The 71,332-nt window shown below is 48.6% G+C and overlaps 1 protein-coding gene and 1 long non-coding RNA gene across 7 annotated transcripts; one reads left to right on the top strand and one right to left on the bottom strand.

Moving 5' to 3' along the window:
• Window positions 1-13,826: 13,826 nt before the first annotated feature.
• TENT4A (terminal nucleotidyltransferase 4A) lies at window positions 13,827-57,117 on the bottom strand. Of its 2 annotated transcripts, none has more exons than XM_021675366.2 (13): window positions 55,854-57,117; window positions 33,467-33,590; window positions 32,399-32,445; window positions 31,321-31,441; window positions 28,574-28,681; window positions 27,301-27,429; window positions 24,738-24,951; window positions 22,627-22,753; window positions 21,196-21,296; window positions 20,350-20,522; window positions 19,663-19,821; window positions 17,794-17,958; window positions 13,827-16,112 (listed from the first exon to the last, which is right to left on the bottom strand). In XM_021675366.2, exons 1-13 carry the CDS (start codon window positions 56,570-56,572, stop codon window positions 15,918-15,920), a joined length of 2,382 nt encoding a protein of 793 aa, XP_021531041.2. In that variant the 5' UTR covers window positions 56,573-57,117; the 3' UTR covers window positions 13,827-15,917. The 2 variants fall into 2 exon arrangements, with proteins under 2 accessions (XP_021531041.2, XP_064231922.1); XM_064375852.1 differs by having other exon boundaries at window positions 13,827-16,109.
• Window positions 57,118-57,837: 720 nt separating this feature from the next.
• On the top strand, window positions 57,838-66,135 carry LOC105733067 (uncharacterized). 5 transcript variants are annotated; one of them, XR_010342566.1, is made up of 5 exons: window positions 57,838-58,348; window positions 60,506-60,608; window positions 61,800-61,939; window positions 63,569-63,664; window positions 65,603-66,135. It is a non-coding gene; the product is annotated as an uncharacterized LOC105733067 (long non-coding RNA). The 5 variants fall into 5 exon arrangements; XR_010342563.1 differs by having other exon boundaries at window positions 57,838-59,642; XR_010342565.1 differs by adding an exon at window positions 63,977-64,106 and having other exon boundaries at window positions 57,838-60,608.
• The last annotated feature ends 5,197 nt before the right edge of the window (window positions 66,136-71,332 follow it).

Raw genomic sequence — 71,332 nt, 5'->3', positions numbered from 1 at the left:
TGTGTGCTGGCACACACATGCATACGCACACATGTACACACACACACGTGCACACACACATACACACCACCAAGAGTGCCAACAATCACTCCATCAAATCACAGTTTTTGTCTCTTCCAGATTGAGCCACTAGAGCAAGAAGCCGCCTCAGGAAGGTGGAATGAGTGTGCGTTTCTTCTAAAAGTAATTCTCCCTGGAGAGTCGGCTACAGCAGGGTGGCTTCACAGAGGAGGTGACTCTGGGCTGAGTCCTGGAGCTTGGGTAGAGTTTCCAGAAGGACAAGCAGAAGAAGAGGCATGAGAGGCAGCTGCAGGGAGGCCGTGAAGCCAGCATGGGCGCCCCACAGTGCTCCCACCCAGCAGCTCTGCCCCGGCCAGTGCAGGCCACGGCTGTCACATAACCTACCCTCAGGGCATGGCCAACAGCCCGGCCACCATCCAGATGAAAGGCCGAGCTCGCCCGTGCCCTTTGTGGTGTCCTTCCAGTCTGCACCCTCAGCCACACTGGGAGCTGCAGGCAAGTTCCCCAAGCCGGCAAGCGCTAAGAACAAAGCTCCAAGAGCCGCGGCAGCTCCAGGGCCCTCACCCCCTGCTCCTGGCACCCTAACACTGTGACTGCACCAGAACCTGCAGAAGCAGTTCAGAGTCCCACACACACAGCAGCAGCCCAGGAACTGGGCCATCAGTCATAATCTGGGCGCTATAGGGAGAAGAGCCTGCCCGCCCTGCCTGGGCTGTGCCAGGCTCCCTTGTCCCTGCTCATCCACCGGGTCCCTTTGTGAGAAGTGGGAGGAGAAGCCTCTATTTCTGGACAGAACAGCTCCAGCCCAGGGTGTAGACTGTGGATTCCAGCCCAGGGTCCCTCAGCCAGTCCCCTCGTGGAGAACAGCCTGCACAGCTCAGAGCAGCCCCCAGGAGCCCACAAGACGCCTTCCACAGTAGCTCCCTTGGCAGGCAGCCCATACCAGGGGAGGGCCACGTGGGCCTCAACGGTGGAGTTCCACCCCATGGATAAATCCCTGTCACCCCAGCAGGAAGGGGTCAAGTAGCCCCTGGGGACAGGGAAGCAGGAGAGCAGATGACAACACAGAGTGTGGCCCGAGTCTCCAAGCCCATGAAGCAGAAGCTGCATGTGCTCCAGCAAGGACAGGCCAGCACCACCCTGTGTGGCCTCACCTCAGGCCACCGACCAAAGGCTGGGTTTCAGGCGTCCCTCCTGCGGCCGCCAGCCTCCCCTTGCCCCACTCCCAGATGCAGCTTCCTCCTCACAGAAGAGCAAAGAGGCAAAAGTACAGGGCAGAAACCAGCTGGCCCTGGCCACAGAGGACGTTCAGCCTGTGGGCGGAAGCCCAGGCTACCTGCAGTGCCCCCGCCGAGCTTGCTAGCCACGTCCTTCCCCCTTCCTGTGCCAGAACAGAACAGCGTCTCCCAGGGAACCCCCTTCCTCTTCTCGCAGAAGGGAAGGGTCTCTGGTGCATAACGGGAAGCTCCTTTTGCCTCAGGCTCCAAGGACAGAGGGACAAGCTAAGCCAAGAGGTGCCCTCTATGCCTGTCGCAGTGGTCTATTTAGGGATTGGCCTTTCTCAACAAGCAAGTATTTACCGAGCCTCTGTGTGTCCAGGCCTCCGGGGACACAGCACATGAGAAGCATCTAAAAATCCTGCCCTGGTGGCCCTCACATCAGGTCACAGGGACAGTGAGCCAGTGTGGCCTGAAACTCACCATCCAGCTGAGGGCCTTGTGGAGCTGTGGGATTCACTATACTCCATGGAGGAGCTGTCCCCAGAGAGGGTTCTGGAAGCCCCACCTCTCATTCCTTCCTTCCTCCCCTCCCTAGGCAAAGGCCTGCCGGGCACCTGCTTGTGTTAGTGCAGGACCGAACGTTAGATTCACATGAAGAGCTGCCTTGACTCCTGGGAACATCGGGAGGACCCTCCCCTCCGCACTCTACAGACAGCGCCCCCAAGCCAAACGACCCGCCTCACCCTGGGATGCAGCAGGGCGCCCCCATCCCTGCGCAGCGGGCTGCAGGGTCCCCAGCGCCCCCCGATGGTGAGAGTGGCTCCCTGCGCCTCAGCCACTTTTAACGAGTGTGCTTTCCTCTGAACACCTGCTTCCCCGCAAGCCTGGAATTCGGGTACATGCTGGGCAGAAGGTGCCTGGAGTCCCACCCCCAGTAAAAACCCTGGGCGCTGAGTCCCTAAGAGCTTCCCTGTAGCTAACACCTCACAAGTGTTATAACCCGACACTGGGGAAAATAATCCTGTCCTCTGCGGCTGCACTGGGACAGGCCCTTGGGAGCTTCCACCCATGTGCCTTCCCCCAGCTGGCTTGCTCCGTGTCCTTCCACAGTGATGAACCATGCTTTGAGGGTGGCACGGTGTGATGAGGGCTGTGAGTCCTCCTGAGAAAATCACCAACACTGGAGGTGGTCTTAGACCCCAGGGCCGATGACTTCAAAAGATCCCACCGAACTGAAAGCCACTATAAAGGGGAGCATGCCAGGCTCCAGCAGCCTTCCCTCCACAGACTCCAGAGAGCATGCCAGGCTCCAGCAGCCTTCCCTCCGCAGACTCCAGAGAGCACACCAGGCTCCAGCAGCCTTCCCTCTGCAGACTCCAGGGTGGTTCAAGCCCACTCCCAATAGGGCTCTGCGGCAGGCAGACCCCATTCTGCCCTCTGGTGTCCACAGAGTCCCCGATTAGCTGAACACCAAATGCTCAGATGCCCCGGCCACAGGGATCAGTGTCTCCGGCACCCTGGTCCGTTCAGGGAAGATGCTTTGACCTACAGGTGGGAGGGTGGGCCACACCTCCAGACCCTGGCAGACCTCAGGACTTAGGACCTCCCTCTCCTAACACCCAGCATGAAGGAAAAGTCCACTCGCTGCCTTCCCGTTCTGTGTTTTCTTAGATTCTGCATGTCCGTCTGACGTCCGCAAGGCCAACTATGGCCAAAGAGTTCCCCTCCCGCCGCGAGGCAGCTCGGTGGGCCCCACGTGTTAGTCCTTCGCATTACTGTGAAGAAATGCCCGCAACTGGGTAATTTATCAAAAAAGGAGGTTTCTTTGGCTCACAGTTCTGCAGGCTGTACAGGAAGCATGGTACCAACATCTGCATCTGGCGAGGCCTCAGGAAGCTTCCACTCACGGCAGGAAGCAAAGGGGGAGCAGACGCCTCCTGGGGCAAGGGAAGGAGCCGGGGAGAGGGAGGAGGTGCCAGGCTTTTAAACAACCAGAACTCGCACGAACTCACAGTGAGAACTCATGACCACGAAGACAGCACCAACCATTCAGGAGGCACCAGCCCTTGTGACCCAAACACCTCCCACCACGCCCACTTGCAACACTGGTGGTCACAGTTCAACATATTTATCGGGGACAAAACATCTCAGCCCCATGACCCACTCACCTCCGTATCTGACTCTTGCATGTCCAGCCAACACTCCCCCTGCCCAGGAAAGAGGCAGCTAGAGACCCTACAGCCCGAAGCCCTCCGAATGACAGGTGCTGGCGGATGCTAAGCTGCTCACCTCCCCGCAGAGGACACCCCGGGGGGCTGAGGCCTAACTCCTCCCCAGCCTCTGCCTCCTGACCACCCTGACACGCCCACTGGAGAAGAGGCCTACTGTGTAAGGACAAACCAGAGCAAACTGGGGACCAAGTTGCTGCCTCGTCACCCAGCACCAGTGCGGAGGGCTCGTGGGAGGAAGGGTAGCCATGGAGCCAGCACAGCCTGGAAGACACGAAGCAAGTCTCAACCTGTCCAGACCTGCCAGTGCCTCCAGCTGCAGGACATGAAATCACAGCAGAAAGGAAATAAGATTACTTTAAAGAGTAGAGAGAGAGAAAAGACAGTTTTGTGTTCTTTTGCGCTGATAAAATAAGAAATATTCATTCACCACCAACGGAGGCTTTGAGCGTCTACGGTAGGGCACTCACCAAAATTGCTGTTCTCTTAATATGGCCATAAACCTAACAGCCGAAATAAGCCAGCTCCCAGGACCCCCAGCTGGCTAGTTGGCCGCCCACTGCCAGCCTCGCCCACATGTGGGAGGGACCCTCCTTGTCACCGGGCATGGCCCTGGCTTCCGGGCCTCATTTGCTCCACCCACACAGCACCCTGGTTCCCTGAGGGAGAAGCAGCTCCAGGGCTGGGAGCCTTCTCCATCTGGAAGGGTCCCCCTCCTGCTGGCTCCTGTAGGATTCAGTGCTGTTTTGCCCCCGGGCTTCCAAGGCAGGTGTGTGGGACATGTCCCTGAGGCCTCACGGCACCCAGCTGCTCCTCTGCAGCTGCCCTGGACTCCAGCCTCCAGCCCAGTCAGAGCCTCAGTCACCTCCTCAGCTACCTTCTCAGCCCTGGGCACTGATGGGGAAATGTCTGCTGGCAGTGGGCCAGGGGCCCTCCAGTGAGTCAGTGCCCAGGCAGCCAGACAGAGAGTGCCAGAGAGGGGAGGAGGAGGGAGAGAGGAGCTGTAGAGAGGCTCTGGGCTCGGAGGGGAAGGTTTCGGCCAGAGGCCACCTGCAAAGCACCAGGCAGTTTGCAAAGTGCCCTGCGCCCAGGCCTGCATCCGGCCCCACTGCGCCAGGTAGCTTGTCTCACTCTCCCACCCAGACCAAGGGGCCAGACACAGCACGCCACTGCCTCTACTCACACAGCTTGGCGGGAGCTGGACGGAAACTGGACCCAGGCTCTCCCCGCACAGGCAGCTGTCCGTCCTGTTCCCTTTCCTGAGGTTCTGAGGCTGAGCCATGGCAGATTCCGGGAAAGAACAGACCGGCATCCTAAGGGGGCCCGGCCCCTCCACTCATCAGGTTCCTGTCCCAGCATATGGGGGACCCTAATGACAAAGCGGCCACCAATCCCCTGCCCACACCAGAACGTAGCCCCAGAGTTTGGTGCAGGTTCTGCTGGGCGGGTGCCAGGCTGGTTTCAGCAATTCTAGGAGCCCCCCGAGGGACCCCCAGACCCCCCGAGGGGCAGCATCTGTAGCTTCAACCTCATTGTCACGGTTAACATTCTGCAGATTTTTCTTTTTTTTCAATAGAGCAAAAAACTACAGCCTCATGTCCCTGGGCTTTTTAAAACCTGAATACCTGGGGCTTTAAAAAATATTAACTTCATTTGCAGTCTGCCTTAGAGGGCCTCCCCTCCTACCTGGAGTGGCGTGCTGCTGGCTGCGCGGGGAGGCTCGCAGGGTGGTTTGGCCGCAGAGAAACTCTGCAAGGCTGAGGCAAGAGCGCCCCCTTCTTCTCGAGGGTGAGACTGCGCAGCACAGCCAGAATTGCAAGGGCCAGGACTGGCAGGTGGGAGGGAGCCCTCAGCCAGGCTCCATGTGGCGGGGGTGAGAGGCACAGTGTGCCCACCCCAGACTCTAGCCCACCATGCAGCGCTCCCTGCTGTGCAGGAGTGGAGGGAGGCCAGGCTCACCTGCGAGGTGACACAGACTCATCAGTAAGCCCCCCTCCAGGAACTTAAGAACTGAAATGAAGCAGAACGCTGGCAATCATCTGTCTCATCGTGGCTCCAAGTTCCCTTCCTTCCGTGCTGATGAGATAGCAGTCACTTTAAAAAATCAAAGAGGGGCTGGGTGTGGTGGCTTAGGGCACTGGGGAGGCTGAGGAGGGAGAATCGCTTGAGCCTGAGAGTTTGATACTACTCTGGGCAACATGGCAAAACTCTGTCTCTACAAAAAATAATTATTAACTGGGCATGGTGGCAAATGCCAGTAGTCCCAGCTACTCTGGAGGCTGAGGTGGGAAGGTTGCTTGAGCCTAGGAGCATGAGGCTACTATGAGCTGTGATCACACCACTGCACCCCAGACAGAGCAAGAAGATCCTGTCTTTAAAAAAAAAAATCGAAAATCAAAAAATTATCCAGGATGGCAACACTTGAGTAATTCAATGTTACTTGAGTATTGTTACAATTAAATGAAGGACCTTAGCATTGTATTAAAGTCTATTACAGACAGAATGATTGACTTAGTGATTTTTTAACTTTGTGATGGTGTGGAAGCCACGCATGTTTAGTAGAAACCATACTTTGAGAACTCCGAGTACTCATACAACCACTCTGTTTTCATTTCAGTAAAGCATACAATACATTCTGGGAGACCGCGGACCCATTAATCGGCCTTTCCTCATCTCCCCTCCTCCCCGTCCTTCCCAGCCCCTCGTAACCACCGGTCTACTCTCTATCTTCAGAAGATCCGCTTTAGCTCTCGCACGTGAGAACACGCAGTATTTACCTTTCTGTGCTGGGCTGGTTTCGCTTATAACAGCCTCCAGTTCTGTCTATGCTGTCAAAGGCTGAATGGTGTCACGCCACATTTTCCTTATCCGTTCATCATTGATGGGCACGTAGGTTGACTCCGCATCTTGGCTATCATCAACAGTGCTGAATAAACATGCTGTGCAGATGTCTCTTCAATAGTTTTTCTTTTGGATATAGGCCCAGTAGTGAGATTTGTGGATGACGTGGTAGTTCTTGATCAGTAGGGAGACTAAAGTTTACAACAATCTATCGTATATTTCAAAATACCTGGAAGAGAATAATTCCAACGTTTTTAGCATAAAGAAAATAAATATTTAAGGTGATGGATCTCCCAATCACTCTAATTTGATCTGTACAAATTATATGAACATATTAAACTATCACGTGTACTAAAATATATACATATATTACATACCAATTTTAATAATAAAATAGGCTTGTGTTAGATGATTTTGCCCAACTGTATGCTAATATAAGTGCTCTGAGCACACGTAAGGTCGACATTTGTTAGGTTAGGTGTATTAAACGTAGTTTTGACTTACACGGGGTTTGTCAAGACCTAACCATATCATATAAGTCAAGGAGCAGCTGTAGGTACCTAGATTTCAATTTTCCTTAATAAAGGAAACTTGAGTCTGAACTCTTTTTTCCTGCTGCTTTTTTCAAGGTAAAATGTTGTTCTTACTCACTAAAGCTCTGCTATTTCCTGCTCCTGGCTTTCTTTGGCCTGGAATCACAGAAGCACAGAGAAGCATGGCCACCTGTCCATAAGCCAGTGAAATGGCACCAAGCAATTTCCACATGCCTGGCAGTGATGAGCCCATGAGGAACCGACACCCATGCTCACAATTTATTGAGTAAAGAAGATACATTTGAAAAGTTAAATAATGACACAAGAGAAATACGTTCTTATAATGAATAGGTAATTAACTGACAAATATGGGACCCAACACTAGAGAAAAGAGGAGTCATCGGGCCTGTTGGAGACGCAGAGCCGCACTGCACGTGGAAGGGGTGGCTACCAGAGCAGGTGGACAGAGATGGAGGAGGAGGGAGTTCCCCACAGGACAGCTGGTCCCCATTCACATGACACTGAGGAGGGGAGACAACAGGCAGGGGGCTGTCCTGTCCCTGGGAACATACAAGGGGACACAGAAATGCCAGCACCTCCCGACACATAGGCACAACCCCTTCTGTGCCAGACCAGCCTTAGGTCTTTGACCACTTTGAAACAAGCTAGAAATTCAGGACACGTAGAGAGGGGCAGACCAGACGAGAAATGTTCCAACTGCCCTTTGTTCTGCACCCAAAACAGTGTTAAGCAGCATTGAGACCCTGCCCATGTCGTGTCACCTCTGGCCGGAGGGATGCCTTCTTACCAAAGGGCCAAGCACTGTGGATCCCGCCCTGCCATCACCTTTGAAAAGGAGCTCCGAGCCCCCAGCAGAAGGAGCCATGCTCTGCCCAGTTCTGAAGTCCTATTCAGGGCAGGTTCAGGGCTGGCCCTCTCCATGCTTTGGTGCATGTCTCACATGGCAGGTCTTAGTGACTGAGGCCACCAGCATTTTAAAAAATTAAATAGAACAGGAAAAAGAAGGGAAGAGCAACTATAGCAAGAGAGGTCACGTGATAAACACAGACAGTTCCATTCACATGGTGGCAAAGCTCCTCTGGCCGGGCAGCCCTGGCCACGTGAACAGCAAAGGCCCCCATCCTGGCCACACGGGAGGCGTGCCTGGTGCTCAGAGCTCTCGGTGTGCAGGCTCCCTCCTAACCGTTTAACTCGGAGTCTCTGGAGGTGAGCCCCGCGGCATCCATGGCTCCTGGAAGAGGCAGCAGCCAGGTCTCAGCCCTTCCTTCTGAAAAGCAGGGCCCTGATGTGTGCCTCCGAGCATTTCCCACAAGAAAGAGCCATTGTGTACTAGGGGCTGTCCCGGGCCAAGGGGCCGGCCGGCTGAAGAAGACTAAAGGGTCGGTGGTCCCCTGGGTGGGCCATGGGAGAAACGGTGCAGCTGGTGAGGAGAGTGGGGAGCAGGCCTGGGTGCAGCTCAGGGAGGGAGGCTTTGGGTGCCGGAAGCACAGCCCCGGGTGCAGTTGGAGAGCGTGGCCTTCGGGTGGGCACCGAGGAGCTCCTGCAAGATAGTTTCAGGTCTGTTGAATCCAATAACAAAACAATGTGGGCTTCTATTTTGTATATTTTCAGATTTTTTCTTTTTCCATTTCATTTTTCTTCATTCATTTTTTCTACAGTTTACGTAACTACTGATATATGACTGATTGAATGTTAAAAAAATACCAAGCCACTCAGGACAGATCAGTGGAGAGGCAAGCATTCAGAGGGCAGAATGTCTCAGAAAGCCTCGAATGCCGGGTCCAGGGGCAGGGGACCCACAGCACACAGCAGGCATCTGTGCACAGCTCAGTCCAGCCATGCTGTCCCAGGGCTACGTCCTCAGGCTGAGCTGTAAACTCATCCGATGCCTGTCTGTGACAAAGAGTTTGGTAATGAAGTGGTGAAACCAGCACCCAGGTGGGGCCAGTGTTCCCAAGGGGCCAGGGAAGGGATTCCCCTAACTGAGGTCACCAGCCTGTGCCTTATCTGGATTGGGAGGCAGACAAATGACCGGAGCGGAGCGGGCGCCCTTGCTGTTTCCTGACGGGCAGGTTCCGCAGTGCGCAGCAACCAGGGCCGGGAGTTGCAAGGCCCGGGGAGGCTCCCGACTCCAGCTATGGGATCCAGGGCTCTGGTCAGTCCCCCGGTCATCTGTGCGACCCACAGGGCACCTTCCTCAACCCATGTCCAAAAGGGTTGAGGAAATGAGAATGAAAGGAAGAGTGGGAAAGGGGTGGTGGTTTGCTGGCTTAAAGCTGTGTTCCATGGGAAGTGAGGGCTTCCACAGGACATCCCCCTAAACCCGGGAGAAGGGCGAGGGAGTGGAGCAGAAATTCACGCAATGAAGCTATGTCCCCTTTTTCCTCCCTACCAGATTGCTTTAACCAGACCAACCCATATGGAGTTTCACATGAGATTTTGTTTAATATATGTGTTTCCTGAACGTATCAGTTAAAATTATATTCAGCTGAGAGCCCTGAATATCAGTGGCATAAACAGATATGGGTGTCTCCTTCAGGTAAATGTTATATATGAACATACAAAGAAGGACCAAAGCCTCAGGACTCCAGGACCTTTCCAGCTTCCTGCTCTGTCAGCCTTACTACACAGCTAGCCGCCTCATGGTTACAACATAGCTGCTGTGTCTCCAAGCATTGCATTTGAATTCCACCCAGAATCCAAGGAAGGAAGCAAAGTACTTTCTCCTAGAAAAGTTTCATTCCAAAGGAAAGCACTCTGTTGTGACCACCCATAGCTGCAAGGATTTTATTAGTTATCTTTTCAGCTGTGCACCTTGCCATCTAAACAAAATTGAACCAGATAAAATACAGGACGCCCAGTTAAATTGCCCATGCAATATTTGGAACATAGACCAAAAAAGTATTGTCTAATTAAATTCAAATTAATGTGGGGTTTTGCTTTTCTTTTCTAAATCTGGCAATCCTGGAAGTAATCAAGGAAAATAGATATTGGGTCAGTAACTAGCAATATCTACCTACCGTGCTGCCCTAAAATAGTTTGGAAACCACTGTAGCCAGAACATCAAGTGACGGCATTTATTAGACACTAAAGGTTTACTTCAAAATGGTCAAAGCTCCAGAGCAAGAATCTTAAATACCAAAAAAGCAACATTATAAATTCAAAGGCAAGAAAAAGGGGAAAGGAAAATAGGAAGTCATATATTCCAATATTTTCCCTTCCTCCTGTCATTGAAACGAGTTCCTCCCATCACTCCCCTTTAAACTGACAGGCTTGGTTCCCTGCACGGGGCCTACCAGGAGGTCTCATAACAGAGTCAGTGCTGCCCAGGTACTCACACAGGGCCCACTGTGGGGATGAGGAAACGGGCACAGGATCCCGTGATGTGCCCAAGGACACAGGCAGGAAGCAGCACAATGGACACTAGAAGTGGGTGTGATCAGCCTGCTCACTGGTTCCCTTCCGGCGAAGGCTCCCTCTCTTAGACCCAGGACTATCGATTATAACGACTTTTCTTTCACACCTGGGGACACTAAGAAGAAAATACCTATTTTTCTAACAGAAATAACTGCCAAGCAGCAAGGTTGGAAGGGGAGGCGAAGGCGATATCCTGGAAAGCTTTTTAAATCAAATTGAAGATTTGGGGTTGAATTTCCCAAAACAGAGGCGCTGTACTGATTATGTTAGCTGATTTTAGTGGACACTTGACTCCGCAAGCAGCAGCCTGAAGCTCAGTGAGACTGACTCCCTTCCCCGCTGCCTTGCCAACCCCTTGCAGGGCTCTGTGCACCCCAGCTCCTAACTCCAGCCTTTGGGCCCGAGGCCCCGGCTCTCTGCTGGCTCCATCCTATAGACACTGGCCACAAAAAGTCCACCAGGAAGCCTCCCACGTTTCTTGAGCCCATGTCGTTCTACCATCACCATTTCCACACACAGACCCAGCTGGTGATGCCATCGTGTCCCTGAAAGGCTCCCCCTGCCGTGAGCCACGGGCACAGGCCTCGTCTTCAGAACCTGGAGGGGCTCAACCGTAATGTAAGCACTAGTTTTCCACCTAAACTCACAGAAATTTCTCTAGATGTTGTAAGAGAACAAAAAGGGGCTGCAGTCCTTTGCAAAGAGCAGCAGTGTGGGAGCCAGGCCCGGCACTCTCAGGGACCCCGCGGACGTGCCACGTGAGCTTGAGAAGCCCTTCCCATCCCCGGACTCGTTTCTCATTTTCGGGGCTCAGTTGCTCTCGCTGGTCCTTCAGATTCCTCCCAACTTGGAAATTCCAACAGTGACATGGCAGGATGTATGGAGGTTTCCGATCTGTTGAGACCTGGATTCGCCACAGCCGCCTGCCTCCATGACCACAAACCTCACTTGGGACTTGATGAAATGTGGGCAGGAGTGACAGGAATCTGCCTCGAGTCACACCGAAGTGTGAGTGACCCCACAGCACCGTCTGAGGACCATGAGCATTGCCTGAGCTCCAAGCATTCCGTCTCAGAGGCCTAGGTACACACTGGTGAGAAGAGAGCCTGGGCAAGCTCACCCCACAGCTACATGGCTTCCCGGGGGATAGGACCCGACCTCCCAGCGCAACTGGTCCACACCACCGTCCTTTACCTAAGAACCCCATGAAAAGTCTTGGCTTCTTGCCCTTGCCTGAAACTCATTTCAAGACCTCTGAAGTCCTCAGCTGGTCCTTCTCTAGGACCAAGTCATGGGGTAAGACTCACCATGAATGACACCAGGCAGTTTACCCTTGCAATCCAGGGCTAGCAGGACCCCTCCCCAACAGGCCATGGAGGCACAATGCAGGCAATATATTTTTGGGCCATTCTTAAACCACAAGCTTAGCCCCCAGTGTAGGGTGTCTGGGATGTGTGTCTAATAGGAGGCACTGTCCACTCTAAGCAGCTAACTTAACCTAAGGTAGTCAAACTCACCTAAGGACTACTAAGAACCTCACAAGTTAGCAGGAGGATGACACACAGCTGACAAGCTCTCAGGGTTTAGGGTATCACAGGTGACCCAGTCACAATGAAACCACGTCTGGATTACAAACGTCACCACCTCCCCTGCATATAGCTCATACTCAGGCTGAGGCACGCTGGGCACAGCATGTACAGGGCCCTCTGGGTGTCTCACAGAGAGGTGGCACTCAAGACCCTGGGCAAATCAAAAGGAACGTACGGAAGCTGGTCACGAGGGGGTTACCTGTTAACATGAGATCTGGCGCGTGGGGTAGCAAGACATTGTAGTGGTCTTGCTGATGGTCAGTGATGGTCAAACCTGGACAGGTTCACTCTGCCATCAGAAGGCACTTACCTTCCAGTACTCCCAGCTTCCAAGGAGAGCGGGACCCATTTGACACCTCAAGTGCCTCTGGCTCCCTGGCAACATAGCTGCTCCAGTGACTGTTCCTGGAAGCCTCCTCCAGGCAGCCCTCCTGCAGGTGCCAGTGGCTCACAGGCAGCATTGCCACTCACAGGGAAACCCAGGGCAGGCTGAGAGTGCCTCCCCTCACCCAACAGTCCCACCTCCAACATAGAGGCTAACTTAGCCAAGTCTGCCCCTCCAGTGCCCCACACCTCAGCACTGTCCTGGGCTCCTCCTCTACACACCTCCTGGCTATAAGCCCTCCGGTTCCCTCAGAGGCCCAGCTCAGCTCCTGCCTGCCCCACTTCTTCGCCCCACCCTGGCCACCGCAGCTCCCACAGGAGATGCACAGGGCCCTGCCCCCTGGAAAGGCCTTTGAGTCCCACCCCACTTCCTGCCGTCTTCCCCACAGCACCTCTGCACACTCTTAGGAACCAGGTGCCACAAGGACAGGGCTGCTCTTCTCCAGATGGGAGGAATGCGTGTTTTACCCACAATGCCCACCTTGACAACTGGCAGGACTCTAGAGCTTCTGATGGCTCCAGAACTCGCACTCAAGGGGCTGCACATACTGGGACATGCAATTCTGTCACTTACTGGCCTAGAATTCTTGTACATTTCCTTACAAATCCCAAATGCCGGCTAAGCATGGTAGCGCACGGTAGCTCACGCCTGTAATCCCAGCACTTTGGGAGGCCAAGGTGGGCGGATTATCTGACATCAGGAATTTGAGACCAGCCTGCCCAACATGGTGAAACCCAGTCTCTACTAAAAATACAAAAATCAGCCAGGTGTGGTGGTAGGTGCCTCTAATCCCAGCTACTTGGGAGGCTGAGGCAGGAGAATCGCTTGAACCTGGAAGGTGGAGTCTGCAGTGAGCCAAGATCACGCCACTGCACTCCAGCCTGGGCAAGAGACTCTGTCTCAAAATAAATTCCAAATGTCAGTCACATTTTAACCTACATGATGATTGCTTGGTGGTTTGTAATGTCTTGTTTACAAGTGATACAATGTTGACCTAAAAGAAACTAAAACTTCCCCCCTCCCGCCCCGCCCCCACAGTCTAAGTACATAGTATCACATAGCAGCTTGCCAGAAACTGCCTATAAGAATCATTTAAACAGTTTTACTGAATTCCTGTTAGTATCAGAATGTGAGGACAGAGAGCAGGTTTCTGTTACTGTTATATAGGCCTTATGCAAAGCCTAGAACCTTCACCCACTTTTTTTTTTTTTTTGAGAAAGGGTCTTGCTCTGTTGCCCAGGCTGAAGTGCAGTGGTGCAGTCTCAGCTCACTGCAAACTCCACCCCCCAGATTCAAGCAAATTCTCATGCTTCAGCCTCCCGAGTAGCTAGGATTACAGGTGTCAGCCACCATGCCTGGCTAATTTTTGTATTTTTACCTCCTCCTACTTTATCAGTGATAACATAATCTCCCTGCCGCAACTTGCTTTATAGGACTGGGATCATCTGCCTTCTTCTGAATCTTATTTAGAATAATTGGCTAAAGCATGGCCCTCATTTAGAAATTAAAACCTGAAAATATAGAAGCCATTCTTACCCTTGAAAGCATATACTTGAACACAAACACAAAACTGGTTTCCAAAGTTTATTAAAAATCAAAGAATAGAAAAACTTTACATAAAAATATGTCAATTTTAGCTTCCATATTGTTGTCCACACACAAAAAAATCGAAACATGGTATCTTTTTGTCAAACCTGTAGCACGCGACCACAGTGGTAGCCAGGCCAATTCATTTGCTTCACCATGACGGAAATGGAACATGGTACCTGGGTCTATGAATCGAGCTTTAAAATGCACACCCCACGGGACACTCCCCGCCGGCCCCGTAGTGGTTTCCGTAATGTGGGTTTACAGTCAATATTGCTAATGTGTAGAGATTAGTACAGGCCTACAGATCAGTTTTATAAATATTCTTTATCAATAGGTTCACAATTTAAATATTTTAAATATTTCTGATAACTTTCAGTCATCGAGAACTGCAGACGCAGTGTGCTACTCTATTCTGGAATGCCGCCTAGCGAACCTGCAGTCACAGCTGACAGCTCCAACGACAGAGTGAGCCAGTCCTGCTTCAAAAGGGCAGACCGCAGACATCTGAAAGCTTGTCCTTGCTGGGCGTCCATCACATTCAGAGATCAATCTAGAACTCCCACTGCTGCACATCCATCAGGTGTCATGGTAAGAAGTATCTCGTCTCGACATTCTCCACTAGTGGACTTCAAAGACCAACCTACCTGTAGTGTTTAGCAAGACCAGACCCCCGTTTTACAAACAGGAAGTCAGATGGCCTACAAGATGCAACCAACTCCCAGGACAACTGTGATACTCCACAAACTCAGGGTTAGGCAGGATGGATATATTCTTGTTCAAAAAAAGGTAACAAAGACAGTGGTTGTTGTGGCAGAATACACTTGCATAGTATACCTGTATGCTTCCGACGTCGGGTGCCAGCAGTCCGGCCCCAACGCTGGGCTGTGCTCTCCTGCGACACGATCCATGAAAACACTCCCCACGGCGCACTGGGCAGCTGAAGCACTTCTCCTAGATTTGCTCTTAACAGAACAAATGCATATGCTACAGATTCCTCAACGGAATCAACAGAATTCCTTTCTCCACATTCCTAAAACTGGGTACCATGGTCCGCAATAATAGTCACCAGACCCATCATCACAGGCTGTGTCACTAAAACTGACCGACGCATTTTCCAGTTCACATTTTCCTAAAGATTTTATATTGTGACAACCCTTCTCTCCTTAGAAAGTTATACTTCTGGCACTTGAAATGCTGGATTTGTTGTCCAGTTTAAAAGAACTGAAAACCAAAACATTAAAACTCTGTGGTCAGAGCAAGACAACGGCCTGAGGCCTAACAGCAGGGCCACGAGCAGTCGTCAGGTGGCTCTGGAGCGAGCCCTTCGGAAAACCATCAGGGCGCCCCGGCTCCTTTACTCACTTCCGACCAAAAGGAAAGACATCAAAATAAAACCCCAAACCCCTCATCAAGGTGTTTGTAACGATGCTTGTCAGACAACCAGCCGACACAATGACCCAACTTAGAAAATGCAGCTCGGGAAAGGACCTAAGCTTGTTTAAAAAAAATTCCCTCCTCCCTTAAATATAACTTATGTGAAAATATGAAATTAAATAAAAAATATCTGAGTTATTGCACAAATCATAAGTTTTCAATATTTACATAGAAAAACAGTTCCAAAATTTCAAACAAAATGTGAGGGCAGTAAAACAATGACCTCCCAAGCCTCTCCACGGAGGGAAGACACACGAACGGGGTTTGATCTCCTCTGCTGCTTTGACAAACAGGAAATGAAAATACCAAACCGTGAAGGAACAGACACGGCTACTGCAAAACCGCAAGTGCACGTTCACGTCCCTGCAGTTCCTGAGCCCGACCTGCCTCGGCACCGAACGAAGAATCCTGGGAAGGCAGAAAACAACGTCCACGTTTAATAAGGCTTCACAGATGAGCACGACGAGCTGTTCTTGAAGATGGACGCGACCACCACACAAAGAAACATGCAGAGTGATCGGCGGGCGTGCCGCAAGCCCGGCTGACGTGCGGGGTGCTGGTCTCGGTTCCCCTGCTGGTGGCCGAGGCCGTGGGGCAGTCTGCGGAGGGGTGGGGGAGGCTGACGTAGCCAGGAGCCATTATCTGCTGAGGCTCACGGGCAGACTGTCCCGTGTGTGTGTGTGTTTTTTCCTCCTCCAGCCAGTGCGGTTATACTGGTGGTGTCCCCTGTTGCCCACAGGGGGCCGCACACCTCCACTACCCACAGAGTTGTAGCCGCCGCCTTGGGTGTGGCCATGAGAGCCCTTCATGGACAGTTTCATGCCGTTGTGCTGCTGGAGAAAGAGAGAGACAGCGGTGTTGGAGCCAGACACAGACACCAGGCACAATGGCCATGTCCTCGGGCAGTGAGCACATTAGGCACCAAGGTGATGTTACACAGGGAGGAGGGAGGGACACCTGCCCTCTGGGACTTCCCAACTCTTCCATCTGAGAAAAAAGCATTCTTCCCATTCTGTGACTGACTGAAGGCAAGAACCACGCGCCAGAATCGAACCACCTAAATTCAGTAGAACTCACTTCCAACTTGTTCTACTCATCCACAGAAGTAAGAAGGTCCCTGGTTGGATGCCAGTGGCTCACACCTGTAATTCCAGTACTTTGGGAGGCCGAGGCAGGCAGATCACTTGAGGTCAGGAGCACGAGACCAGCCCGGCCAACATGGTGAAACCCCGTCTCTACTAAAAATACAAAAATTAGCTAAGCATGGAGGCGAGTACCTGTAATTCCAGCTACTTGGGAGGCCAAGGCATGAGAATCGCTTGAACCTGGGAGGCGGAGGTTGCAGCGAGCCAAGAGCACACCACTGCACTCCAGCTGGGGGTTAGAGTGAGATTCTATCTCCAAAAAAAAAAGAAAGAAGGAGGTCCCTGTCATGTTCTTCCCCCACCTGTGACCTTCTAGAAACAACTGAGCGAGTCGCACATGCCAGGGCCTGGTGCTCTCACTCTCAGCAGCCTGTGTTTCGGCTGCACCCAAAGTACATCCCCTGCACTGCAAAGTCCCTGGCCAAGCAGACTGAAGCTTCACGGAAGCCTCAGAGCAAGACAAACAGCAGGAGGAGGCAGGGAAAGGAGAGCCAAAACGCCATGAAGGGGCCCGTGTGCTAAGTTGTTCTTTCACCCTGAGTGTGTCTATCGAGGATGGATAAATCCAAGAAGAAATGTTCTATTACTTAACTCCTAAAAACAATCATCATATGATACAGAGCCAAAGCGGCAAGGCTCAAGAATAGAACTTACTGGTAAAATAGGAGTAGACAAGCAAAGGAGGAGCTGAGCAGAGTAAGAAGTGTGGACATCGATGAAAGCACCAAGCACCCACAGAGCCCAAGGGAATATGAGGCAGGATGGGGGCCGACCTGGAAGACCCTCATCATGGCTCTCCCAGTCATTCAGGTACTTCAGAACTACACAGACTTAATACGACCTGTTTTCTCCATGCACACAGCTGGACTTGAGAAGAGCCACAGGGCAGGCAAGCCAGGACCCTGCTGAGGCCCAGCACACAGCTCTGCCCGTCCTGACACTTGCTCCCACCCCGGGTGGGGATCAGGCAACGTGGGAATGACAGCAGCATACATGGGACATCATGGCAAGATCTGCTCTTGGTTTTATCATTTGCTTCTTGAAAACCAAGGTATTTAGCATATAAATGAAGTATATAAATGGGAAAAGAAACATCTTCATTTTGAACCTTAAAGTTCAGTTTTATGCTAATCAGTTCAACAGAGGAATTAAGAGATGTTTGTGGCAACCAATTATACATTACAGCTTAAAATAATTTAACTTTTTAAAAGTTTTGTTTGGAAACAAAAGCAAACATGAGGTTGAATGACAAGAAAGCCAATTCCATTTTCAAATCATCTCTCTGGAATTCTCTTTGGAGGAGAAAACATTCAGCGCCCCCTCTCACGTGGCAGCTTGGGCAGGTGACCGCGCTGGGACAGAGCTGTACCTTATGATACAGATGAGGGCTTGAGAGCGGGTTGGGGGATGCTGAGGGAAGGGCCGGGGAAGACATGTGGTGGACGGCTTTCAAAGACGCAGTTCCTTCGACACCAGCTTGTCTGCAGGGAACAGGAGCAACCCCTAGGGTCGGTGGAGGTATAGTAAACCTGGTCTAGGAACAAAATGACAGAGACAGCCATGGGTACCAAAGCAGTCAGAGGAAAACCGTCCAAGTTCTAAAGCTCAGCACCGCCAAGAGCAGCTCGTAAATACCACAGCTGCATGCGGGCTCCATAAAGCAGGCTGTTTGACTATAACCTAACAATATTGTGCTTTGAATTGGAAATATCTTATGTTCTGAAACAGCAATTGCAATATAAAGTATGCCCAGTAATCCAAGTCATAAAGTTTAAAACTCATTGAAGATCAAATGATTCAAAACATTAGAGTCACCAGAATAACAACTGCCACTCAGATCTCTGTAAAGAGCCCCGTGGTGAATCCCCTACTCACAGGCAGAACCCAGGGATGAGAGCCTGATGGACCATGGGTGGCCAGCAGTTCCTTCCCGTATGCTGTCTAGGTCCTGGGGGATTTCTATGTCTGCATCCCCTGTTACTGTCAGCAGCAGACGTGCTAAGGAGAACCCTTTTTCTCAGACTTGCAGCACAGACCTGGCTGCATCTTGGCATCCTATGCATTTACTCCAACAACCTCTGGAGAGCGGCTATGGCCAAGTGTCTTCTGAGATACCTATAAACCCTGAGCGTCCCTAGACTCCACACTTGAACCACACACGCAGCCGCGGAGTGTGGCTCTGTAGCTCAGCTGCTGCGCTGGGCTCTCGAGGCCCCACGGCTTGTGGGTGGTTAAAACAAACACCTTTGTGACACACGGCCGAGGACGTCAGAGCCAATGGGATGACCTTAAAAAGGCAAGCGACTTTATCTGTGGTAGAATTGATTTTCAGAGTGTAAATAATTGCCTGATAATTGCACACTTATGCAGCAAAGAGAGGCTTGTAGGACACATTACGGTGTCTGGCTGGGCCGTGGCTGGCTCTGTTCATCAACTCTGTAGGCCATTATAGAGCCAGCATTCCAGAAGCTCAGCCAGTCTCAGGGTGGATCCTGTGAGAATGTCTTCCCCAGAGCAACTGCAAAGCTCCAAGAAATGAGTCAAAGTACTTTTGTGTGTACCTACATTGTTTTATGCTCAAATTACACCCCACATTTCAGAAAATGATTTTACTTTAAGTCAATTAACAAGTTGGGTTTTATTATACCCACACATGTTCAACTGATATATAATTTGAGGTAGAGACAAAATTTAGTATTTACAAAATTCTCCTTTAGATTTCTAACTTCATCTAAATTCTAAAAACAGACAACATATTCTAACAGAAAAAGCCTTAGAAATTATGCCTAATTAAAAACATTAAAACAGTCTAATAATTTTACATTAAAACTTTTTAAGTCTCAACATTGAGATTCTGAGAGGGGAGTGGTGCAAGTGCCTGGTGCTGCCTGGCACCCGGCTAAGTGGGCCACAGCTGAGTCGCTCTCTCAAGATGACCCAAGACAGTGGTCTCATGCTGGGCAGTGAGGAAACGTGCAGGAAGGCAGCTGACCTGGCCCCTGTGAAAAGCCACGGCAGCACTCAAGAACCAAAGTCTTGCTGCTGAAACTGTACATGGCGGATCTCAATACCACAAAAAAGAGAGGATTTCCTAGAACAAGATAGCAACGGCCAATCTACAGAAGACTCAAAAAGTTATTCTTCTAAGTCAGGGCCCACCAATCTCCTCTAGTGCACGTCACAGCTCAGATGCTGTTTCCAGGAGCTGCACCAGGGAAGGCACCAGAGGGCCACGTACCTGATTGTTGGTTGTCATGATCAATGTTCTGGAAGTGGTGGGCTGAGGTTTGCCACTGGGCATTGGCAAGGCGGTGGGTAAGCCGGCCATGAGAGGAGCTGGCGCTTGCAGACTGAACTGGTAAACACTGGGCGTTGTGCAGGGCGGTGTGTCTGAATCCTTGAACCCAGTACAAAAAAAACAGTAAGAGCTGTACCACAAAGATGCACTACTACTTCCTTAAAGCTATGAAAAGAAATGCCTGCATCCAGGCTGGCTATGAAAGGTTATTCAAGTAAGTCTAGATTCTGAACAGGCAGTCCAAATCTAACCAGACTTCCTTCAAGTAATTTCAAAACTGAAAAAGAATGTTAAAGGAAATACAGAAGAGATACTTGGATTTAGATTTTTTTTTTTAAAAAATCTCCAAATAGATTTTTAAAAACTATTCAAGAAAGCCCACTGTAGTTCAACTGTGAAAAGGATGGCTGCCCTCGACAGCCACATGAGCCACAAAGACAGGTTTTCAAGGTTCGTGGTGAGGGAAAGGAAGCCTGGTGCGGACATCACAGGGTGCCCCCCAACACACACATATGCAGAAACAAAACCTGAGCAAAACTATGGGGGAAATTTTAAGCTCGCTGCTATGGACATTTACCAGAGACACAAACTGTCCAACAGACACACGGAGGAGGGGAGGGCACTCACAACATCACTCCCAGAAAGTGAAGACACAGAGGAGGCCGAGGAGCCCGAAGACAGGAGCTGGGGGCTGGAGAGTGACAAAGTCAAGCGCTGGCCATAGGGGGACTCGGGCTCCCGGCTCTGCGTCTGCTCCCCATTGCAAGTGGCTATTCGCTCTTTGATCTTGATCCTGTTGTCTGTGAAGGGAAACAAAGCCTTGGTTAGTAACTCCTGAGAACTGCAGTGTGGCACCGCCAGGGCAGCATCAGTCATAGGTACTGCTCAGCCGGGAAGGCTGCTAACGTGACCGACAAACCCAACATTAGGTCTTAATTTTAAAAATTACATTCAATTAGTTACTGGAAAACATTAAACATCTTTGTAACAACTTGGGAATATATAAATCATCTTCAATTGTGAACTTTCTAAAATCTAAATCTAGACCAAGCATTTTTAATGAAAATTTAGCATCCTAATTAGGATGTACTCTAAGTACAAATAAATACACACTGGATTTCAAAGACTCGGTACAAAAACAGCTATAAAATATCTCAATAATTTTTATGCTGATTACATGTTGAAATGGTAATATTTTTAATTGAGTTGAATAAAATACATTAAAATTATTTCACTGTTTCTTTCTCATTTTTGACACAGCCCTGAAACTCTGAAATTCTATGTGTGGCATGCATTACATTGTTTCTACTGGACAGTGCTGCTCTAGATCTTATCATGTTTTTAATTAATGCTCATCAGAAAAACTAGCTATTTTCTTAATTTGACCAATGTACCACAAAGGAATAAAGAGACACTTCTGCATGAACACGCCAGTGAGTGGTTAGGAAGAATACAAATGAATTAATCTCTCACCCAGCCCTGGCGATGGGTGGGCTTTGCTGCCCCACTTCTCTTTGATCCACCTCCGGTAGTCAATCACCTCCTGAGTTACTTTGATGATTCTTCCTAAAGTACTGCAAAGGGACAGTGTTGGAGATCAACAAAGTACCACAGGTGTCAGGGCGCTGAGAGCCGCTCTCGAGCACAACCTTACACCCCTAGCAGATCACCTCACTAGGTGAGACCGTAGGAAAGCAGCTAAAATATGTTTACAAATACATATGACTTCTAATGATTCAACTCAAGCATACCCTGGGATCGCAGTACATCTACCTACAGAAGACCACTGTGAAATGCAGTTCTAAGTAGGGGAGCGTGGCCTTCCCACCCACGATGATCACACTGTGTTGACATTTCACTTCCCATTTCCCACAGCACAGGCGAGAATAGAGACACGGTACCGAGACAAGCGCCCTACGTGAGGCCCAGAGCTCTGCCTGAAAACAGCAAACAGAGAGCAGTTCAGAAACACACAGAGCTCCAGCACCACCAGCGCCTGCAGCAGCTGCTGAGCCAAGTCTCAAAACCTGTTTATTCCATCATCCACCATGGAACAGAACTATCAAACCGTTTCCACTTCCACTCTCGACAACGTTACTCTTCCTTCCCATTCCTACCTCATCACCTACCCGCTCCAATCCCACCACCTCCACCACCACAGCACGATCTAGGTCAGAAGTAAATACTTCTGGCTACATTTTGGGACTCTAAAAATGCCCCAAAATGTAGAATAAGGGACGAGTGTACATAAGAGAAGATGGCAGGGACTGGGTGCTCAGATACATCACGTTTATGATTTGAAGGCTCCCTAGAGACAAAGCATCATGTTCCGAAGTTTTAAAAGCCAGAAATCACCTCTCCAAAACAAAAGACCCTGAAGAAAATGTCAAATCTCCAAAAAAGAAATTTTCAGCTGGGCACAATGGCTCACGCCTGTAATCCCAACAGGGAGGTGGAGGTGGGCAGATCACCTGAGGTTGCAAGTTCAAGACCAGCCTTGCCAACATGGTGAAACCCCGTCTCTACTAAAAATTTTAAAAAATTAGCCAGGCGTAGTGGTGGCGCCTGTAATTCCAGCTATTCAGGAGGCTGAGACATGAGAACTGCTTGAACCAGGGAGGTGGAGGTTACAGTTAGCCGAGATGGCACTACTACACTCCAACTCCAGCCTGGGTGACAGAGCAAGACTCTGTCTTTAAAAAAAAGGAATTTTCAACTCTCAACCATGGATGAAGCCCACACACCATCCCACATTCCTAGAAGGCCTTCCTTCACCAACATTTCCAAATTCTACTGAAATATGACAGAACATCCCTTCATAAATTTCATGGAGGTAAATGGCACAAAAAATGGGTAACTACCATCCCACAGGTGCGCTGAGTTGACAGACACGCAACCCATTACCTTTCAGCATCTCTGTTTGGATAGGACCTGGCCAGCGGCGACACGGCATGGCTGAGCACTATGTAGGCATAGTCGAAGACCTGCTTCACCTGCATGGCGCCATAGGAGCTCCGGCCAACGTCATTCCCTGTAGCGGAAAGGATGTGTCAGACTCTCCCCACACGCACAGCATCATCCACATGTTTCAGATCTTCTCATACAAGTTACTCTGAAGCAGGTCCTCACCACTGAAACTCTTCCAGACCCTACCAGCAAAGCCCAGATAAGCAAATACCATGGGCACACATGGCAATCGGCACTGGCAAGTGCCCGGTTAATCACCATGGCACAGGGCAGTCTGTGAGTGCCAAGGGATCTGGTCTGCATCACCAACGCCCACATGGTCATGGTCCACCCCAAGGAGGCAGCTACCATTCACAGATGGAGCTAGCTCACAAAAAGCCAACTCTCCAGGTGGCAGAAACACAAGGAAGCCAAAGGCTACCACTGTGCAGATCAGCAGCACCGACCCACTGTGATCGCAGATCAGAGAATCAGGGGGCCTCGCAGTGCCCCAACGGGACAGGGAGAAAGGTCAGCTCACCCTTGAGTTGAGGGCATCACAACTCAATCAACACTACTGGAACCTGCAGGAAGGAAATCCTTTAGAATGGAACGTGAATGCTCATGTGTGGAAAACTGGGACAGCACATCAAAGGAAGCTGTCACAGAAGTCATCAAGGAGGCCACTCAAGAGCTTAATTTTCATAAGAAAAGCACTGTTTGGAATTTCAATTTACATAGAACTCATTCTTCACAATCAGGGTAAGTATGAACTTTTTTAAAGGACATATATTCTAAGTACTGGAATTTTATCTTTTCTAGACTTATCGTATCTCAGTGATTACATGGGTCTTTGTTTTTTGAGTACTTTTCGGCAGACACTTGAAAACAATGGAAATGTCTCCAACAAAAAGATGGGCGAGACACTGCCATACCGTGCTACCAAGAAAACCACTCACGAACCTGCATAAATCACACCATCTACAAACACAAAACACAACAGTTTTCCTTGAAATCATTTTTAGGAAATAAATAAATCTCACATCCCAGAAGCCATAAAACAAAAATAACCATTAAATCTGAGGGTTTTAAAAAATATGTACAGGAGCTGAATAGAAGAATACAAATGCAAACAACAAACTGGAAAAAATACGACACGTGAGACAAGAAAGGCTTCCCTGACACACACAGGACTTGCACATAGCAGGAGAGGGCAGCCAGCGACCGGCGGACACCACACAGAGCCACACAGAGCCACACAGAGGAGAAGGCCCAGGGCCATGCACCTGCAGCTGGGCTCTCCACTACCTATTCTGTCACCTGTCACTGATTTTATCACCTAACAGATGCTCAATCAACATTCGTGGAATTCATAAATAACAATGTGTTTAACCCACTAATCATTGAAGAAATGTGTATTAAAAAGCATAACGCATGGTTTTATCAGATAGGCCAAGATTTTAAGAGGCTATCAACAAAGCAATGGGAACATACATATCCTTAAATATACCAATGGGAATAAAACCAGGAAGCCTGGCGCCCAGCCTTAGCCTCTTCCATGCAGCAATCCTTACAACAAAATGCAACCTACACACACAGGAAAGGGTCGAGGGTAAGCATTAAGTCAAAAGCCAAGAGACAAACATGTCTGTGTCGTGGGATACATTCAACAAGATGGCAATAATACATATGAATATCCATCTAGGGAAAAAGTGGAGAAATACATGTCCAAATGAGAGGAGACGGTGGCATCCGACGTTTTTCTATATTAAATATTTCTGTGAAACAAATGGTTGAGGTGATTATGTAATACTTCTATAACCAGAATAAAAGATTTTCCTTAATTCTGCTTAATTATAGACTATAAACAGTGGAAAAGACAAAAGTTAATTAGAACCATTAAATAAGGATTTCTGAAAGTATCATTACTAACTTGCTAGTATAAGCGAAACCTGCATCACGAGCAAATGAACTGCCCAGGGCTCTTAGGGCCCCAACACAGCCCCCTGTCACCAGCACATGCCCAAGGCTGGCCTGGCTCCCAGCAGTGCCGATGGAGGCGCCCTTACCTGGCAGCAGGGGGTCCTCAATGCACAGCATCGACGGTCTGTACCCACTGGTCATGGCTTTCATGATCTCTTCTTTGGCAATATAGGCACCTCCTTCTTTGATTCTAATGCCAGTTTTCAAGTAATTAAAATTTCTTCCATAGAGTTCAAAAAATTCTACAAGAAGCATTCCAAGGTTTTCATCAGCTCTCCGGGCATCAATTCTTGGATGCAACTGTAAAAGCAATGCACCCACAAGTTGTATGGTTTCATGGCATGTTCTAAAGAAAACAGCATGCAACAAAGTCCACTGTCTAGCAGCCTCTTTCAGGAAACACCAGTGAGTGGCACCCACTCATTCACCAGCACCACAAGGAAGCCTGAACAGCAGCCTCTTCAACGAGGAGTGTTCAAAAGGAATACAACGGCCTAATCTGAATTTTAGTATAGCTTCATTTTTGAAATTGGTAATCCCTAGAGCAAACTTCCTGCAAACACAGATAACTGATTAACCACAGTTGCCAAATAATGGCAAATAAGTTGATCACATTCGGCAAAGCTTAGTCACCCGGATGGTAGATGTAATTTCAGATTCTCATCATCCTAATTTTGTTATGCTGAAGTACAACCAACAGGGGTCAGTGTTAGACCAAACAGTATTGCAGTATCACATAAAACCAGAAAGTGAAAGAACTGATTTCAGCTGTGTACAGGTAATTAGTATTGTATCATAATATTTAGAGCAAGCTTCCATCCTGCTTGTCACACATCAGCACCACTCTCAGTTCAGTGCCACACCATCTTCAAAAGCAGGCACTGCACTTGTTCCCAACTAAACCACTGTCCACCACACCTCTCAGCTGTCCAGACCTGCATGGCCCACACGTCTATTTAAATGAATTAAAACAAACTATTTAAAAATCCAGCCTGTTGCTCTCACCGGCCACACTGCAATACTCAGTAGCCACGTGTGGCGCCTGGCCCCCTGCCGGACCGTGCAGAGATGGCCATTACCATCATAGAGAATTGTTATCGTACAGTGCCAACTAGAAAGGATGGTCAAGGCCACATGAGAGAAAGCCCTCAGAGAAGCATGGTGCTTGAAAATATTTATAACACAGAGTGCCAGGAGAAGCTACAGCTCAAAAGCCTACAAATGTTTTTAGGGTTCAGAAGAATCCTGGAGTTATCTGCATGCTTCCACCACACAAGAGGATTCCGATTCTGGCCTCACCTTTATTCCCTTCCTTATTCCTTGTCTTTTAGCCAGAATCACATATCCAAAAGCCTGTCTGGTGCTAGGGTGGGCCTCTTCCCCTCACTTAGTCAAGAAACTCAGATGTTGCCACAGTCGCAGTGCTGAGGCAGGATGGGCTCTGGGCACTGGACAAGGCACAGGGACATGGCAGTGAACACAGCAATCCCACCCATACTATGGTGGCCTCCCGTGGGGTCACAGGATCACTCAAAGGACCCTCTGAGCGGGTGGCAGAAAGCCCTGGGCCCAGGCCTGGCACATGGCACATGCATGATCAAAGTATTAAGTAGCAGCTGTTACTACAAGGCTACAGAAATAGTTCAATTCAGGAGTGTATCAGTAAAGAACAGAAGCCCGTGTTTAGCTCAAAATAATGTCCAAAAACTATGGAAGAAAAGGGCCACATGCCAGAGAGGAAAGTACAACTATAAAAAAACAGACATAGAACTCCATTTTCACTACTCTTAAAGCATCTCTGCAAAGAGAGACCAAGGAAGCTGCGATCATCACAGGTGGTTACCCAGTGGTTCTACTATTATAGCATTCATGATAATGAGAACATTACCAAATCATGGACATAAACAGCTCGCTAAGCACAATCACAAATACAATATTAATGGTAAACATGGAGAAATACAGTTATGTAGCTAAATGATATGGGCAAGATTTTGCAAAGAACAGAATTCTTCACTCAAGAAAATGTAAATGGAATAATTACTGTTTCAATTGGAGACAATTTTATGTGTTTAAAAAGTTAAGTATAGTTTATCAATACAACACAGCATTTAATAATACTTTTCTTAAACACTTACCGTGGGTTTTCAATTGATAGATTTTCCATGTAACTCAACAAAATAAGTACCATATATAATTTGAGACAAAATAATGATGTTTCATCGGTCTGAAAAGGCTCTCTTGTAAATCCTTTTCTCATATGTGGTACTCAACTGTATTCTGAGACAAATTTTTTTTCTACATAAACCACAAACAAGCACCAAGAAATGTTCATTGCTTACCATGAAATGGACATTTCTAAATATAGAGGATTCCTTGGGCTTGGACTGATGTACACTCTGGACTCACAGAGCCAGATGGGCACCCCTGCCCTAACAGTCACACCCAGTACAAAGTGAGCTACAAAGGAGCATCCAGAAAGATGCACTGATCAAGAAGGTTTTATTACAAGAATCAGAAAAATCAACCTCTATCAAATTAAAACACAATAGTGCAAGGAGAGCAAAGGTTGCTGGAACCCACGAGGTAACTGGATGGAAGAGTCCATTCTTACACGTCTCAACAGAAACAGTCTCAAGAAAGCATACATACCTGTAGAAAGCTAATGGCCATTAAAATTAGGCTGTATGAGCTAATTCCACCTGTAAAAACTTCATTCAGGTCCCTCTGCAGAAGGAACTGTTTCAATACTAAAATCAAGTAAGGCAGCAATGAATATTTCTGTAAATTTCAAAAGAAAAAGATTTACTGAGTAATTAGCATACTTTCAAAGAGATTTCACATAGCAAATTACACATGATAGAAAGGAACGTTTCATCAATCCTCTCGCCCATCTGAAGGCTTTCAGCCACTCAGTCTCAAACTTCGGTTGGGGGATGCTAAGAATTAATCCCCTGAGGGATTTATGAAAATCAAGACTGTGGCACCCTCCCCAGGATACAACTCAACAGGGGTGTAGCCCCGCCATGAAGAAAGGAGCACAGGCACAAAGGAGCTCAGGGAGTGACCAGCGTGTTCACTCAAGTATTTATGTGCTTGCTACGCAGGCTGTGAGGACAGTGGGGGCCTCTCGAGCAGGCAAGTGGAGTGAGGGTGCCAATCAGAGTGGCAGGAGATGGCGGGAGGGAGGGAAAGCCTGGCTACTGCTGTTCATGTTGTGCTGGGGGCAGACATGCTCCTTCAGCCCAGGTGACAAGGGGGAAACAGGGAACCTGTAGGGCAAGGCCCTTGAAAATGGAACAAGACAGGACCAGACTGCGGGGGTGGGTCTGCCCCTGCTAAGGACTGTGCGGCCTTTACCATAACAGGATTTGCCCTGCTGAGGACTGCACAGTTTTTATAGTAACAGAGGTCACGACCACCCAGGTGTACGTCTGCCCCTGCTAAGGACTGCGCAGCCTCTACTGTAACAGGAGTCGCGACCACCATTTAAAACCATGCACCTGGTCAGAGTCCCAAATACGTCAGCTCAACCAAGTCTCTCTGCCCGTTCTCAGGCACTGAGACCACCCAAAGTGAGTGTACCCAAGCCACATCATAATTTATCAACTTCCAATGGACCCTTGCGCAAAACCTGCAAATGAGGCACACTGAGCTAGAAGCAAAGTCTCTTTGTAATAACTAGAAAGAGTATTTTAACAAAGCTCTCCAAAATAACGGTTACTCAAAGCAAGCAAATTTTAAAAACGGCTATTTCAACATATCTCTAGAAACAATATTGTAGGAGAAATAATTTCAGTGTAGGCTGTATTATGAAAGACTCCTGTGGGCAGCTGAAAGCTGTAAGCATCTGAAGGAGCAAGGCCGCCGCGTGAACGCACTCCAGTCCTGCACTCTCGCCACGCTGGGCCACCAAGCACAGTACCTTCATGTAATTCTTGATGAACTCCGCTGCCCGGACGCCCGTCTCCATGTTAAAGCTGATGTCAACTTTCACTTCAGTCTCCTGATCTGTAAGCTTTATTATTGGTACCTGTAAAGATTTCATTTTAAAAAATGCTTTAATATGCAGTACTCTCCACAGTCGGGCATGAAAATGCTGCCAAAGCTGTAGAGAGATGTGGGGCTTTTTCTTAGTAATGAAAGGGGGTCAGAGAACATGTGTCAGTATCAGCAGTCCCTGAACCCAGGACGACCCCCAGGCCCCAGCCCCTCACAGCCAGGGCCCATGTTCTGCCCAGCCCCTGCAGCCCTGGATCAGCACCAGAGGTGACCAAACATCAGAGAGGGGAGGGGAGGGAGCCAACAGGGAACAGGAGACCAACCGAGTCCCTGCCACACGCACCCTGTGTGCTAGGGTGGGGAGAAGTGCTTGGCCCCCCACTTCTATTTGGTAGAATTTTTGAAATCATTCAATGTAACTTCAAAGCCATTTTTTAAACTGTGTGTTATACTGTTACTGTTTCTCCAAACAGTTATACTTTGGGTTTTCACTCTTTAAGACAATTTTACTAAAAAAATTTTTCCCCTAAAAAATTCAGCAAATAAAAGGCGATTTTTTTGAAATACTCTCTCTCACCAACAAACTATCACCGAAAGGTGCTCAAAAGCTGCTCCAGCAACTGTCCAGACACACTCACACCCCACCCTCCACCCCACCGGTAAAATTGTGTTCTTCCAGAAGATAAAGACAATGTTTCCTTCAGCCTTAAAAAATTAAAAGAGGAGTTCCTTTAACCAAAACAATCAGGGTCTAATGAAACGTTTAAATGCTAGTGAAAGGCAAGACAGGGACAGTGCATTCAATACACATCTATTCTGGGCTTTAAAGTCTATACTTGAAGGCAAACAACAAGGACTCAGTGTGTAAGGGCAGGCCAGTGGGGCCAGAGTCACCTGGACACCACTGCGACCACCAGGAAGGGTAAGCCCTGAGGCCAGTACGTTCTAAGAAGGCAGAGAAACAAAATACATTCCCAAAGGACTCATGAGAAACTGCTTCAGAAGTCAACACTCAATGGCTATGTCTTCCCCGACACCCAGAGTTCAAGAAGCAGCTTCCTTTCCGTTTCATGGACTCCTCCCCACAGTGGCTCCTGGCACTCTCCCGCCCTATACTTGCACACACTCACTGACAGGAACCCCAGATCCTGGAGATGGGGGTAACTCTGTAACATTCAGTTTGGGGTTATTGTTTGAAACAGACAAGCTTTCTCCTTAAACACAGCCCTCCCCCGGGTTCTCGTGCCCACGACAGGCCTGGGAAATGAGCAGTGGCAGGCTTCAGCCTCTCCCAACAGTCTACACTGGACCTCAGGCAACAGAGGAAAAGGTACTTAGTAGCCAACACGCCACAGTAATGAGGTCACTGGGACTCAGCAGTTATGGCAACAACTGCTCAATCTACTGTGTGCCCTCAGGACAGCCAGACCTCAGTTCCCCTACTCCAAAGGAGGTCGCCTGTCAGTATTCCCACCCACATCCCAGCTGCCCCCTGGCGCACACACAGGAGCAGCAGACAGCAGTGGCCTGGGCTAAACACAGGTGCTGCCTCGCACTGCCGCCGACCCACCTTGGGCTGCCTCACCTCTTTACACCTCAAGTTTCCTCAGCTGTAAAATGTGAACAGCATCAGTGTCTGCTGATGAGAGTGGCTGGGAGAGCTAAGTGCAACAAGGCCTGTAAGCATTTGAGAAAGTGGCCAGCCAGAGCTTGTCTCGGGCTAACGAGAAGAGCCAACAGCCTCTTCTGGAACCTGGGCCTGGAGGGGGCCTCTGGTGTTGCCTGCTCACTCCAGCCCACATGACAGTGACGTGGGCATGTGTACTTCGTTAACTTTCAGCAAAAGGTGCACCTGGTACGTGTGCACTTTTCAGTGTATATATCACGTTTTAAAACTCGCCCCCAGCCCCAATCAAAAGCATGTGACGATGAGAAAACCTGAATGTCCCCTCCCCTAACACCACACAGGCAGGAGGCTCCTGCCTTAACTTACACTCTGCTAAACACTATGAGGATGTAAATCATGCACCACTTAAGCTGAAACACAACTTTTAAAATGAAATGCTAGCGGGTAGCACAGGTGAGCCAAGCACTGCCATACAACAGGCAAGCACCTCACAGTCCCTGAGGGATATCATCTGGGACTGACATAAACCTTAGCAAGTACACACCAGACACAGTCTCATCTTCAAACTTCCCCCAAAGAGGCTTTTCATATACGTACATTTTTTGGAACAACAAAAGGGACCGCTAAGTTGTTCCTCTTGAATATAACTTAGCAAATGAGAATCATAAAAACTATGGTTTAGTCATGAGCCACACACTCCAAAATGGGCAGCACCAGAATGTCAGTGTCCCATTCCAGATATGAACCTCCTTTCCTATTCATCCTTACACAAGTAGACACAATCATATATTTTCATTCCAAGCACAGTTTAATGGGCTCACAATTCTAAAAGTTCAGACTGTCACTAAACAAGTTCTCAGTTGGTGATCATGACTATAAAACAAAAACATAATACACCTGTCTACGCCAGAAGTAGATTAATCTTCAAAACTGCAGCCAATAACTGTGTAAAATATCACAAGCTCGTGACACAGGCACATCCTGCGGCCACCTGGGCTGGGACAAGGCTCCTGCCGGGTGGAGGGGCTGAAGCCAGTACTCACCGTAGCCTTGTCAAGGACTTTGATGGAACACGGCTCAGCCACGTTGTGCTTCCGCAGGGCTTGCTCCAGCAACTGTAAAGGAGGACGCTCCCATTTCCCGAAGACCACCAGGTCTATGTCACTGACAGAAGAAAATGCACGTCAGCCACTGCTCCCCTTGCAACAACCTACACATTCATGTGGGGAGGATAAGCACCAAGGCACATGTGCCTGCATCTCCCCCAAATGCCAAGACACAATCTCACTAGGCTATGGCCATAAGGAGGTGAAATGCAGTTCGTGACATACAGGAGGACTTCCATATGTATGGAATAAGATGGAAAGCAAGAAGATTAAATTATTCGACCAACGGCGCTAGGTGGGTGAGGGAATTCAGATGAAAATGCCTGCCCCCACACCAGGCTGAAGCCCCGCTCTCCCAGTACCTACGCTGGCACTACCTACACTGGATCATTCCTGTGGACCCTGAACCTGTTTAGTTACCCACTGTCCCTGCCAACATCAACCCCCAAATCCTGAGATTATAGCCTCTTCAGCCTCCAAATGCTAACTAGCAGTGGGTTAATAGAAGTTAAACTTTTAATGAGACAGTGCACAGGAAATTTATTTGGACATCAAGAATCCTTAATGAGAAAATACTATCATTTTCCTATCAGGTAAAAATCCTTAGAAAATACTACTGAAACAGAATTTTGCTTGAATCTTCATTAAAACATAAGACCGATTTTTCAAACACATGTCCTAAAGTATCAGCAGAATGCTTTCTATTGCGTTGGCTTCCTACAGTTCTCCCACGTGTCTTCTTCACGTTTCCAGCATCCAGCATTCAGCATTTGTGCGCCCCAACAAATTAAGTGTGAGAGAAAAAATGCAAAGCAACGAATTCATCATAACACTAAATTAAATCTTATTTTCTGCCACTTTTCCCTCTGTAACCACAGTCTTTTCTTTTAGCTAGCATTTCTAACCTTAGACTCAATTACGAAGAATCTATTTGTAGCCCTTAATATTGCACAGACACATACCGGCCCCCAAATAAGCACAGACACTAGCCCATCCCCTGCAGTCAGGTACTCACCTAGTTGGAAGATAGAGACCAGTACTAAAGCTGCCAAATATCTGTACCTGAAAGAAAGAGTGATTGCCTTAAAATGTATACCACAATCCAAGCAGTCACACTACCATTATTTCTTACGAAAAGAAAGGTCTCACTATACCGTTGGGTAAAAAATAAAACCACCTTGGAAACTGATAGAAGGGACCACGTAACAATCAGTCAGAAAATTCCCTTTAAGTTAAAGACATGCCCCAAAAAGGAATGTTTTAAAACTCAAAATTAAATTAAGAGGTGAAACAAGTTTTGTCCTCAGCCTATAAACCCCCAAAGCTGAGGACTTTTCAGAGCTAGCTTCAAACCCTGCAACCTCTTCTTAAACCCACAGCTAAGGGGCGGAGCAGGGCTTTGTCCTAGGGCTCTGAAGTTTAAAGCCAAAAATATGTATCGTTTTTAAAAAGGAGAAGAAACTGGGTTGTCTTTGCCCACTACCCACCAAGAGCACACATGCCCCTCACAGCTGGGGCAGAGTCAGCCCCACTGGTCCACTGAGTCCAGCCCCGGGGGCAGGCTTCACGCCACCTGCACCAAGCATTCCAGAAGGTCCCACTCCACATGTCAAAAAGCACTTGTTTCTGCACTGCAAGAGTGGCGTGTGATGGTTTTACAAAAATGAACACATTATATGCTACCATGTGTGGTGGAAGGGGGGAAGCAGGAGTAGGGGACAGGGTGAAATTTCTAAATTTAAGGTGAATTTAAGAGAAACAATCACATTACCCCCCCCCACCCCACCCCACCCCCAAAACAAATCCCTTAGCCGACGGTCCTCGCACTTGAGTATACACCAGTACATCACACAGATGGCCAGGCCACCTCAGGTGTCTGAGGCAGCAGGTGCAGGTGTACCGGGAGCCATGCATTCCTAGCATTCCAGGCCACGCTGGCCTTCTCAATCCACACCTGGAGAACTGCTGCCTTGGGCCAACGAGAAACAGGTCTGTGTGGACCCAGCCTACACATCACAACCACAAGGCATTTACATTTACTTGCAGGTGACATGCAGCATAGAACCCCAAAAAACATACTCACATCAGCCGTCGGCCAAAGGTCTTTAACCACAGTTTCAATCCGTTTCACCACCTCTCTTCTCATAGCTGCTTCTTCAGGACAAGGGGACATGAAGTTATAAAAGTCAATTATTTCCTCATGTAGTCTAATGGACAAAAGAGAAAACATCCTAGAGTTACAATGAAACCTCACCACATTTCCTGTTTTTACATCAGGATAACACTCAAACATATTCCTGACCACTTAAATTCAGTTTCGTTTCTCCTCTGAAAGTATAAAATGAAATGAAAACTGTGTCCAACAAAATTACAAAGTCTGACTTAGCACCACTAAACAACTGAATTTTGTCAATATCAAACATTAATAAATTTACAACTGGCCATTGAAGACTTATCCGAAAAAATCACCTCAGGGACTTTACATGGAAAAAATGAGAGAATTCCATCCAGGAAGTGTGAAAGCAGCTTTCCCATGAATGTGGCACAGTCAGGCACAGTTCTGAGGGCGGGACCCAGCTCCAGTGTGTGCCCCAGGGCCCCATTGGCACCTCCCTGAGTGCCTCACGCTAAGGAGCATGGTAGGGCCTGAGATGGGCCAAGATGTGGGGAAGGAACACGTGAACAGGAAAAAAGGCACGTGAGTCCTCAGGGTCCCAGCAGCCCAGGTCTGCCCAAGCTACCTGGTGACCATCCACTAAATCCAAATTTCACCCACCACAGTCTCAGCAGAGAGAAACAGGGTCCCTGGAGGTAGAAAGCCAATCTAATTCAGTACTCAAGTATTTTCTCCTTAAGAGGCCAACAAGGAGGTTAACACCCAAATGCCTGTGGGACCTGAGTAAGTAGGGCCCCTCTCTCTTAACCAAGCTCCAAAGCAGTGTTTTCAAGCACCAGGAGCACGGCCTGGAAGATGCCTCATGCCACCACCTCAAAGGTGCTGATCTCCTTTCACCCCGGCGGCTCCAAGAGCTGAGGTCAGCCCTGTGGCCAGTGGCACCAGGCTGTCAGGAGTTAAGGCCAAGGCCTACACCAATCACTGTGGGAAAAGTGCCCTCATTCTCTTTTAAGGGATTAATTAAAGATGGAGAGAGGGGAAGGCAAATTATCCAATCCTAGGAATTATAACAAATCAAACTGGCCTGCTTCCATTCTAAGAATCCTAGGAATTACAATGAATCAAATTCACCTACTTCCATTCTAAGTTTGATTAATAAAGCAACAGCAGAAGACAAAACAGGGCCAGCCAATAGCTGGCAAAGTGGAAGCATGTAGCACCTCTTACGTGACCTCCCAGTGGTGAGTCCAAAGGTGAGTGGCCCCGCATCAGTCTACGGTTCGGCTCTTGTGTAAGGTTAATTTCAACTGTCTCTCACCTGGAGTATCACCGCTTCCCACCTCGCCAAAAAAGTCATTTGGAGTAAGCATTCCAAACCATCCATAGAGGGTTTAAGGCTAGGTTACAAGCACACACGAGACTTCAGTAGTAGCAAATACATGCTGGGCACCCTTGCTCACGAAGCACCTGCAAATCAAGCCATCCCTGGAGCCTAATTTTATCTATCACATTTCATTTTTAAAAATAAGAAAAAAACCTCACCCCAAGCATGGTCCCAATTCAGATAGCCACCAGTCCAGCTGTTAATGAATCCTAAAAGGATCATGCAACATTAAAATAATTTTTCCAAACTGATCAAACTACAAGAACTTGGAAGTAAAGCTTCTATCTTTTCAACAATTACTGACCACCAACTACATACTAGGCATTTAACTATCTTTTCTACCAGCTCAGTAGGCCTCTTTAAAGTCTGAGGTGTTACCTAAAATTTCCTACCACTTGGTAAAGTAAGCAGGACTAGATATGCCAAGTAAGCAGGTTAACATCCACTCCAGGGAAGAGCCACAGGCCAGCCTCTCTCCATCAGCAACAGTGTCTGAGTGGACCCCTTCACCTTCACCAGTCACTATCACTGTCACTGTGGAGCTGGTGGCAGCTGTTGGGGCTGGTGGGTAGGGGTACAAGGAGGGTGGAGACAGCACTGGGCTATCCATGAGAACAGCACTGGGAAGTCTGTCCACCTAAACCACTATGCCACGTGGCCTCCTGCACCTTGTAGTCCTGTTCTGAGGATAATAACAGGAGTAGGGAAATTTAGAGAGATTCTAATAAAGATGCGGGCTTGAAATTATTAAATAATTGGCCCAAAGTCATGGAAGAAAGCCAAAGCTAGCATGCTAAAACTCTATCCACATCCCCCAAATTTAACTCATTAAAGCATACTGTGAACAGGGCATTCCAATTTGCCAAAATGTCACTCCAGGTTTCCACCTGCAGAGTAGAATGTACTGTCAACTTTAAGCTGTACCTGAAGTAACAGTAACATTAAATAGGTTTCAGGACCTGTATAGCCACATTCTCCACCTTCAGGGGCATCCCCTACTATTAAGACACGCTCCATCCTCCAGGAAAGGAAGAGCACGGAGGTAACACTTGCTGCAGTCTGCCTCAGACACACAAAATCTGCGTAACACGGTATCTGTTCACTCGCAGATGTAAGAGGGGGTGGCTAGGTATTCCTCCCCTAAATCAGGAGAGATTAATGACAAAGCATGGCCTGCCCATGCTCTTAGCAGAAGTGGTGCTCAGGGGAATACAGGTCTCTGGGCCTTGGCATTGTGTCCAAACAATAAGATACATTAATAGCCACACCTGTCTGAAATCTGTAACAAAATGGACCTAAAAGTGAGCAAATGCTGTAACAAATATTAGATAATAAGAGCCAAGAATATTTTTGTTTTGCCTCCTCAGAACAGAAGGGACACTGCTGAGGGACCAGCCCAGCCATGCCTCTTAGATGAGGAAGTCGTACAAGAAGGTCCAGCGAAGTGCCCCACGGCCCTTCTTCCAAGAGAGCAGGGACCAGCCAGGTGCCACATGACTCTAGAACTGCCCATGAGGAGGAGTGGGAACCTGATGATGGCCTCGGGACAGTACCAACCGTCATCATAACGACCTCTGGGCTGACCAGAAAAGCCCCCAGGCTGCTTTTTGGTAGGCCCTTTGTGAGGCCCTCAGAGGGTGACAGGTGGAGGCCAGGTGGAACACTGACCAAGCTGAGAAAAAGTGCACAGTAAGAGCAGCCCAGCCAAATCTACCCACATGAGGACACCGCCCTGCCGTGCCCACCCAGTGGCCTCCCCAGCCCCTCAGCCTCCCTGCAGCCGGACGATTCTGGAGGCCATCTGTGGATGGACCCAACTGTTCATTGCTCCACCTCCAGTGCCCAGGACAGCACTTGCTGTGCATGGAATAAATTCATCGAGTTTTGCTAAGGTATTTTGCTGACCTTGTTGTCACTGCTCATGTGCATTCTCTTAAGATAACACCTAAAATTAATGTGCTGAAAATATTTTACCTCTGCACTGAATAACTTGATTTGTTAGCAGAAACCACTTAAATGGCCAACTATCCCTTTAAAAGTATCAACAGTCACTAAGTATTTTGGATGATCTCATTCAATACTAACATTGCCAGGACTTTTCACTGTCTGAGGAAGCTGCAGACATACCTTCACAGATTAACCCTGCTGACCACAGGCCATGTCGCCAGCATCAGCTACAACACACCTCCTTTACTCATCTATGACTTCAAATACTCAATACACCCACTGATTCAATTTTCCAAAAGTCTGCTGCAGAAGTATATCAATGAAAACTTTTAATCATTTCTACTCAACAAAATAGAGTAAATTTCTTCTTACGTTCTGACATACCAAACCTCCAGGGAATTTACAGCTGTCAAGACGTATACATAAAACCACACTAAAGTCTCCCATCCACAGACCAGTCATCAATACGTTTTAGAGCTCAATTTCAGTTCTGCTCACTAGTGTTCAGTCTCCAAATCAAAGAAAGTTCTACGCATTGACCATCAAACAATAAACCCCTCTACAGTGGATCAGAGGTGGCATCTCAAAGCAAGTAGGACACAGTGACAACCCTAGGCAGCTCCAGGGCCCTGCTGCCCCCAAGGCACGCCATCAGTCCCCTCCCCAAGGGAAAGGCTGGCAACACCTCGGGAAGCAGTGCCAACCAAAAGGCGGCCTGACTACCCTCCCTGCAGCCTCAGGCGCCAGTGAGACCTGGGAAGTGCCTGGGAGGGCTTTCTCAGGAGGCTTTTTCGGGAAGAAGATCGCACACAGCCTTCTGGTCTTGCCCCCTACTCCTGACACATTAGGCTGCTGCTCTCCAGCTGGGGGCTGTTAGTGGCCTCAGAAACTCCTGTATGATACAAATCTCATTCTCAGCTGAGGAGCTAAACAAACTGAGGTGGGGCCAAAGGACACAACGCCTGGAACACTGCACCCAGAACCGGGAGCAACGCTTTCAACTGCTCCGTGGTGACTTTCAGCCTCATCTTAGATTTTGTCACCATTTGGAGTTGGCTGTGGTGTAGAAAAGGAGCGGGATCTATGAACGAAGCAAGCCTCTGACGCTTGTCTCCATGAAGTGAAATCCTGGGACACTGGCAAGGCTCCTGCCCCACACAGAGCAGGGCAGCTTCCTGACAATCGCCATGGAGCAAGCCCTCAATGATTCAGTTTCTGATTATCTTAAGAAAAAAGGAAATAGTGACAGCAGAGTTTTTCAGTGATTTTTCATTGTAATCAGGAAACTACTAGAAAACAGAATTCAGAAATACTATTTCCTAGCGTACATTTTGACTAAAAATTATAGAGAATAAAGTTCATTGAAAAACAAAAGATCACTCTCATTTATAATCACTACCTTGTAAGAGTTCAAACCCATGGTAAGGCAATGACCAATTTCTCAATTTAGTAAATTCCCGATTTTCTGCTTTTAGTACTAAAAAGCAAGATCAGCAATGTTCTTGTATTTTAGTATCTGGTATATATGCTTGCTGTACATATTTATGAGACCCAAGTTACTGAGCTATTTCAAGAGCAGAAGAAGGATCCTACAGTTAGAGAACAAAACTCTATTATTCCATAGCCAATAAAGCTATTGATGAAAACAGGTGACCCATTTCAGGGGATGATTTTCAGCTTTAGAAGATGACCTAATGGGATTAACTGGTTTTCAAGTTTGTCTAAATTTGAATTAAAGCCAAAGCCAGGGTGGACTGACTGCTTTTGAAGCTGAGGCCAAAGAGGTGAAGCAACTCCACCGCACTCTGCCTCACCCAGGCCAGGGCGCTTCCTATGCCTCCCAGGGCAGAGCTGGCTCCTCCCCCATCTCAGCCCCAAGGCTCTGCCCTGCCTTCCCTACAAAACACAATTTCTAAGTTGTTCAAAGGTGACTTCTTCGTAGTCAACCCAAGGAGGACAGGCAGCTACACTGCAGTAGGTATAAAGGACAAAGGAACTAAGGGGCACAAAGGCAAAGGCCACAGCCCTGAAGCCAGGACACTGTATGTAAAACAAAACACTTTAGAAAGAACAGAGGAGCCAAAGAAACACAGCAAATACTTCATAATGCTAGACTCCGTGTGGGGAACACACAGAGCATGCTTCGGGTTTGCCTGTCTAGGACGTTCCCCTAGATTTTAAATCCAATAGCTTCTTTTTAAGCAAAGTGATGGTCAAAGGTCAGATTTCACTCAATGTTTAAGGGAAAGGAAATGTCACAAAAATGAACATGCCCTCCTCCGATCTGGTTACAAGAAATTTCAAGCCAGGAGGGTTGGCCTAAGCCTGCAGTCCCAGCTAGTCAGGAGGCTGATGTGGGAGGATAGGCTGAGCCCCAGGATTCGAAGCTACAGTGAGTGGTGATTGAACCACTGCACTCCAGCCTGGGCAATGGTGCAAGGCCCCATCTCAAAAAAAAAAAAAAAAAAAGGCCGGGCGCGGTGGCTCATGCCTGTAATCCCAGCACTTTGGGAGGCTGAGGCAGGTGGATCACGAGGTCAAGACAACGAGACCATCTGGTCAACATGGTGAAACCCCATCTCTACTAAAAATACAAAAAAAATTAGCTGGGCACGGTGGCGCGTGCCTGTAATCCCAGCTACTCAGGAGGCTGAGGCAGGAGAATTGCCTGAACCCAGGAGGCGGAGGTTGCGGTGAGCCGAGATCGCGCCATTGCACTCTAGCCAGGGTAACAAGAGCGAAACTCTGTCTCAAACAAACAAACAAACAAACAAACAAACAAACAAACAAACAGAAAAAAAGTTGTTTCAGCACCTTAAACTCACTGAGTATGAGCCACACTCTGAAGAACTGGCGCTTCCTGTTTTCCCAACTCACTGAAATTTCAGAACTCTCAACTCTCAGGTCTGCAGCTCTGCCCATGTTAATTATGTGCCTCAGTTTACCTTTAATGCCCCATTAATCTCATCAATTCTGAATGCTAGGGAAAAAGTGATTTTAACAAACTGCATGTAAGTTCAGTTCCCAGTCTTTTTTCCATTACAACCTAAATGCGACAGAAAACACTGGAAACTATAATTAACCGTTCATTTATTCTCTCCCTCTCCTCCTCTAACTCTTCCTTCAAAATCCTGAAAACTAGTGGTTTCTCAGAAATCAAAGTTCCCTCTCCTCAGCTCCACAGTGTTCACTATGCATTTTTTGCTTAAAAAAAAATGCCTTAGTGAAAATATTTGGAGTTAGCTACTGCAATTTTGTAGCTTTTATAACATGCATTGATGCAATTACACCAAAACAACTGATTCAGACACCACTGCGTTGAACTGACGGGGTCTGGATTAGTATTGAACTTTAACTAGGAAGAGCAGGTTGCTAAGCAAATCACAAGTAGAGCATAATGAGGAAATGACTGTACCGCTTCTACTATTTTGGGGGATCGATGATCCTCTTTAAAGCATCCATTAACTGATACAGTAAATGAGCTAATTATAAATCATTTTTATTTATTTTTAATTATGTTACAAGGAAACTAATACCTGCACAAATTAGAAAACCCAGAAGCAGGTCTTCAAGGCTGCTTTTTTTAAATCAAGGCTCGAAAGAAGGAAAAGCACTGAAACTGTAAATGAAACCCTTTGTTTTCTAGGGCTGCCCGTAAGCTGCTTTTGGAGCCTGCCTCCGTTTCTCCCACTCTGGGCAGGGACCTATCGATGTGCCTATCTTTCTACACAGGGGCTGTGAATGAAGCTGCGGGCTCAGTTAAAGGAAGGCCAGGCAAGGCCCCAGGAGAATATGCTTCAGAGGGAGGGGGCGCCTGACAGCTACAGACAGAGGAGGGGGCACACTCTCCTGGAAAAGGAGCAGGAGCTGTGAGCTTCCTGAGACGGCCAATGCCAACTCAACCAAAAATGTTAAGGTTAAGACCAACTAACATTCACAAAACAGCCAGGGCAGAAGGGCTCTGTAGCTTAGGAATCAATGCAGAACTCAGATCTACATGAATTCCACTCACAGCAAACGTAAGCCTTCTTTCCCCTTCCCTCCTGGAATGAGCCACATAAAATCCTGGAGCAGGTGACGTCCCAGGGCCAGTCAGCCTCACTGAAGGGTGACCAGACGGTGCCTTTGTGAGTGCTGGGAGGCACAACACTCTTTCACCCAGGTAGAGCAAACCCAAGCACACTGCAAATGCCATGCAAAGGTCCTGGGGCCACTCAAAGGAGAAACGCCACAATCTTCTCTTCCCCGCAGAACAGAAAGAAAGAAAGGGCTTAGGTACCAGAAGCTTGCAGTAATTAAGCCACAGAAAAAATACTTAACTTGGGACTCTGCATTGGTTCTAAGCCCACTGCTGAGAAGAAAATGAGGCACCAGACCAGGTGAAGTCCTGCATCTCACAAACTGAGTGGGCAGATACTCCAGCAGTGAAGTCAGAACTACTCAGAACCACCCCATGCCACAGGTACCACCCGGAGCAAAACCAGAGGAGCTACCCTACCTGCTTAACATGTCCTCAACCCAGCTCACGGCAGAAAAACACCAAGGGGTTCAGTCTCCCAACACTGCAGTCTGAGGCACCCCACAGTGCAATCGAGGACCCACAGACTCTGCAAGAGATTAAGGAGAGACCAAGAAGGCACTTCCTGAGCCCCAGCTGCTGGCTCCAAGCCACCTGCCACCCAGCCTGGCAGTGCAGCCACAGCACAACTGCTGACTACCAAAGGCCACCTCTGGGTGCTCCGAGGGAACCACGCCCGCTGTGAAACTGTGTAACTGCAGCTGGAAGCTAGCGCAGGCCTTGTTTGCTAGCTCAAGCATCTGATTGCTTTTGAAATGGAAACAGCTATACTTTGCTGTCTTTCCAGATACGCTTACACTGCATGAAAGATAAGTGAGCATCATCTTTTGCGGCAACAGTACAAAGTAAGAGCCAAGAGGCTAAAAACATGAATATCCTGGGACACTACACAATATCCACATTACCAACATGCACACTAGATCCTCCCAAATAGTCTCTGAGGCAAATACTACTATTTTCATTTTTTAGATGACAAAACTAAGTATTCATTAGATACATGGTAACTGGTCCAAGACCACACACAACCAGGACTCAAGTCTTCAACCTGAACTCTGAGCCACTGAGCTGGAAGTCACACTCAGGAAGGAGCCCAACACCAAAATAGGCCAGTCCTTTCATAAAGAGTGAAAAGTTGTAAATATAACTCCAATTATTCAGAAAATTACGTACCTCTATACAGTATTTTAAAGCTGTTTAAAAGAGCTTTTTAAGGACAGGAGAAAATGCTTACCTAGTATTCTTTTAAATTAAATGGTACATTTGCTACATATTTAAAACAGCATTAAAAATGACATGTTCAAATGTTAATGGAAAATCATAAGTAGTTTCTGTAGTTTCCAAATTTTCTTCAATAAGTACATTATTGCTTTTAAAGGAAGCATAATCACTTCAGTTTTACTAATTCATACTGCAATGGTCAAAGAGCAGACATCACCGTGCCTGCCTTAAGTCTTCTGTTAAGAATCTGGTATCCCCCAGCTTTTACACTGAAGTCATACCAGTAGGGGCTCTCTCTGGGCTCTGCTGCCCAGCACTAGAGACCCTCACGCTGCTGACGCTGTGCTCAGCTCCTAGCCCCACATGGTGAAAAGGCCCCTTCAGCCCTAAAGTTCTGGGTCTGGACTGCAGCCGTACACGTCCCCACCCTGCCAAAGGCAAGGGCCCTGAAAAAGCTATCCCACAATCTTGAACAACCCCCAGATACAAAGAGCTATATGAGGGAAGTGTTCTCTTGAGTACTCCAACCAGACTAGTAAGGCCGATCAGGTTCTCTTGACCATGCCAGCTCTCAAAGGCCCTGCTGCCAGGGGGCTGTGCTGAGTAGGATTCCAAGGCTACTATACAGCCTTAGTAGAAAAAAACTATTGAGATTCATTAGTGATGATATTGCACCAATACTCATTAGCTTACATTTACCATCTGCCTCCTGTGACCAGTCTGACATGCTTCCCGGAGTCTGCTGAAACCACCACTGCCACCCCATTCTACAGACGGCTCAGAGGCAAAGTACCTGCCTAAACCTCACAGGCGCTGTGAGAGCCCAGGCAGCAGCTGCATCTCTGCAGCCCCTGCCCTCCGCAGTCAACCTCCTGAGGCCCCGCCAAGATGGCAGAAAACAACTATTCAAGAAAGGACTATACAACAGGCTGGAAATCACCAATTACACAAAGTATGAGCGAGTAAATGAGAGAAAGAAAATAACTCACTGGATCCAAAGATGTACGTCGATATTAACGCACAGCAAGCAGATGGGATTCGCGGTCTGCAGTTACTTACCATGAGCCTCTGCGCAGCGCACCCTGGCTGACTCTGGCAGTAGGGCCGTGGGTAGAATGATGAGATGCCGTCCTCACTCTCACTGAGTTTATATGGGAGGGACAGGGGGCCTAATGGGGGAGATAAGTACCCAAAATAAACCAAAAAGGTGCTATGCAGAAATTTAAACTGGTAGCCACAACTGTAAACTTTAGGTTGATCAGGGAGAGCTTCCCTGATACCAAGGGGCTGATACTGAAGCTGAGATGGGAAAGGCAATGAGCAGCCAGCTGTGGAAAGACAAGGGGACAGCACTCTGAAACAAGGGACAGCAGGACGGGGCTCCGGGCCCCCAGGTGGGATGGACTGAGAGGGCACCAAGGGCACCGGCACAACCCAAGCAGCGGAGTCTAAGACCAGGCGTAAGTGTTCCTGTCCCCATGGGCCAGCTACAGAGCAGAGTCCAAAGCCTGGAGGAAATGCAAAATGGACCAAAAGGACTATGCCCTCAGAAAGCCAGGGTGCAGAGCCCAGGTGCCAGCAAAGACCCCACCGCTTCCCGCCGAGCCTCAGCACTCCTGAGATGCCAGGCCCTCAGCCTACCTGCAGCCTAGAAGGGGAGAAGGTCCCAGGCGCAAGGTGGGAGGGGGATAAGCAGCCCTAGCAAGGGGTTGGTGAGCGATACCCGTAACGTGCCAGCTGTGTGAGGGCAACACAGTGGAAAAGGGAAGGGAAGAGGGAGCCCAGCATGGACAAGCACCGGAGCCAGGGATCAGAGAGGAAGCCCAGGACGCCCCTGCTCCACAGAAACACCCAGTAAGGACACATCAAGAAAGCACAGGGTAGACGGTGACAAGGAGTGGAATAAGACGCCCTGAAGAAGCAACTGCGCTAGGGTGGCGAGCTGGGGACCAGGTAGAGCCCATATACTAAGAGAGCTAAGGTCACCCCAGGGAGGCTGGGCCAGGCGGGACAGACACTACCACCCGTGGGAATATGGCACCAGTAACAAAGTATCCAAGACTCAAGAGAAACACCTCCCATGCTAAGGCCAACCTCAGTCTGCATCCGGATCTCAAGGAACTGAGGCAGCAGTCCGGCACTGGAGGGAGGGTGCTCAGGACAGCTGGGCAACCAAAGGCAACTGCCCATCCCTGGGGACTGGGTCTCACCTCTGATTCCACACAACCCTCCAAGCCAGAGAAGACAGGCAACATGCATGGGTTCTGAAGCAAAGAGTGGCCCAGTCACCTGCAACCCAGGCACATGGCAGCTTCAAGGTGTACACCCCCAATCAGTTCTTATTCAGGAACTTCGGCCACTCAATGCACATGACAAAAAGCCACCGATCTGCAAACACAGCGGAGGACGGTGGATGCCAGGTCGAGGTGGCACAGCACGGGTCACAGCCAGAGGACACCGCAGGATGCCCCACAGGAGCACAGGGCTGATCCCACAGAGCTGACCAGACGTAATGCTGGGGGTGTCGCCTCAAAGAAACTCACCAGAAGCGTGAACCACGTTAGGAACTTTGAAATATTGGGAAGCAGTTCTGGGAAGCCTGCTGGTAGTGAGTGTGAGGTCTGTGGAATGTGCTGCAAATCCTGGTTCACCAGGCAGGGAGGGAGACTGCAGACCCTTCAGGAGCCCAAAGTGCCTGGGGTCAAATGATGTCCCAAGTGCAACACAGGGATGTGGCTCCCCTACATGGTGCTGTGATGAGGACTTAAATGAATCCTCACTGGTAAGTGCTCAGCACAGGGCCTGGCCCTCAACCAGGGCTTCCTGCAGTAGTGGTCATACATTGAACCAACCGTGAATGCTGAAGATTCAGACATAGAAACACCACCACGCACCGCAGGAGGGGAGAAACGTAACGGCTGAGCTCCAATCTACACAGCCCAAGTAAACCAAGACTTCATCAAAACTTTTACTCTGATGCTTCTGCGCTTAGCCACTTAAGCTTTTCACCATGTTTTATGTTCATAGTCTCAGCAGTATCTCTTAGAAACCAGTATTTCCATCTGAAGTTGGACATTTTTCGCTTTCAAGCAAAATAATTCAGCTAATTTTATGTAAAGATAAGACTTTTAATGTAAGTATTTCTGACCAATCCATGTGTCCACGTACACGAGCCTAGAGAGAGAGGTCCTACAGTGGCAGTCACCTAATTGTGCTTCTGGGTGGTAGGATTGAGTGACTTTAGAGCTTTAAAAAACAAACCATGAATCAGTTTTAAAAAACAATGTCATTATTTTTAAGTTAGCACAAAGCACTCTTAGAAACAACCTCTAGCTTTAAAGCAATCAGCAAATGGCAGTGTAAGAGGGCACACACAGCAGGTGGTCCCCAGTCTCACAAAGGAGCCTCTCTCCAACTGGTGGTGACAGCACCAGGTCTTCCTGTTTGGTTGAGAGAAGTCACCCTCAGAATCCTCTTGGGAAAATCAGGGCACCAGCTGTCCATCTCTGGAGTCTCTGAATCATTCGGAGACTGGGCAGGCCCTCAGATAGCATCGGCATCTGTCCTGAGAAGCCAGACATCAATTCTGTGGACCCAGAGACTGGAACTCAGCATAACTGTTTTCCTCTTCATTAGCTTACCCCTTTGGACAATTCTTGCTTTGCTCAACATTTTCAGTGGCTGAGTGAGACTACCTGGATTCCAACGCCGGCTCTGCACCTACCAGTTGTGTGACCCCCGCCACCTCTGCTGTGAACAGCCTCTCCCGGGAGGGTGGCAGAGACACTGTATAAAGGGTGAGGTCTCAAGTCAGGCCAGGAGTGATTACTATGTGGCGAGGACTGTACACCACACACTTGATGGCAGCAAAGGAAAAGCTGAGGTCCCCACCGGTTAAGGGAGGCTCTGTGAACAGCAAGTCAACTTCACCATCACAGGCCTTATGGCTTTATTCTAAAACCAATCCTAAAACACCCTTTTCACTCAACAAGTCTGCAAGCTTCAGTTCATTCCGCACCTTCATCTCCCTGGATAGTTCCCACAGGTTCCCATCCTTTCGAGTGTGGTCTCGGTGCACTCTCCTTCCACCCATCACACTTGTACTTCAGCATGAACATGTCCCTTCTGAGGCAGAACCACAAACTCTAGACAGATTCCCCATTAGCTTTCTTCCATGAGGTAACTCGTAATGACACTTTAGAATTTCTTTGCATTTCACAGGGCATGCAAGGTATCCTCTTCTAATTTTTGGCCATCATTTTATAGTTGTTCATTTTTTATAATGTTTTACATAAGTTTAGAGAAGATGCCTATAACCAAAATATACTCTACCACATTGCACCACGGGCCCATCTCTGCCAATTCATGGAGGTCTTGCATCGCTCTTCACTCCACCACACCAGCATCCCCTCTTCGGGGAAGTTGGAAGGAGCCTGGGTTTGAGCACCACACAGGCCGGCATCTGGGCACCAGTGCCTTTATTTTCCAGCAGCGCCTTGGGCAAGATGCTTGAATCTCTTAACGCTTAATTTTTCTCTCTTGAAAATGCGTTCTTGTCCAGGATTGCGAGACTGCATGTCAAGCCCCCACACAGCAGTGCCGACTCTGAGGCGGCTGTACTGCCAGTCCTGCTTTGTCTTTCAACTGCCAACAGCAAGTAAACAGCTCATCAGATGCTCCACTTCTCAGAGAATGCAACTTCTAAGAATACTCCAGGTGACGGAAATCCCGCTCCACACTGCAGCCTCCCTCCAGGCCAGCTCTGCAACAGTTCGAGAAAGCACAAACCCCGAGCGCACTACCACGCAAGACCAGCTTCCCGCCAAAATCCTCCCAACATTCCCAAACCCAGAGCTGTTGACTTTGTCCTATGGTGGCTGTCAAAGCACCCCACCACATCTGAATCTGATCTCTTTAGAGAAACAAAGTGAAAGGCCCTCTACCAACATATCCGAACCATGTTCCTAGAATGAGTTGCTAGGTTCCAACCCCACATGTTGGCGATGTCTTGTTCAACTGAACGCTTTCAGAAGTCAAGTGCAGCACCTTTTGCCAGATCACATCAGCCTGTCAAGGCTTCAGTCTTCTGTGTACAAAACAGGGGTAATATCACTCATTTCATGGGTCAGCTCTGGGAACTCAAGGAGCAAACTCATGGAGACAGCTAAGACAAAAGAGCCCCACGCACAGGAGCCACAGTGGTGCTGGGGACCAGAAGACTGTTCAGAGACGGAAGTGACCGTCTGCACCATCATTAACCCACATGCAAAAATGCAAAAAAGCTGACAGACCCATCACCTGCATGCTGGAGTAGAGACACTCCAGGTCACAACAGCTGCTCCGTGTTGTGCTCCGCTATGAACCTATTTTATGCTTCATGTGCTATTAAAACAGCGGCTTTTTGAAAAGGATTTGCATTGGAAACTCAAACAATTTCCAGAGCTTTCACAGTGGTAACTTGCTGAGTAACACACTTTGACTGTTGTACGAGTTTCGATTTATTTCAGCATCAGTTACTGCATCAGACAGTTTCAAATAAAGAGTCTGAAGGTGCTGCAGTTCTGAGCTATCCAAATATATGGCCATTTAAATTTTAATTCTAAGTAAATAAAACTCAGCTCCTCAGTTGCATTTGTCACATTTCAAGTGCTCAAAAGTCACATATGGCCAGTGGCTACTGTATTAGTGCAAAAATATTCCACCTCTACAGGAAGTTGCACTGAACAGCACTGTTCTAGTTGCCTATTATCGTGCCCTGGCCCTTCATTTTGTTTTCCCTCACTATACATAGAACGCTGTGTTAGAAGCTGCAAAGAGTTCAGAAAACACTTCATCCACTCCTTCTACTATGTGCATGGAATAAAAAAACCTTAACCAACTTTAAACGAGTTGCACAGAGCAGCACACACACCCCTGACAAAGTACATCAAGAGTACCCTTGACTCTGGGGAGATGAGATTCTTATTTAAAGCTGTAGATCAGTGCTGATGTACCTTCAGAACAGTTTAAAAAAAAAAAAAAAAACTAGAACAGACATTACTGAGGCATTGTTAAAAATTTTTTTAAATAGAAAGGTATCTTTCACACCCCTCCAGCCCCCAACTCCAAAGACTCAGAACATTCCGTCTTTAGCAGTTTTCATTTTGGTCTAAAAGTAAAAGTTGTATTTTCAAAAACCAAGAAAAATGCTTTTCCCATCCAGCTGGCAACAAGAAAGACTTAATTTTTGGTTTCAATTTCCTTAAAGAGAGGAGAAAAGGGCAGCAGTGGCCTTTTTAATTTCTCACGTGACAGTTCACAGAGTGCTTCCAAATCTTGAATATGCCCTCTGAGGCGGGTGCCACAGGCTCTGCGTCACAGGTGGGGAAACTGAGGCTCAAGTTAGAACCCACGGCAAAACCAGCCAAAGCCAGACCTGTCAGTATGACATGGGCTGACTGAGCTAGTCTCTCGAGAGCCAAGCACGTGGCTCCCAATGCTGCGAAATGGACTCCAGCCAGCAGGTTTGAAGCAGAAACATCAAAATAATTTGACTTTTCATTTCCCTTAAACTACTCCACCCTAGCCATTGCTTCAGATAGACAGAATTCCAGAAATGTTACAATGATCTGAAATCTCTTTAAAAACATCGAAGGATAGAAACCACCTAACTCCCACATCCTAGCACTTTGGAAACTAATTCCAGTCTTAAGCCACAGGAGAGCCTAACTGGTTATGCAGAGCAGCTGATTTAGGAAAGAAAAAGATCACAAGCCCACAACAAAAGGCCTGTGGTTGACAATCAAAGACATTCTCTGCCAACAGGGACCCTCAGAGCTGCTCCCATCTAGCCCGCCCTGTCAGCTGAGAGACAGACAAACTTCTGCAGAGATCCACGCGAACCAGGCCCACCCCCTGGCTCACTGCCAACAACGCAGTGCACATCACCAGAGTCCAGGACACGAGGGACAGGCTCACAGGGCACCTGCTAGGTGGCCAATGGTGGACACTTCATTTCCATACTTCTCCAGGCTAACTTTTCATAGTTAGGTATTAATTTTTATACTAAGAAACAAAGAGCAGTTAAAACTAAATGATGTTTTTCAAATACAGAATTTTCTTGAATGTTTTCTGCTTTTGCATTCTACATTGTAAAACATAAAACTAGTTTAGCCACTCTCCAGGAAGGAAAGCAGATAAACTGCAACAGACTTTACTTTTTTAGACTCTAAGACAAACAACAAAAGTTTTCCTCAGCATTTGGTTTATGAACACTCCATCGACATGCCATCCCCCACCTGCTCGCCTGAGCTGGCAGATCCTCTTTCTGCTCTTCTTGCTTTGGAAAGTGGTACTCAGTGGCTACCGTGTGCTTGGCACTAAGAATGTGGGCTCTAATACAGCTCCTCATACAGCTTCTCCTTCCCTGAGGAGACTCAGGAGGGTAGTGGGGTCAGCTTTATAGGAGCAGCAATAACCCCACAAGAGCCAAAGGCAAAAAAAAAACCAGAGCGGGCTCAGGAAGGGACAGAGGGAGAACTGGGTGGGAGTTTTCTTGTCCCTCCTAAAGGAGGCCCTGTGCTCTGAAGCCAAGGTTCTGGGGAAGCCAACATTCCTATAAACCTGGACTGGCAGGACAAGTGTTGCCCACATCTTCTGCAAAGCAAAGAGGACTGCTATGACCTTAGAACGGGGTTCCAAAGGTGACTCTTAGGTGAGTCATCAACCGCCACCTTTCCTGCATGGGAATGACACCTTTCCTAAGCTAGCGGACACCTCATGAACAGGACACCACATGAACAGAACTTTTCAATCACCGTATTTTCCTGTATTCACATGACTTTACTGCAAACTTTTCTTAAATGATGTATTTTAAAGAACGTCCATCTGAGAGCAGTGCAGAAAGGTTTCCACAGCTCTCCTGGTTATGGTGGCTGCTTGAGTTCAGTAGTAACCAAGCCAGAGGACAGAACCAGCAATCTCCAAGAGTCATTGTGATGAGCTGGAGTTCAGTCACGGGAAAAGTGTTGGACAAGAGAAACCACAACCTCCTCATCAACCGATTCCACGGCAGGGGAAGTCTACCCACAAAAGAGCCTCCTTCCCTCAAGGTCCTACACCCTACTTCTTGGAACCTGTGGCTCTGGTGAGGTTATCACACCATGATCATGTTGTATGACTACATGACCTTAAGGTAGGCAGCTTATCTGCAGCAGCTTGACCCAATCACACAAACCCATAGAAGCAGGGGACTTCCTTCAGCTGGTGGGAAACGTCAGGGAGATTCAAAGTACTTGCTGGTTTGCAGATGGAATGCAGGTGGCCTTAAGAAGCTGAGAGAGCCCTACCCGCTTCCCCTGCTGCCAGCTAGTAAGCAATTACGGACTTTGGTCCTGCAATGAACTGAATTCTGGCAATAACAGGAATGTGCTGGTAAGAGGAGGTAAGAAGACCCAAGCACCAGCTGAGAACACAGCTGGCCAACATCTTGACTTTAGCCTTGCAAAAGCCTGAGCAGAGAACCCAGACCTGCCATCCCTGATCTGACATACACAACCCGCGAGAACATAAATGAGTGTTCTCCTAAGCCTCTGAGTTTATGCTAATTTGCTATACAGCAACAGAGAACTACTACAACACAGAAATCTCAAAAATGGGATGTTGTATTAGCGTATATCCCCCGTGTTGAGAGAAAAGGCATCCTGACCACCTCACTTGGGCACATATTTACACCAGGTCAGGAGTCTTGGACCCCTGTCAGCACTGACCAAGACCATCTGCCTGCCCTCCCTGAGGTGCCTGGCTCCCGAGGCAGGTTCACAGTGGCAGTTTTCAGAGAGAGCGAGGCTTGCCGTCCAATTCACTGCAGAGAAGAGACACCATTGACAAGCTAGCCACACCTAGAAAGGGCCTCTCCACAGCAACACTGTGGCTTCTTCAATCTTCCTCGAGTCTGGGTGGTCTGACTCTGCTACCCCTCCCCGCCTTTAGTCCAAATTCTGGTTGAATCCTCAAAAATCAAGTTTCTAAATTTGAATATCAAGGTTTTTTTCTAAAACAACCTTTTTTACTCCACAACTACAAAATCAGATCCTAAACCCTATGACCTAACCGAGGCATAAAAATCCTTATTTTCCAAGGATAACTACTAACTCTCCTCCCACAGGATGCTTACATGAATCCCTTTAAAACAAAGATTAAAATCGCACGTTAAATAGTGACCAAGGAAAGTTTGAGACTTTACCTGTACACAAATCTTAGAACTTTTTACTTTAAAATATTTACTTAAAATTACTTCACAAACATGCATTATTAATTATTCCTGAGAAAAAGCAAACTCTGTTTTTCCATCAAACGCTCACAACAGCAAGACAGAACCCACTTCACTCTGACTTCCACAGCACAAGCATTAAGTTTTTTGTTTTTGTTTTTTTTTGTGAAAGGATTGCAGGCCTCTCATTCCCAGCCAGTTTAATCCTCCGACCCTCCTTTTCCAAAGAGTCTGTCGTGCCCTCCTGGGCAGCCCTTCTCCAAGTGTCAGCTGTCCTGACCTGGCCAGGCCTCCTCCATCAGTGGCCAGACATGCGGTGCAAGCAGTTCTCCAGCACAACTTTCCTCAACCCCAGCAAGCCAGCGTCTTGCACTCAATTTTCAGTTTCACCTTGTGGAGCTTGGCCATGGAACAACAGGCAGGAACAAGCGATGTTATTACTAAACGAGAGGAGTGTTGGAAGAGTTCATTTATGAAATTAACTCCGCCTCCAACAGTACAGGATCAAGTATCAGCTGCTTAGTGTGATCCTCCATGCTTCTCTCCACAAGCTTATACCTCTGGGACTCTGAGAGTGAAACCCAGAAAGCAAAGCCCACAAGTGTCACCGCTGCCCTCTGAGGCAGGTTTTGCAAGAATCTCTCCCATGCGTCCTGGACACGCACAGGAAGGTATGGGAGGGAAAGGCCCCTAGAGTGATGCCCCCCTGCCCTCCGTGCTCCGTAGCAGGCCCTACCCAGCGTCACAAGGATGTTTCGGGCAGCTCACACCTGCTCTACTTTATGTCAGTGAAGTCAGGCTGGAGGAAGAGTGGGATCCTGGTTGCGCCTCCAAGCTCTGATGCCTTCAGGAAAGTATTGAAAAACAAACATGCCCCAAGTTGGAAATGACTCTCACCAGGGGCCCCTGGGGCACGGCTGACCACATCCCTATGGTGACATTTGTTGGTCTCTCTCAGATTTCAAATTAAGAAGAGAATTTCCTTTGAGTTAATGGAAGATATTAAAAAGTGAGATTAAATAACATCAAGAAAGCTGCAAAAAGGAAGCTGCATACACCTGCTGCACACTGCAGGCACACCTGAGATGGCACAGCCTTCGAAAGGCCAAACTCTGAATAGAAGCTGTTCAGGGCCTGGGACACCTGCACATGTCTTCATTCAATTACACTATTCCTGGGTCTCTGTAACACACCAGTAAGGACGTGGCCAAATATCTGAGGGCCACGCTCCCACTGTCACTTAATCAGGACTTTTAACCTGAAGGTTTCCAAAGCTGCTAGAAGAACCATGGCAAAATAACAATAGCCCAAAGCACTGCTGGGTCAGGAGATGAGAGCACATGCCAGTGACAGCAGTCAGAGGCTGGGATGCAAAGGGCCCAGGGCCCGTCCACACACTTGCCCACGTCTGTAGGTCAGAAGCCCAGGTCAACAGCACGGCTCACGCTAAGCACACCATTCCCAAAACAAAGGTTTGGGATTTCAATCAAACAATGTAATAAGACTAGAGCCAAAACCAGCGTTTCACCTCCTCTTCTCTGAAGGTTCTTGCACCAATCCCTGTCCTCTTTCACCTGCTTTTTCTTCATCCTACTTGAGGCAGAAAGCACACTGGCAGTCTCACAAGTCCAAGCCTCCAGGCAAAGTTTCCAAGGACAGAAAACTCCTCCCCAGAAAAGGACAAATAGTGCGGGTTGCCACATGGGCTACCAGGCAAAGACCCAACTGGGTTCAGCCGATGTGCCACAGCAGGCTCACCCTCCCCTGAGCACTGCAGACTGCATTTTCAGAAGTGCACGTACTGGGATTGTGCCACAACCCCAAGCAGCTTCTCAGCAACAAGGTCCTTTACTATTGGCCAGGCCAGGTGTGTCTTTAATGCAGTTATTTCCTTCTCTAAGCCCCAACTGAAAGACTTTTTGGTGGCCTTTCCCAACACTCTGGGTAAGCTGGTGGCCAGAAGCAAGTTCCAGACAGAACTACTTCTTGATACCAAAAGATTAGTTCATGTAGGACCAACAGGTCATGTGGAAATGATCACCAGGGGCACCCGGCTTCCTCTAACCACAAGCCCAACTCCACCACTGCTCAGGTTTACTACTTCCTGTTCCTTCTGAAGAGCAGCTGAGTAGCTGACCAAGCAGAGGTCACCCTGCCCTTCTAGGCATATAGCAGGTGATCCTCACAGGCCTCTATGGGCAGAGGTGGCAGGAAGTGGATGCACCCAGGGCCATACTGGAAGCATGGTACACACCACCTAGATAGGCAAGGAGAGATCTCAGGCAAAGGGGAAAAGGAAGGTTCAAAGAACATGACTGCAGTATGAAACCAGAGCTCCTGGGGGACTTCAGAGCGCTCTCTTATGCCCTACACCATACTGCCTTACAGCTGGGTTCTACTAGGTGGACAAGGGCTGGGGCCAGGACCCAGGACCCAGGGCCATCAGAGCAGCAGAGCCCTGGAGGTGTCGCTGAGTTTTAGGCTTTAGTCTTTAATGTGGGGGATTGGAGATGGGGGAGGTGTCATAAGAGGGTGAAGGGGAACCTGACCAGACCTGCTGGCAGAGAAGATCGCCCCAGTGGCAGTGATGGGAAAGGACCCAGGCAGGGCCAAAGTGCATCAAAGGTACCTCTGGCTGCTTTAGCAATCTCCACAGAGGTGGCAAGAGCCTGCCTGAGCGTGGAGGATAAGGTGTGGAGAGATTCAGAGGGCCAAACACAGCATCGGATCAGTGACTGGACTTGGGGGATGAAGAAGGTGAGAGGAGACTGCACAACCGAGCAATCTCTTGTGCACTAGGCAGGGGGCTTGTGGGCAAGTTTCAGGGTGGGTCAAGATTACAAGATTGTGTCTCCCGTGCTGTCCCTGCCCCAGAAAATCCCCAGATCCTAGCACAGCACCTGGCCCAGTGGGCTCATTCACTAACAAAAGCAACACTACCTACTGAGGCTGACTAGAGTTACCAGGAGGATCTTGGGGACCCCAAGTGAGGTGCATGGGGCCTGATGCACTACTGCTCTCCAAGGGCAGAGGTACAACACAAGACTGGCAGAGACCATGAGTCTTCCTATTCTTTCTAGCGCCAAGAGACACAGAGTTTATTCCAGTTACATAACAGGCTGTAAATGTAAAGGTCCACCCAAGCGAGTCCTTAGGTATGTATTGCTATATATCAAGAAAAAGCTGCTCCCAACCACCTACTCTCAGAAAGTTCTACAAAATAGAACCGGAGAGAGAGAGGAGAGGAGGCTGCACTCCCACCAGGGTCTGCAGTGCATGTTTAGGCTTCGAGGAATTTAGAAAGTAACACTTGGTGCCCAAGCCAGGTGAAGTAAGTTACAGAACATGCAGCTATTACAGAGTATCACACGCTTTAAACAAGTACCAACTTAGGCCAACATACAGAAACACAGTTATAAGAAAAAGTGTACTATAAGAAGGAACTCCAACACCTAGCAATTGTGGGTATTTGTAGGACTCTAATGCACGTAACCCTCATACTCGGGCAAATCTTTGTTTTTTAAATTGGCAAAAAAAAAAAAATGTGTAAGGAAAACTTATCATTTTAAGTCTTAAAATACTGACACACAACCTACATATAAATTATTTTTAGAAGCTCAGAAAAGCCCAAAATGGCAAAAGGGCTGCGTAAACAGCATCACACCTGAGCAGCCTCACCTGGGACAATTCCAACCCCACACACCACCTTTCGTTTCATTCCCTGCCGTCTGTAGGTGCACTAAATTTAAATAGAACCTCTAATTCCCTCTAGGCGGATGTGGAAATATTTAAAATAAAAATGGCATCTATCAAATCAGCATGTATGACAAATCTGTTATTTTTTTTTGAATAAAGCAAATTTTTAGACTATAGATGATGCTTTTTATGTTCACTGCAGCACGAAATTGAACCATAAAAACCGCCCCCCCCAAAAAAATCACTTCTAAGTTTACTGATGGTTAAATCGTATCACTATGAAAAACTCAGTTATCTTTTAAAGGAACTTTCTCAAAAAAAAAAAAAAGAAAGAAAAGAAAGAAAAAAAGAAGTAAATATTTACTTTCAATGTGATCTGAGTTCCGGCAACGCTAAATTATTCTGCAACTTACATGAAACTCCACACTTATCTGTGCCCCACTTTGACAAGGGGTTCCCCACTTGCCCGGAGGCGGGGTGGAGGGGGAGAGAGTCGATTTCCCTTTCCAGCGTCAAGAATAGAAAAGGCAAATAACTGCAGGTCCTCTATTCAGCACCCCTTTCTTGCACTGTTACTTGTAGGATCTGGGCAAGTCACTCCATTATAAAGGAATTTGATATTTAAAAATAAAAAAAAAACTTTCGGTGCAGAGTGGGGCCTTGGCCTTCAACATCCATCCTCCAAACGAAGCCCAGGAGCCCGGGGCGGGTGTTTGCACCGGGGGCTCGGGACAGGATCATGGCCCCCGCCCCCGCCCCCTTAGCCGCCCCGCGCACTCACCCCTGGATGCCCGGGCTGTACGCGCGGCTCTTCCACGGGGTCCCGGGCCGCGGCGCCTGGGCCCCGGGGCCGCCCCCTCCGCTGAGCGCGGCCGCGCGGCTGCCCGACAGCAGGTAGTTGAGGCCGTAGGTACTGGCCTTGTTCTCGCGTTTCCGGCGGCCCGGATGGAACTGGTGCTGCGGCGGGGAGCCGGCGGGCGCGGGGCCGCGAGGCCCGGGGTGCCCGTTCGCCGTGCCGGGGGCACTGGGCGCGCCGTCGGCGAAGTTGAAGAAGGCACCGCCGCGGCCGCCGCCCGGCCGGCCCAGCGAGGCGCTGCTGGAGGACGAGGAGGAACAGCCGGGACTCTCGGTGCCCGACTCCGCGTTGGACGAGGACGACGACGAGGACGAAAGCGACGGCGACTTGTGCAGGCGCCGCGCGCCCTCGGCCGCGGGCCCCAGCGCCGTCAGCAGCGCGGGGGGCAGCGCGGCGGGCGCGGCGGGGCCAGGGGTAGGTGGCGGGGGCGACGCGGCGGGCAGCGCGGGGCCCAGGCCGCCGCCGCCCCGCCCGGCCGCCCCCGCCGCGGCGGCCGTGTCCAGCGCCGGCGAGTTGAGGCAGAAGTAGGACGCGAAGCCCGAGCCGCCGCGGCCCACGCCCTGCGAGGTCTCCCAGATCTGCATCCACAGGGCATTGGCCGGCCCCTTCTGCTCGGGCTGGATCCAGGCCACGCGCGGATCCATCCACGCGCCGCCCCCGCGGGGCCCGCGCGCCCGCCCGCCCCGCCGCGGCCCCGCCCCCGCCGCGCCCCGAGGCCCGGCCGCGCGCGCACGGACGGACGGACGGACGGACGGGTCTGGGCCGGCGACGGCGGGCGGGTCGAGCCCCGGCCTCCTGCTCGCGCCGCGCTCCCGTCGGGCTCCGGCGTGGGGCGGCGGCGGCGGCGGCGGTGATGGTCCCGGGCAGGCCGCGGCGGGCGGCTCCGGCGCTTGGCGCGTCCCAGCAGGCGGCTGCGGTCTCTGGGCTCCCGCTTCACGCAGCGCGGGGCGGGCGCGGGGGCCGCGGCGGCGGCGGCGTTCCACTCGGGCCGCGGGGAGAGGCCATCGGAGAGGGGCGGGCGGCGGGGCCGAGGGGGCGGGCCCAGGCGCCGCGCTGCTGAGGGATCCGCGGGAGGCGCCGCCGCCGGTGCGCCCAGCCCTCAGTCACGCTCGCGCCGCTGGCTCCGGGCTCCTGCGGCGGCGGCGGTGGCGGTGAAAAGACACCCACCGCGGACACAGCCCGGAGGAAGGAGGGGGCCGCCGCCGCCTCCGCTCCAATGAGGGGTGGGGGCGGGGACGTGGGCGCTGGAGGAAGCGGGGCCTCCCTCGCCGGGCCGTGTTGCCAGTACGCACGCGCGGCCGATTTCAAATCCTCACTAGACACCGCCGCCGTAGTTACCGCGCCTGCGCGCTGGGGTCCCGTCGGGCGCGGGCAGGGTGGAGACGGCGTCAGAGGCTACGCGACTGGGAGGGGCTGGAGGGAGCGGCGGCGGCGTGAGCCCTTCCAGACTAGGCCGGGGTTGGGTGGAAGAGGCAGCCGCTGGAAGGTCCGCCGCGGCGCGCAGACCAGGGCGTGCAGACATGCGTGCTAAGGCCGGGGTCTCCTGCTGCCTCCTGGCCACGCTGCGCGTGCGCAGGGGCGCGGCCGTCGCCAACGCCGGTGGAAGTTTCCGTGCAACTGGGCGGGGGCCGCGGACGCCACCGCAGGGCGCTTCCCCAACTGGCGGGCCCTTCCCCCTGACGTAAGATCGGGCCCGGGTCGCAGATCCCGCCCCAGGTCTCTCAGCCGAAGGGCTGTGCAGCGGGTCACGCTGCGATCTCTGGGGTCCGCGCGCCGGCCCACGTGCTCCCTGCACCTCGCGGGTGAGCGGCCCGCGGCTGCTTCCGCCGCTCCGGAGCCGGGAAGGACGCGCGGCGGAGACCTGTTCCCTAGCGAGTCTGCTTACAGGCGTTTGGTTTGCTTTTCTTAAAATGATTTTCTTGGCGAAAAGTGAAGTGAAATTTTCCAAGTTAATTCCCTGGGAAAAATGGGCAGTGCTAGCCGTGCGAGGAACGGCTCGTGGGCGGCGCGTCGCGGCCCGGGCTTGGATTTTTCCAGCTGCACGGAGCGGGCCGGAATCTGGGATACCGTTCGCCGCCCGCAGCCTGCCGTTTGCCATCAGGGTGTCCCGAGCGCCATGGAAGCCGGGTCGTCAGTGGCACTGTTTGGAATGCAGCGCCAACCACATATCCTGTGAGGTCCAAAGCAACCGCCAGCGTCGTTGTGGATGATCGCGGTACCCTGCGAGCCTGGGCGACCCCGCAGCTGCCGCCCTGTCCTCAGGGGGAGTCCTTGAAACTGCCTTAGCCCAGTGGCGCCCGGGCTCCAAGCCTTTTAAGTAGAACGGGACTGGGCCTGCTTACCGGCGCGTTGGAAATGCCCCCTCGTCTCCGGCACAGATGAGTAGACATTACTAAGCGTTTGACCCTCCAAATATCAAGGTCCGTGTATTGCATACAAAGGCTTTGGGGCAAGTGGCGGTGTTTAATAATAAAAATGAATGTTTCCGACGTTTTCAAGTACCTGCATGTTGTACAGGTGGAAATCATGACCAAGGATTAAAACGTGCATTCAGTAAACTACGGAAAATCACGCACAAGTCAAACAGCCGTTATTCTGGAGCTCTTTGCTTCCAGTGGCTCAGTCCAAAATCCTTGGTCATACCTGGCTCCTCTCTCTGTCCGTAATGAACACATCCTCTTGGCTCGACTGCCAGAAACATCCAGAACCCAACTGCTACCCCTCCTCCTCCCTCCACCCCTCTTTACTTCCCTTCCCTCCACCCGTCCATTTTAAAGCAGTGCCTCCTAAATGGCTTCCCACATTCCGCTTGTGTGATCCTTTTTAAAAAAGAAAAAAGATGTTACTGTTAAAAATCGGTTCATGCCACTCTTAGAATACTATGCAGCCTTAAAAAGGAATGAGATCATGTCCTTTGCAGGGATATGGATGGAGCTGGAAGCCACTATCCTAAGCAAACTAACACAGGAACGTCAAACCAAACACTGCATGTTCCCGGTAATAAGTGGGAGCTGAACAACGAGAACACACGGGCACAGGGAGGGGAACAACACACACAGGGACCTGTGGGGGGCTGGGGGGAGGGGGGCATCAGGATACATAGCTAATGCATATAGGGCTTAATGCCTAGGTGATGGGTTAACAGGTGCAGCAAACCACCATGGCACACGTTTACCTATGTAACAAACTTGCATGTCCTACACGTGTATCCCAGAACTTTAAATTAAAAAGAAAAACTCGTGCCACTCTTCTGCTCAAAGCCCTCCAGTGGCTTCCTTTCTCACTCAGCAAAATGGAACAAACTTACTATGACCTGCAAGTCCCTTATCTCCTGGTCCTTCCCCTTTTCCCCCCAACCTCACCTCCCAGCGGTTTCCCTAACCCAAACTGTACCAACCAAACGCACAGCTGGCACACTGCTGCCTCAGGGCCTTTGCACGTGCTGTTCTATCTGCCTGGCATGCACTCCCACCTCCCCATCTTAGTGAGAACATCCAAGGGGCTCTTCAAAAGGCATACATAACCCTCAGCACCCCGTGATCCCCTTCCCTGTTTGCTTTTTCTCTTAGCACTCATCTCCATTAGTTTCCTGGAGCTGTGGAACAAAATATCACAAACTGGGTGGCTTAAAACAACAAACGCACACTCTTACAGTCCTAGAGGCTGGAAGTCCAAAATCAAGTTGTCAGCAAGGCCATGTGTTCTCTGAAGGCTGTAAGGGAGAGTCTGTCCCATGCTTTCCTCTCAACTTCTGGTGTTGCTGGCAAACCGTGGCATTCCTTGGCTTGGTGCATCACCCCACTCTGGCACATCATCACATGACGTTTTCCTTGTGTCCGTCCTTGGCTTGTAGATGCAGCTGTGTGGAATGTGGGAAACCAGCTAGGAGGCACTGCTTTAAAATGGACGGCTCCATTCTCTGGCATCATCATCCCATGGCGTTTTCCCTGTATCTCTGTCTCTTCTCAGAAAGACACCAGTGGCATTGGGTTAGGGCCACCCTCATGTCTTCCTCCTAACCTGATTACATCTGCAAAGAGTTTGTTTCTAAATAAGGTCACATTTGCAGGCACCCAGGGTTAGGACTTGAACATATCATTTTGGGGGACACTATACCACCTCATATACATTTTATCTCATTTATCATGTGTGTGTGCCCCCCCCAACGCCGTTAGAATGCAAGCCCCGTAAAGAAAGGATAGGAATGGCCTATCCCTGCTGTGCACCAGCTCAAGGACTGTCTGACACGTTAGTCCTCAGTGAACATTGGCAGAATGACTGGCAGCTGATTGATTGGCCCAGTGGGAATGGGCACGGGCAGTTGCCCTTGTCTAGCTTCCAGGATCTGTTACACAGGTTGTCATTGTTTACGTATTTTAAGTTTTTCTTGATTGCCTCATGCTCTGTCTTTGCAGTTTGCTTCTAGCTAATCCTCCTTAATTTGATTCACCAGCCACCACACATTTTGTAATCAAAGCCAAGGTTTTGTTATTTATATATGTGATCACAAATATTTTTATGTATTAAAAGCTGTATATACATATATATATATATATATTTTTTTTTTTTTTTCCCAGGCTAGAATGTAGTGACACAATCCTGGCTCGCTGCAACTTCCGCCTCCAGGCTGAGAATCAAGCTGTTCTCCTGCCTCAGCCCCCTCAGTAGCTGCGGTTACAGGTGTGCACCACCACACCCTACTAATGTTTGTATTTGTAGTAGAGACGAGGTTTCACCATGTTGGCCAGGCTGACCTCCAGTGAGCCACCTGCCTCAGCCTCCCAAAGTGCTGGGATTACAGGCCTGAGCCACTGCACCCGGCTGCAGTATATTTCTTAATGCAATCAAGAAACATACTGAGCATAAAATGCAGTTTTTGAGATGCTGGGCAAGGGAGATCTTTCTCTTTGTTTATCAATTTCCCATTCCCCTTTTGGGCCAAAACCCACTTTTCTCTGTCTTCTGATGTTGGAGGAAGAGTAATATTAGAGATTAAACAAGTTTTTAGTGATTTGTTCCTGTGGGAAAAAATGACTTACAAAGTGTATTCCATGGGCTACCCATGCCAGAATTAGCAATGCTGGTTAAAATGCAGATACCTGGAGCTCACCCAATCTACTGAAACTCTCTAGGAGCAAGCCCAGGAATCTCTATTGTAAGTAAATTTTCTGAGAAATTCTAAAACAGTGAAGTTTGAAAACCTCTACCTAAATCAGGGTTCCCAAATTCAGTTGCTCACAGGTGCCAAATGGGTAACTAAAGCAAAGTGTGTATGTATTAGTGAGCTACTGCTAGGTAAGAAACCACCCCAAGCTCAAGACTTAAAATAAGTGTTTGGTATTGCTCACAAGTCTACAAATCAACTAAGTGGTTTTGCTGCTCTGGGTCAAACACAGCTGATCTTGCTGCACTCAGCTAGCCCATCAGGTGAAGGCTGGCTGGGCTAGAGTAGCCTAGCTGGCAGCTGGAGCACCAGAATTGACAGGACCATGAGTCTCTTGTTATCCAACAGGCTGACCCAGGCTTATTCTCAGGTGGCTGAGAACAAGAATGCAAGCAGACACGCACAACTTTCATGCAAAAGTTCTGCCATTCCCTTAGGCCCTGGAGTTTTCAGCTAGTTATCTGCAGACGGTCAGCAAAGGGGTGAAGGGAAGACACAGGATGGAGCATCCTGCTGGAGGATTAGGGTTCAGGCCTGGGGGGGTGGCCAGCACATCACTCACACGCCTATCTTGGTGGCCAGAACTCAGACATGTGGCCCCATCTAACCTGAGGGAGGCTGGAATACGTAGCCCTGCTGAGAGCCCAGAACAAGGAGGAGCTGGGTCTGGCAAACGCACCACACTGACTTTACCATAACATGTTTAGGAGGTAAAATCATCGGGGCTCTATAACTGATACAACGTGGAGGACGGAGAGAGGAAAAACCAGAGAGCTTCCAGGTTTCCACCAAGGAGTTTGGAACAGGATGCCTAAGATGGTGAATACAGGAGCCACTGCCTGAGCAAGTAAGATGATGCGTTCATTTAAAAATCAGTGTGTAGCTTAACACTCAGTGCCCGTTTTAACGTGTGACCTGCATTCCACGTTTGGAGAAATGTTTCCTTTTCTTTATTTTTTTAAATGAATATAATTTACAATGTAAAGGGTTAAATAACGTGAAAGCGAAACAGAAAAATCCTCACTTTTCAATACTCCTTTCTCATCTAATGAAGACCTCTTCCTCTCTCTCCTGGCTCCCTACCTTGGGCCTAAAGCAACAACTAGAAGCCTTCCTGAGTGTTTACATGACAACACACCAGACTGCAGGCACCGCCACCCCAGACACTTCCTGCAGCTCAAGTCACCAAGTTTGCCATGCCCCTAACTGAGGTCACTGGCAGCCCAGAACCAAGCCTCACTGGCACCAAGGGAAAGGGGTTACTAAGCATGGCTCCGCACAGATAAACAGTTCTAGGAAATGAAAATAAACCCAGACCATCCATCTCAGGGGAAGTTTGCTGGATTTTCTCTTTTAAGAATCTTTCAACAGAGTATACAACCCATTCTCAAATTTAGATTTCTGTTTTTGTTAAGAACAGGAGCTGTAGAACGAATTTGCCTGACTTTACCATCATTCTGCCATTTCCTGGCTGTGTGGCCTCAGGCAAACTGATTAACCTTGCTGGCCTCAGAATGAGGACAAATCATGGTAACTCATACTTGGGATTGTGTGAAGATGAAAAGCAGGCATGTCCGTGAAGTGCTTATGAGAGTGACCGGCGCAGCGGACCTATTCTGTATATGCCACCTGCCCACTGTTATTTCTCCTTGATTCTTAAAGAAGCTGGAATTTTCTTTAAGTCTTCTGCTCCTCTTGTTGCGTCCTCTAATTAAGGGGAGGAGGCAGTCAGTGACTTCTGCTCCATGCTTTCTGCTTTTGGTTCGGGCTCCAACTTCTCCATTAATGGAAGACAATGGCTGTCCTGCTCCCAGCTCTAATGAGCTAATTATTTTTTCTATTTCTCTAATCATTCTCTATTCCCTGCCAAACCCTCTGGGTGTCTGTTTTGTTCTATTGTTCAAGCCTGGACTTTGAGGATAGGCTGGGGGCATCACTAGTCCCAATAATTGCTAACCTATGCACTTGGTCATATCTTCTATACATGACACAAAAACCAGAGGCAAGCGCAGCCTCGCGGGCCTCAGAAGGGAAACCACGGACTTGCACGCCTTCATCGAAAGCCAGGCTTTCCTTCCCCCTTGGTAAGAAGGTGAAGACCTGGAGATTTTTGAGTCAGGCGATCAAGGTCAAATTGACATACTCTTGCATGCCCTGTGGAACACTACTGGGCAGGGACCCATCGGGACAGGAGCCCAGTTAGGAGGCTATGGCAGTCCCGCAGGAGGAGATTTGGGAGGTGGGGGTTAAATGGGGTGCAGCGTGGTGAATTTGGATGCAGCATGGATTTTGAAGTGGAGCCTGCCATGGGGACCGAGTAGGGAGGGGGGCAAAGAGTGAGCAAAGCATCGGTGTGGGTCAGTGGCCTCAGCCATGGATGAAAGTCTTATTTCCTGAGATGGGGGTTACTGGGTGGGACAGGAAGCACTCCTCTTTAGGAAACACTAAATTGAAGACATCCCTCTTACATCCCCAGGAGAGAGCTGGACACAGAGGCTTGCATTTAGAAGAGAAGCAAAGGGCCATCAGGGAGCAAGCCCTGCCTGGCTGGCATGTAGCAGAGCTGCATGGGGTGAGCTCACCCGGGCAGGCGGGGATGGGTGTGGAAAGACCGGGGAAGGAGGGTGGGAGCAGCCTGAGGGTTTGCGGGGTGGGGGCGGGGGCGGATGGGGAAGTGGGCTTGCCATTTGTCTATGAGAATTCCGCTGCATGGCATTTTAAACCCGTTCAAATTTCTGAATAGGTTTGAGGTGTGTGTTATAAGTTTTCAAGGCCCTAGTCAATAAAATATTTGTGTAATTACTACACTCGGGAAACTGGCGCAAATCCACTGAGGCCTAAAAATAGCAAGTTTACAGACCTGTGGATTCTTTTCTCATGACAGGGAGGCCTCACAGGCCCTGCCAGGAAGCCCGGGAGGCGCAGGCCGCCCTTAGAGACAAGACAGAGGCTGGACACAGAGCCTGACTGGCCAAGACCTTTCCAGTGAATTCTGTGCCACCAGAAGGACAGGCGTAGGTGATGGCTGGTGCCCTCACTAGGTCACAGTGAGCTGTTTGTTGAGAAAAGTGCTGCTTGTAATTTCACTTTCCTTCTGAATGTTAGCCATTACACAGATGCTGGCTAAAATCACAAAGGCCGCAGCAGCACAAAGGCCGGGGCAGGCAGGGGTGGGGAGAAGCACTGGACAGACACATTCTAAACATGGCGGCAGCCCTGAAAATGAGCGAGTGACCAGGGAATCCACTTCCGAGGTTTTCCTCACGTGCATAATCATCAGTTGTGAAAAGTGTTTCAGTACCAACAAAGACATGACCACAAAACCGCTGTTTAGGGAAAAATACAGAGAGGTCATTATTCACGGCTGTTGTCCACTCATTTACTTCTTTGAATTGGAAGAGTGGTTTTAGCTGTGAAATGCCTCCATGTAGCTGGGAGAACATGGACTCTTCCATGGGAGTATTTGAGGACCTCAACCCTGGATCCGGACTCTGGTTTGCAATTGTAGTTCAAGATGTTGGTATTCAAAGGAGGAGGTCATGAGAACACATCCACCTACACAAAAGGGTTTGTAGGAAGTGCGTTACTGCCGGACGCCTTGAGAAAAGACAGTGCATACTGGTCACTACCTGTCTTGGCAACAGGCACAGAGGCTGAGGCGGAGGGTCACTTTTTTTTTTTCATTTTGTTTTTGGTTTTTTGAGACAAAGTCTCACTCTGTCACCCAGGCTGGAGTGCGGTGGTGCAATCTCAGCTCACTGCAACCTCTGCCTCAGGAGCCTGAGGCAGGGTTCAAGTGATTCTCTTGCCTCAGCCTTCTGAGTAGCTGGGATTACGGGTGTGCACCACCATGCCTGGCTAATTTTTTTGTATTTTTAGTAGAGGCACAGTTTTACCATGTTGGCCAGGCTGGTCGAAAACTCCTGACCTCAGGTGATCTCCCTACGTCAGCCTCCCAAAGTGTTGGGATTACAGGCGTGGGCCACCATATCCAGCCTCCTTTTTTTTTTTTTTTTTTTTATAGAGATGGGGTCTTACTATGTTGCCCAGAAGTTGGAGACCAGTCTGGCAACATAGGAAGAACCCATCTCTATTAAAAAAAAAAATTAGTCAGGTGTCGTGGTGCACACTGTGTTCCCAGGTACTTAGCAATCTGCACTGGGAGAAGCAATTGGGCACAGGAGGGCAAGGCTGTGGTGAGTTATGATGGCATCACTGCACTTCAGCCTGGGCAACAGAGCAAGGCCCTGCCTAGAAAAAGGCAAGGCAGGGAGAGGCAGGGAGAGGCAAGGTAAGGTGAGGGGAGGGGGAAGGAAAGGAAAAAGGAAAGGAAAGGGGCAGCCTGCTTAGCATTGTGGAAGATCCCATGCACCTCTCTGGAAGACGGGACATGGTCATGATGTATGAAAGAGCATGCTGGCCCAGGGCGTGCTTTGTTCAGCCCACTCTGTTTTCTAATGTTTAAATGTTAATCTCTTTATTAATTAGCTCTTGCTTATTTATGCTGCAGTAACACACAACCCCAGGACCTCAGCGACTCATAGGAATGACATAGGAACATTGGTGGCAGCTCTCTTCCCAGGCTACGCCACATCTTGGCTCCCATGTTTGGGCACCCAGGCTGGAGTAGCACCCATCTCAGTCACATGGCAAAGGAAGGGGAGACATGGAGAAACCACACATGGCCCTCAAGATTCTGCTGGATATAGCAGTGTCAGACCAAATTCCATATCCTTGGCCAACGCAATGCCAGGGAGGACCTGCAGGCCATGTGGTGAGGTGGGCTGTGTGTGCCTCTGACTGAGATGACAGACAGTACTGGAGAACAACTGCGAGGCTCTGTTTCTTTTCTTTTCTTGAAGTCTTGATGCAACAGGAATGGGAGGTTCTAATACCATCCTCAAGAGTCCTTTAGACCAAGAATGCATCTCCCACGCACCATGCCACTCTGCCTCTCTCAGCATGGCGCAGTCCACGCGTGGTGGTCCCAGCTGGTGCTCGGGTTTGCAGCCCCTATGCTAATAAATGGAGTGCTGTTTACTACCTCAGTCTGGCGAGCTTTAAACACAGCCACTAACAAGGTGATTGCTTTTTGTCATAAAAATGCTTGAGAGCATTGGCTATTCTGACCTCAAGATGTCCAGAAACAAGAGGAAAAAAAAAAAAAAAACATTTCAACACTCTCAAAAATGTTGCCCTGTCTTTGTGTCCAGCTCCCTCTTGGATCTTAGATGGTTAAATTCATCTCCTTGTGCATTTAATATTCAGTTATTCAATGACTCTATCATCTGTGGTTCTCCCCATGTGGTGGGTGCAGGGCACGTAGCCAGCAATGGATGGCAGGAATCCAGCCCCGGGGTGCTTCCCATCATGGGTTCAGAATGAGGACTCGGGGTCGGACACCTCCCACGGCTCCAGCACCGTTCCTGTACCTGAGAGCAGGCACAAACAAGGTTTTCAGAGCAGATGTTCAATATTCTGTGTAAAAAACGTCAGCGTTACTAACAGTGAGCAGTGGGTAGAGTATGAGTCACCTCGGAGGGCTGTTGGCTTTGTGTTCTTCTCAATTGTTCTGTAATAAAGGAGTTTCTAGAGACTGGAAACAGCAGAAAAGATGCACCATTGACACAAATGGTCATGTGCATTGCACGGTTTTTCATCCAGGGGTGTTTTCCACAGCCTCTTCCTCACCGTCATTGGTCCAGCCCCTGCCCAGACACCTCTGTTGGGTCCATTTGTCATGATCCCACTCTCTCCTCCCTCTCTACATTCTAGTGTTGTCACCACCTTGCTGGCACTCTCCCCCCGGCAACCCCGAGCCCCTTCAGACCCTTGGCTGCAGCCTGCTTCCATGATGCGGGGTCTGAGTGCTACCCTCTCTGTCTGGGAAAGCTGTCCATGAGCCGCTCAAGCCGCCCCGCTTCCCATCGCCCCTGGAATCTGGCTCAGCTGTCCTTGGGGAGCCCCTCTCTTGTGTCTCTAATCCTTTGACACATTGGTCACGTCACTGCAGGTTTACTCACTTATGTCCCTGTGCTTGCTGCCTGTACCTGGGGACAGGGAGGATGCCATCTCTGTCCACTCATATGGAAAAGCTCGGCAAAGGGCCTGGCAGACAGCTGTGTCCAAAGCATAGTTGTTGACTGAATAAAAATAAAGCCGCTGACACTCCCTAATCCTAGACCTCCATCTCCAGACCAGCCTGACTTTTCAGCTACTCACCCACTTGCTGAAGCCAGGAACCTACCAGAGCTGGTTTGCCCAGAGTCCTGCGCAAGCTACGGGCTGCGTTATCTGTGACCTGTGGCTCAGGATGCACTGTTTCCTGGACGCCCCCCAACATCACTTTTGCCTCTCCCAGCGCGGTCCCAGCCTTCCAGACCCAGGTCCAATCAAAACCTCTGAAAAGCTTTCCTGTCCACATCCCCCTTAAACTAATGAAATGAGGAGAGAGAAATTTTAAAAAATTGTGAAAATTACTATGGTGATTGTGAAAACGAATAATAGGGCTTTTCTTATTGCCTTGAATTACATTAGCTCTTACACTTTTTAATTTTTGCCCTTTTGCTCAGCAGCACCAATGGACTCTAGGCTTTGTCCCTGCAGGAGCCTGGCCTCCCAGAATCCGAGCCCTTCACTGGACCCAGCTCCATGGCCTGCAGGCAGGAGGCCCTCAATGAACACGGGCTGGCGTGGTGTGAATTCACCACCCTGCCTCTGCGCTCCTTCGTACTTCCCAGGAGGGGAAATATAACAGGCGTGTCCAGCATCACAGGGCAGAAACTCTCCACAAAAGCCTCAGACTAGACTGAGAGAGACATTATTCACTTCCAAATGCTCCAAACAGCAAAAGAGTGAGCCTGAGGACAAGAAAAGTATTCAGGACTGTAAATATTTAAGGAGCAACCACTCAGTGCCAAGGATGCTGGGCTCTGAGCCAAACCGCGTTCAGGAAGAGACCAGCGTACAGCACAAAAGACTTAGGTTTTCACATTTGTTTGAAAACGTAAGCAGTTACTAAGTAAAAACTAAAAGACTGGCTCTGTGTAGTGGCTCATCCCAGCACTTTGGGAGGCTAAAGCAGGAGGATCACCTGAGGCCAGGAATTTGAGACAGGCTTGGCCAATATAGCAAAAACCTGTCTCTATAAAAAAAATTTAAAAATAGGCCAGGCATGGTAGTGTGCACCTGTAATCCCAGCTTTGGGGGAGGATCGCCTGAGCCCAGGAGGTCAAGGCCGCGGTGAGTTGTGTTTGCACCACTGCACTCCAGCCCGGGTGACAGAGCGAGACCTTACCTCAAAAGGAAAAAAAAAAATTGAAATAGGTTGCATAATTAGGAAAGTCATATTCATGGCCCTAAAACTTTCAAAGAAACTGTCACGTAGGGTACAAGAAGAGAATTCGATTTACTTTGTCTTCCTCTTCAGCTCAATCCCATAATCCTTGTAAAATTCACTTTCATTCCTTTTGAATGGGACTTGTGCTTCTCAACTGGAATGATACTTTGCATCATAAAGTTAGAGAGGGATCTTGGCTAACTTTTTTTCCAGAGAAGCTGACTCTTTTCTGGACAGTGCACTCAGCATATTTTAGAGACACAGATCATAGCACATATTTTCCAGAAGGCACACAGCTATTGGAGGGAGATGGGAGGAATTTTCAGCTCTTTCTTTTACACTAATTCCTAAGAAGGAGTTTGTGAAGTTTGGAGTGTCGTAAGAAATACATGCATAAATGGCCATAATTATATTACTAGTTAAAGGCTTGATTAGTGACAGACAGATGAATCCATTTCAAGTCTAAACAATAAAATGACAAACTATAAAGGTGATTCTCAAATTATTCCATGGGGGAGATAGAAAGCTGTGTTCTAAAAGTATTGTATTTGCAAAATGCCTGAAGCAAGCAAAACATACTGCTGAGGGAAAGTCATTTCCAGAATTCCAAATTTTGAAGTGGCTATGAACCCTAGCACATTATTTATATCCTGCTAGCTTAGGAGTTTTTAAAAACTGGGTGAGTTTAATTTCAAATTGTAACTTCTTAGGACTGAAAGTCTCCTGATACCTAAAATGTGACCTATAATTTCATGGAAGAAAAAGTGATATTTATGGTAAATTTGAGCCCATTACTGGAAAAATCTTGTAAATATGTAAGTTTTTTATGAGAGAAAGATTTGAAGGCAAAAAAATGTTTCCAACTAGTGGATCATGAAACATAAAGTAATGGTTCAGTGGGTTGGTATAATATTTTAAGAATAATGACCAACCATTGTGAAAGGGAAAAATATTCATGGAGTACTTTTTCTGACCATGAGTCATGCTTAGAATTTTCTCACCCAACCAAATACATATATTCACCATCTACCTTTACAATTCACATTTAAAATGTTAATGCAGTCAAGGTGCAGTGGCTCATGCCTGTAATCTCAGCACTTTGGGAGGCTGAGACAGGAGGATCACTTGAGTTCAGGAGTTCAAGACCAGCCTGGGCAATATAGCGAGAACTCATCTCTACAAAATAAAAATCAAAAAATTAGCCAGATGTGGTGGCACGTACTTGTAGTTCCAGCTACTCCAGAGGCTGAGGTGGGAGATTGCTTGAGGAGTTCGAGACTGCAGTGAACTATGATCATGCTGCTGTACTCCAGCCTGGGCAACAGAGCGAGACCTTGTCTCCAGACGGGGAAAACAAAAACTTTAATACACTTTAAATTTATTTTGTGCAAGACAGAAGATAATAAATGTATTTTTTTCTAAATGATAATGCATTCTAATATACTGTTTCTCCAGTTACTGAAATTATGATATCATAAATTCTTACAGAAACTTGAATATGTTTCTAAAGTTTCTGTTGAGTTCCAGTGATTGGTCTATTTACTCCTTGACCAGAAACATACTGTTTTGATTATTAGATTGTAAATTTATATATTTAATATCTAGTAAGAGTATACTCCTCCTCCAAAATTAAATGTTATTTTACCAAAAAAAAACTTGTATATTCAAGCAAATGTATTGTTCTAGATAAATCAGGATAATTTTGGTAAGTTCAAAAACAAAACCCCAGTGGAGTTCTATAAATGTAAATGTATTATGTTACATTTTTTAGATTCTACAAGTGGATTCTATCAACTTGTGTTCCATATATGTGAGAATTAATACAGGAAGTCCTAGCCAGAGCAATCAGGAAAATAAAGAGAAAAAGGACATTCAAATTGGAAAGGAGGAAGTCAAAACTATCTGTTTATTGATGATATAATTCTATACCTAGAAAACCCTAAAGACTCCTAGATCTCATAAATAAATTCAGTAAACTCTCAGGTTATAAAATCAATGTATACAAATCCAGAGCAATGCTATACACCAACAATGACCAAGCTGAGAATAAAATCAAGAACGCAATCCCTTTTACAATAACTACAAAATAGCTAGGAATATACTTAACCAAAGAGGTGAAATATGTCTACAAGGAGAACTACAAAATACTGCTGAAAGAAATAATAGATAATACAAATAGTAGTATGTCGCATGCTCATAGAGTGGGAGAATCAATATTATGAAAATGGCCATACTGCCTAAAGCAATCTACAGATTCAATGCAATTCCTACAAACGTCATTTTTTGTAGAATTAGAAAAACAATCCTAAAATTCATATGAAACTAAAAAAAGAGCCTGAATATCTAAAACAATGCTAAATGAAAAGAACAAATTTGGAGGTATCACATTACCTGACTTCAAATTATATGACAAGGGTTATAGTAACCAAAACAGCATGTTATTGGTATAAAAGTAGATGCATAGACCCATGGAACAGAATAAAGAACCAGAAATAAAGCCAAATACTTACAAGCAATTATCTTTGACAAAGCACACAAAACATAAACTGGGGAAAGGACACCCTATTCAATAAATGATGCTGGGAAAATCAGCCACATTCACAAGAATGAAGCTGGATCTCTATCTCTTACCATATACAAAAATTAACTCTAAATGGATTGAAGACTTAAATCTCAGACGTGAGGAGGGACAGCGGGAGGTGGGGAGGTGGGGAGAGATATCATGGGGAGAAATGCCAGATATAGGTGAAGGGGAGGAAGGAAGCAAATCACACTGCCACGTGTGTACCTATGCAACAATTTTGCATGTTCTTCACATGTACCCCAAAACCTAAAATACAATAAAAAATAGAATAAAATAAAATAAAAAATAAAAATAAAATTTTAAATAAATAAATAAAT

The sequence above is a fragment of the Aotus nancymaae genome, unplaced genomic scaffold, assembly GCF_030222135.1.
Source record: "Aotus nancymaae isolate 86718 unplaced genomic scaffold, 86718_ANA_hifiasm-v0.15.2.pri h1tg000014l, whole genome shotgun sequence".
In the NCBI taxonomy this organism is placed as follows: domain Eukaryota; kingdom Metazoa; phylum Chordata; class Mammalia; order Primates; family Aotidae; genus Aotus; species Aotus nancymaae.
Note: the sequence above shows the minus strand (reverse complement) of the source record. Positions and strands in the feature narration are given on the sequence as shown.

Bases quoted from the DNA above. Each gene is read 5' to 3' on its own strand.
- TENT4A (XM_021675366.2), bottom strand. From the start codon at position 56,572: ATGGATCCGCGCGTGGCCTGGATCCAGCCCGAGCAGAAGGGGCCGGCC. The intron at 28,682-31,320 runs GTGAGTACTGGC...AAATCTTTACAG, and splicing joins AAGTCCTTGACAAGGCTACG to GTACCAATAATAAAGCTTAC. The intron at 24,952-27,300 runs GTATGTATGCTT...TTGCTTTTACAG, and splicing joins TGGCCATTAGCTTTCTACAG to TTGCATCCAAGAATTGATGC.